We start from the raw sequence: 72089 nt of genomic DNA on the forward strand, positions 1-72089 counted from the left end.
AACACATTATCAAAAAGTATAAATTGCATTTTCAACAAAATCATTCAGCCATTTTCCAGCAACCTCAAACCACCCATTTTAACAAAGGCATTAACCTCATAATACCATTACTTTCAAAATTATTCTGATTTCGGTCGCAATTATGAACTCAATCTATTGAAATGTTGCCGCATCAAAACCCTAGAACAGAACAAAACTCACGACTGGAAGAAGCGACGAAGAAGGAGAACAAAAAACTACCTGCTAATTCAACTGGGTCTGGAAATTGGGTCTGGAAGCTGTTCAACTCGAAGATGTGTGAAAATGGTGTGCAGATATGATGTGTGAAGATGTGTGAATATTTTCCCGCCTAACCTCAAGAACGCCATCCGTTAAACAGATTGACACAAGGATGTCCCCACTCAGCACCACTCAGCAAATTAACACATAGGCGAATCCGAGTCAGCATCCCACGAAGTGAAAAACATCAATTTAATTTTAGAAATGTCATTATGAGAAATGCTTCTGTTTCTCACAATGAGAAACAAAGATTTTATCGTAAATAATTATTATGATCTATACTTATTCTGTATTCTATATTTCCAGCCATTTATAATTTCAAACGACAAATCTATTGGCGATCAAACGCTCACTATAAAAAAAGATTTCTAACACAACAGTTTATGTCAAACAGTTTAGAATCTTACAAAGCCTTATAATTAGATTATCTATAATCAAATCTCGAATAGATGATGATTCAAAATATAACAGCATTGCTGTGTATATTACTAAACATATATTCTATGAAGACTTTTAAAATGCAAAACTAAACAAAAAGGGCCAATGAAGGATAGAATTTAATATGTTGTGTTACTGCAAGTGAATAATTTGACATTGCAAGCGACAAGCGTTTCTGCTACTGCAAGCTATAGTACATCTTCCCATCAATCAAATGAGCATAAGTCACAAAACAGATTACGAGAGAAAATTAATTTTTGACTTTTTTTTTTATAATTATTATTCCTTAATTCATGCACCTTTTTTTTTTAATCATCTTTAGTTTATGCACTTTTTTTTTTAATCATCTTGAATTCACGCATAAGTACCCATAAACTTCCACAAATTCTTATATGCAAAATCATAATTATCTACACACTCCCAACCTTACAAATCTTCTCACAAACTTTTTTGCTATTTTCTTTTTTTACTCTTGTTTCATAAAAAACACATAAATCTATTTTATTTTTATAAGAGTTTTCTCTCTTTTTGTTTGATGTTGAAGCCCCTCACATTCTAGCAAATAATCCCCATCCTGCGCCAGAGGGAATAAGGTCCCCGCCCTCTTGCTTTGAAAGCTTTCCTTTGTCAATCAGTGGATTTGGAATCACTAGTTCAATCACAGGGTCCATGTGTAGCATTTCATAAGTGTTCATCACCAAAACAGCATGTGGTGGCCACATCATTGGGTTACTTTGTTAGTGATATAGGGGTTACCTAATCAGGTTCAGGGTTACTTTGTTAGTATTATAAGGCTTAACTCATCAATATTATATGGGTTACTTAATTAGTGTTACAAAGGTTACTTGATCAGTGTTGATAAACTATTACTATTAAGTAATTTAAATAAACAAATGATCCTTTTTATTTATAGAATTAACAACCCTGAATTTTTTTTGTAAAAAAAAATTAACAATTACTAATAATTCTATTTGTAAAAATCAAAAAAAAAAAAAAATAGCTCTTTTTCTCAGTATAAATGTTGTTTGATTGGAATTTTAGTTCTTCTTCTCTCTATAATCGTCTTTAAGTTTTGTAGAAATACCCAAAAACTATTACTACTAAGTAATGTAATTCAATAATTAACAATAAATCCATTTTATTTATAAATTTATCAAGCTGCAAATTGTTTTATAGAATTAACAACCCGCAAATATTTTTTTAGAATCAACAATTACTAGTAATTCTATTTATTATCGTTTAGATTGGCCTTTTTACTTAGTTTTTTCTCATTATAATTGTCTTCAGGAATAATTACTATAAAAAAAAAAGGTTTAATTTTTGTTTGATTGAATGACTTCATGAAAACACAAACAAAACTAAAAAAACCATACAAAATCTGAAATACCTGTTTATGAAATTGGGGGATGCTCTTCAATTCACTCTGATGTTATAACCAATTAGAACTCAACCTCTGCCTTCTCATTGAGCCGTAACTAGGGGTGGGACTTTTCAAACCAAACCGTGAAACCGCCCGTTACCGAATCGAACCATCACGGACCGATCCGTTTATAAACCGATAAATATAAACCGAAAACCGAACTGAACCGTTCAATATCAAACCGAAACCGAATTGAACCGCTCAATGTCAACCCGTTACGGACCGTAAACCGATAACAAACCAAACTGCGCAAATCCGAACCGAAACGAAACCGAACCGAATGGTTTATAAACCCGTTAATGACCCGAACCGTTTATAAACCGAAACCGTTTAAACCGGAAAAAAAAAAACCGTTTAAACCGAACCATTTGTAACCCGCTAACCGTTTAAACCGGCCCGTTTATGAACCGAAACCGTTTAAACCGCACGTATAAACCGAACCGTTATAATCCGCCAACCGTCTAAACCGAACTGCCATAACCCGTTAAACCGTTAAAATCGAACTGTTTTCGAATCGCAACCTGTTTAAACTGACCCGATTACAAACTGCTTAATTCAAATTGAATTATTTACAACCTAAATGGCTAAATAGTAAATACAAATAATTAATGTTAATAAATGTAGATCTAATCAAACGGCTTAGGTTTATACAAAGGTTTATATCACCTAGATCTAGGTCAACGGCATTATTAATATCGTTTTAGATTACTTATTTATTTTAATTACAAGATATATCATTTGTATCTTTTCATTCCAGTAATAATGCTAGTCCACCCAAATTATCTTCATTGTTCCTTGATATTCATGATCATCCAATAACACTCAAAGCCTCAAAGGTAACATAAGATTGGAGATGTATAAGATTGCGTTACACAAGTGGCATAAGCATTAGAATATTACTGTACTAGTCAATAAGGCGTACAATCATTCACATTATCACTTTATAAAACTTTCTTATACAAGTATTTTGTAAAGGGGAGGACTAGCATTAAAATACGGAGGCATCCCAAATCTGTAGCCACAATTATTTCATAACATTACCACAAATCCAGCAGATAAATAACATTAAAATTAGAGTAATATCAACAAGCAATTAAAAAAAGTCACCATTTTCATTGATTAAAATTCACAATACATATACCAATACATAATGAAACTACTATCACTACTACCCAGATAAGATTTCAGATTTATCAACTGAAACATCATCAAGTTTAGGGTTGCAAAAAATGATACATGATAAGATGAAGGGAGGAGTGAGAATGTGAGTGATTTGGGAGCAGAATCTTGAAGCAGCAGCACAGCACCCAAGAGCAGAGGAAATAGCAGCAACAAGCAGGAACCAGCACACGCAATAACAGATCAGCAACTTATCCGAAGCAAGGAATAATATAAGCAGAAGGGACTCAGCAGGAACTTATTTTTGTTTTTCAAAATTGCTCTCAGATTTACGTTTATCGTATCATCACTGAGCAATGGTTGTTTTAACTTAAAACTTGAAAAATGTTGCCAGCAAGTACATATACATTGAAGTCTCAACATAAATGACAAGGGAAACGATGATTCAAGAAAAATTAAAACAGCAAGCATAACAAACAGCAGCAACAAAACTTATCATAAATTCATAACACAAAAGGCAGCAACACAGCACCTCAAGCTGGCAGGAGGCAGGAACCAGCTCATGCAGGCAACAATATAGGCAATAACAACTCAGCAGAGACAACAACCAAAAGGCAAAAGCACTACCAGCAGGCAGCAGCTCATAACAAGTTCAAGCAACTTCAAAATTATAGCTTTTGTTTTTTAAAATTGCTCTCAGATTTACATCACCGAGCAATTGTTGTTTTAACAAAAACTTAAGAAATATTGCCAGCAAGTACCAAAATACATTTAACTATTTAATTCTCAACATAAATGACAAGGGCAACGATTTTAAAAGTCTTGAAAAATGCTGCCAGCAAGTCTGAAAATAAATGACAAGGGCAACGATTTTAAAAGTCTTGAAAAATGCTGCCAGCAAGTCTGAAAATAAATGACAAGGGCAACGATTTTTCAAGATAAAATAAACCACAATGAGACACAAATACCAGTTATGCAGATGAAGCACTTTCGGCTTCAATCTCTTTACCAACAAGGAGGACGTCTTCCTCAACATCCGCTTGATAACCACTGCACCAATTTTGGGTGGTAACCAATGCCTCAACATTCTTTGGCAAAAGTTTACCCCTATATTTGTTCAAAATACGACCACCCAAACTAAAAGAAGATTCAGAGGCCACCGATGTAATAGGAATGGCCAAAACATCCCTTGCCATATTAGCTAAAATAGGAAGAGAAGAAGCTTGAGATTCCCAATACTTGAGAACGTCAAAATGTTCCCCTTGAATTAATCGCGAACGAGGTCCATTCAAATATGCCTCAAGATCAGCCAGAGGGCAACTAGTTGAATCATCACATTCGTCATCAACCTCACGCAACTGCAACAAATTTTTTTATTAAAAGTTAAATTATGACATTACAAATAAAAATAGAAGACTACCATTAATATTGAGTATATTGTATAACATAAATAACGTGAAAATATTTTGAGATCTCAACGTGCGATTAGAATTTTCAGATTGAGCTGTGTTTGAAGAGGCAGGATTTCTGCAGCTTGTATTAGATGCAGTAGAATAAAATTTATAGAGGTCATAAAAAGCTTCCTTAATCATCATAATCTTCTCGTCGCATGCCTCATCATTATACAACGAGTTCAACATATGTCTCACTCGAAACAACTTATAACGAGGATCAAGAGCAATAGCAACTGAAAGTATCAAACTATAATCCTCCCAATAACTCTCAAATTTCTCAAGCATAACTGCTGCCATGGGTGCAAGTTTAGGGTCTTTAAAGGCTTAAGTAATAGCGTACTCAATTTTTAAAACACTAACAAAATACAAATTAGAAGTGGGATATTCGGTACCAGAAAATAACACAGTTATATCATTAAATGGCTGAAGGAAATCACAAATTTTTTGAATGGTATCCCATTCATCAGCATCAAGTCTATAAGAAATACCCAAAAACCTACTAGTATATAGAATCAAGGCATCCTTAGCTTCTAAGGCTTTTCGGAGCATTGTATAAGTGGCATTCCAACGAGTCACAACATCGAGACATAACTTACCATTAAAAATCAGAATCTAATTCAGACAAAGCATTCTCAAATTGAGTTAATCTAGAATCAGAAGCATCAATATATTTAACAACCTCACGCAATTTTTCAACACTTTCATGAACTTCTTTTAAACCTCTTTGAACAATAAGATTTAAAACATGAGCTGAACATCGAACATGAAAGAATTTCCCATTACAAGGAAGAGGAGAGCATTGCATTAATTCTTTTTTCAAATATTCAACCATAACATCCATAGAACGAGCAATATCAACAGTCATTGAAAAAGCCTTACCTTGAAGGTTCCACTCTTTAATCAGTTTAAACACAAACTTTCCAACCTCAACATCAGTATGGGGAGGGCCACAATATCTAAAATTTAAAATTTTAGACCTAAGAGACCAACTGTTATCAACATAATGAGCAGTCAAAGTGAGATAGCCTCGGTTAGTACATGTAATCCACAAGTCACATGTAAAGCTAACTCTACCAGAAACATTAGCCAAAGACTCATGCAACAAGGATTTATATTTATCATGCTCAGCAATAACATACTTTAACATAGTTTTTCTACAAACATGCTGCACCTTAGGATTCAAATATGCATGAAGTTCCCTAAGATATTCATGCTCTACAATATTTAAAGAATATGCATGGCAGATTTAGCTTTAGCAAACTTTTGTAAATAAGTTTTTTGATCAAATTATGATTCGTTATCGGACTGGAGACCATGCTTTTCCAAACATGCATTAATATGAGCTCTACAAGTTGAAGTACCCGCTTTACCAGGTGCTTTATATTCTTTGCCACACAAATTACAACGAGCATAATCTACATTTTCATTACCTATCGTCTTTACAAAAAAAGTGTAATGCTTCCATATACCTGCGGTTCTTTAACGTTTATTAACAGAAGGATTGATAGTGCCGGTATTACTAGCATCATCAACCGGGACAGAGGCAGCTTGAGAGCTAACAGTATCAAAATTTGATTGCCTCTCATAGTCAAATTCATCATACTCGCGAGACATGACTGAAACAAAAAAAAAACAGCATTTATAACTTATAAGTACCAAATTAAGTGACAGATTCTACTAATAGTGAGCAATTAAGCATGCATTGTCTCATGTGACTGACATATGTGTACATTTTAAGTACTAACTTTAAGCCAACTTTAAGCCAATCATAGAAGTATACATTTTAAGTACATAATGGTAACTAAATATCATGAACACTCAACATCATGATCATATACAATGCTTGTATTCCAACAATAATGGGTTAAAAATATAAAGCTAAAATCCCAATAAATAAACAATGCATGTATCCCAACAATAATAATCACATAATCTGAACAACAAAACAGCACAAATCTACCATTTTCCCGTAAAAAACAAAAATACAATCAACAACAGATTTTACTCATTTTAGGCATATTTCAACTATATTCAAGCAAGAACAACAACAATAATCAAATACAAAAACAGAAAAACTGTATTAAAAAAAAAACGAAAAGGAAAAAGTAATTACCTTTGACGGCTTGAAGGAGATTTGAAGATGGAGAACTACCTGAACTGGAGATCAAAAGAAAAAGTCAAGAATGTAGATTATCAGAACTTGAAATAAATAAAAAAACCGAAACGAAAACGAAAAAATCGAATAAATTAACAAAAAAAATTACCTTAGGGTTTGACGGCTTGAAGGAGAGGAAGATTTGAAATCAGAAATCAGAAATCAGAACTTAGATCCAAAACAAAAATGAAACGAAAACAAAAACCCTAAATAAACAAACCGAAACAAAAACGAAAAAAATCAAAACGAAAACAACAAAAATTAACAAAAAAACGAGAATGTAAAGCGAGAAATTAGAAATGTAGATCCAAAACACAAATGAAACAAAAACAAAAACCCTAAATAAACAAACCGGAACAAAAACGAAAAAAATCAAAACGAAAACAACAAAAATCAACAAAAAAACAAAAAAACAAGAATGTAAAGCTAGAAATCAGAAATGTAGATCCAAAACACAAATGAAACGAAATTGAGCTTGAGATTCTTGAGAATTTCAGAACGAAAGAGTGAGAAACTGAGAAGTTAGAGAGAGAAACTATGACAGATTGTGAGATTGATCTAAAACGGCTGAAATGCTGAATGAGAATGGCTAAGAGTGGGTTTTTTTTCTAGGTTTAGGTTTTACTTCAGTTGATCTAACCGTCCATATTCAATCTCAACATCTAACCGTTCATTTTTTTTTTTTTTTGTAGATTCTAGAATATTCATCTAGATCTAACGGTTTAGATTTTTCTTTGTGCTTTTCTAGGTCTTTTTGACCGTTTTTTTAATTATTTATTATTATTATTATTATTATTATTATTATTGTTAGTATAATTATTTGTTAATATTATTATTATTACTAGTTTACTACTACTATTATTATAATATTATTATAATAATTATTATTATTATTACTATTATTATTATTATTATTATTATTATTATTATTATTAGTTTATTACTTATAAGTCATAAATTGTAAGAAACGCAAATGTTTCAAAATTGAAATTGATTCAATACGACATAGTTAATGACTTAATGAGTTAATGTTCATCAATATCTGACATCTGTGAGTCTGTGACTGTATATCAGTATATATAATAAACTATAAAACTAATAATAACTTAATAAGTAATAATACTAATAACTAATAAAGTAATGAAAATCTAACCATTGTTTTTCATGGGCATTCAATCTAACCGTTGTATATTTGACTATTCGTACATTAGTATTGCATAATGCTTTCATCACCACTTTAATTAGTGATTTCGTGATTTCGTCCATTTAACTTATTAAGTTGTTTGAGTTACTAATCTAAATAAAGTAAAAAACTAAATAACGAATCCATTTAATCTCGTGTAAGTTATAACTTATAAGAAATGCAATGTTTGGAAATGGAAATTGATTCAATACGATATTGTTAATGTATATGTAATTATATTATTATGTATATGATGTATATCATATCGTACGAATGTACGGTTGGTATCATTATCATACGTATCATTGCCTCATTGAATTATTTGTATGTACTATAATCGATAAACATATTTACATATCTGATCATTAAAACTTAAAAGTTTAAAACACTTGTTGATCAATCTAATTGAATACTTGTACATTCTTAATTATCGATTTATCGTATTATAAGTATCAACTCATTAAATCATGGTCATGATTTCGTGATTTCGTCCACTTAAATTATTAAGTTGTTTGAGTTAGTAATCTAAATAAAGTAACAAACTAAATAACGAATCCATTTAATCTCGTGTAAGTTATAATTTATAAGAAATGCAATGTTTGGAAATGGAAATTGATTCAATACGATATTGTTAATGTATATGTAATTAACTAATTATAGATTAATTATTATGTATATCATATCGTACGAATGTACGGTTGGTATCATTATCATACTATCATAAGTATCATTGCCTCATTGAATTATTGGTATGTACTACAATCGATAAACATATTTACATATCTGATTATTAAAACTTAAAAGTTTAAAACACTTGTTGATCAATCTAATTGAATATTTGTACATTCTTAATTATCGATTTATCGTATTATAAGTGTCAACTCATTAAATCATGGTCATGACACGATCTTTAAAACAATCATGAATTCAATTCATGACCCAAACCACTTATAAACCGAACCGACATGATCCAAACCGTTCATAAACCGAACCAATTGAACTGTGTAAACCCTCTACTAAACCGGCCCATTTCAAACTGAACCGACATGATTCGCACCGTTTATAAACCGAACCGATATTGACCCGGGTAAATCCGCCCCTAAACCGACCCATTTTAAACCAAACCGGCTTGATCCAAACCGTTTGTAAACCGAACTGACATTGACCCGGGTAAACCCGCCCCTTAAACCGACCCGTATCAAACCGAACCGACATAATCCGAATCGTTTATAAACCGACCCGCTTATGACCCAAACCGAATTTAATCCGCAAAGAAATAAACCAAAACCAAACCGAGCCGTGACTAACCCAAACCGAACCAAACCGACCCGCCAGCTAAACTAAACCGTTTCAATCCGAACCGCTCCAAACCGAAACCGACTCAAACCGAGGTCAAACCGAACCGCCAGACCGAAGTCCCACCCCTAGCCGTAACCTATATAAATAATATTAGTTCCCTTAACCTTATATGAATAAGGTTAGGAAACATGCTTTTTTGAGTTTTTCTACATAATAACCTCGTTTTTTTCACTTTTCTACGCTGTGACCTAACATGTGTGACTTACTACGCTGTAACCCTAAAGTGCGGAAAGTCACTACATTGTGACCTCGCCGTTAAACTGCCGTTAGTTGCTTTCGTTAACATATTTCTATTAAAAAAATATTTAATTTATAAAAAAAATAATTAAAAAAAAAACTCCTTCCCCACCAACCACAATCCCTGTACATACTACCACCACCCTCCCCCTCCATTCCAGCCACCTCTTCCTCTCCCACCGCCTAATTGTGGCAGCTCATCCCCTTCCCCTCCAAATTCCGACCACCGTACCGCCTTCCCCTCCCAAATCCAGCAGCCCCACCACATTCCTCTCTCAAATCCGACCACCCCACCCCTTCCCCACCAAATTCCGACCAGCACACCCCCTTCCCTTCTCAAATTTGACAACTCCACCACCTTTCCCACCGGCATCGGCATTACCCTCACCGGCATCGGCCCCCTCTCCATGAATTCAGCCCCTCCATTTCCGGCCAGCTCACCTCCCCGCTCGTACTTCCCTTTCCGGCCGCCCTTCCCCTGCTAACCTTTTTCCACCTCTCCCCCTTCACCTCATTCCTTCTTAATTTCCGGCCACCCCCAATTTCAATTTCCCGACAACCCACCCAAAAACATCATGGAGTAGCATTTTCCAGCCTGCTTATCCACGCAAATCACACCGTTGAACCCCACCTACCCTCCTCGACACCGAAGAAATTAAATCTCGACCCCCCCTGAAAAACCAGAACCCCAACCACACAAATTTGGGTTTTGGATTTTATGTGTTTGGATTCTGGGTTTCATAGATAAAGGGGTGGCCTGGGTTTTGGGGGTAGATGCAGGGAAGGAGGGGGTAGAGATGGCAGGGGAGAGTGAGGGGCGTCAAGGGAGTAGGGTGGTCGGAAATTGGAAAAGGAGGGGGGGAGGAAGGGGAGGTTTCGGGTTGGTGGTTTAGGGTTAGGGGTGCCGGTTTTTGGGTGGGGGAAGGGGAGGGGCTGGGGTCGCTGGAAATGGAGGGGGAGGGGTGGCTGACGGGAGAGGGCTAGCTATTTAGGGTGGTCGCGATTGATCTGCTCTGGTGGTTATGGAGGGAAGAAGGGAAAGGGGAAGGGGAAATGAAAAAAAAAAAATTATTTTTTCATTTTGACGGAAGCAACTAACGGCAAGTTAACAGCGAGGTCACAATATAGTGACTTTTCGTACTTTAGGGTTACAGCGTAGAAAGTCATATATGTTAGGTCATAGCGTAGAAAAGTGAAAAAAACGAGGTTACTATGTAAAAAAATCCCTTTTTTTTTTTTTTGAGGGATAACATTAGGAAACATTATATTATATTTAGTTTCCTAATTCTATCTTAACAATCCCACTTGTAAATTTGTACTATGTAATACGATTCTTGGAAAATCTACCGTTATTTTTGTTTGTTTTAGTCATATGAACCAGGTGGTTCAATTGGACAGAAATTTTTTCTGAATTTTAAGGGGTTTTGGGCCGAATACGGCCTACCCGAGGCTTAAAGCCTTAAAACAGTTCATTGAAATATGACTAGACCTATACATGATCTAAACGATATGATTGTTACCTTTAATTTGAAAATTGGTTTGATAACGAAAATAGATTCTTTATAATTATTTAATAACGAATAATATCTACATGCATTAAAAAAAAAAAAAAAAAAAAAAAAAAGGTAGATATAAAAAATTAATAAAATCTTTATTATTTCTCCAAATATTATTCAATAGATTTTAGTCCTAATCAATTCTTTATTATTTTTCCTAACATTTTTTTTATTTTTTGGTGTTCAGAGAGCCACAACACAAGGGCTAGTATTGAGAATTGACCTCAGGATCACCTGAAATCGGGAGGAGAGCTCTAATCATTTGAATTATCCCACTCTTCTTCTTTTAAAAAAAAAAAATTAATTGCTAGCCGCCTTCTACATATATGTACTACTTCGAAAAATATATTCTTTTTTTTTTTTTTTTTTTATAAGCCTCATATAGGTAGCCTCAATATGTTCATTTATAGGACATGGTACAACTAAGCCTTATAGTCACATACAACTCGCTTGGTTTAAAAAAAATAAATAATAAAAAAAAAAATTAGTTAACATAAGCTTCTCAAACTTTTTTTTTTATTTTTAAAATCAAGCAGAATTTCATTAAATAAGATCAATTTTCGCCAAAGTTGTGAGGCTTCTGGAACTAACCATACTTTATTTGCGCCAATAATAAAACATTTTGCCTTTGCCTTACTCTGTCATATAATAAAGTTTATTCACTGGAGTACTCTTCAAAATTCTTTTATTGGTAGACATAGTATTCACATAATATAGAAACTTCTCAAGTCTCCCAGAAATAGTTGAGAATACCTCTACATTTCCATCAAATTTCTTGTCCTCAAAAATTCATGTTACTTTGCACCAGAAAATTAAAGCACGTGACTTTCGTAGTAAGTAGTGATCAAATAAGTATTTGGCTGTTCGGCTAATCTACTTATGGCGGCATTCGAGGCGGCCGAGGCAGGTACACCACCTCAGTTGGCTGAAGCTCTTGCTGATACCAATATTCACTGGGACAGGTTTCCTTCTTTCACCCTTTGTTTTATTACTTAAAGTAGTAATTTGATTAGATAGTAGTATAATTGTTGTTTGCATAGGTTAATTATTAGCTGCCATGATTTACTATGATAGACGTGATATAAGAGCAGGAATTTATGAATATGTAATTTGATGTATGCTTTCCCTGTAAAATATAATAGATCATGTAAATTATGGAGTATTATGAAATTCTTAATGAATATTGTTGGGTTGTCTTGCATTTTTTTTTTTTAACTAATAATTTTTAGTGCTATTTCTTAGACTGCATGAGGAGGTTGGGGCTGGGATTGAAAATAATGGAAGCTTGAGCTGCTTGACTTGTAAACTCGTGATGATGTCGAAACCTCTTCTAAACATTAAGCTAAATAACTTTTTGTTGAGCCTTTTGATTTTGATGGACAAATTGACAAACTCGACTAATGAATGTTTTGAGTCTTTGGTGAATAAAGGGTTCAAGCAAAGTTCGTTCCGGAGTAGGAACTTGGATGCGGAGTAGCATTCTTTAAAAAGCCTCGTGCAAATCTCACGTTCTAGTTTTAATTGTGAGCACTCAATAATATAAAGTCGGAAAGGAACTCAATGACTTATGTTAAAGACTACTGGAATAAAAGTTAGTTTTAAAAGATAATTTCTTAAAGAAAAGATAATTTGTAAAAGTTTTAATAAAGATAATTATCGAAGATAATTATCTAGTTGTTTTAATAAATAATAAATTTATCTTTTCAAATAAAATCTTTTTAAACAAACTTTTGATAATCTTTTAAATAAATATTTGATAAAGTTAGCAAGTGGTTTTTCTGTGAGAAAATCTTTTATACGGCTAATGGTTATCAAGTTGTTAGGATAGTGGTTTAATTAGATAAGGCTAGGAAACCTCTTCATGATCACAATCCGTCAAGATAACTCCACAAGTTGTTAGTGGGTTGTTGACATGTGGACGTGATTATGGTGGAGGTTAATGACTAAGCCTTCTCTATAAATACTCATGCAAACTATCTCAGAAAAACATAACTCTTGAGCATAAAAATTCCAGTAGCCATCTAATAACATAAAGAGAGTTATTTTCCTTCATATATTCTTGAGTGCAATAGGTATTTGTAATCACAGATTGTATTCAAGTACTTAGGGGTTGGGATTGTGAGTTTGTAAAGTGAGGTCAAGGAAGCTTCGTTGCTGAAGTCTTCTGTGAGAGTTGGGAACAAGTTCCTAATTTGTGGAACTTGTTAACGGGTTTGAATCTTCACTTGTAAAGAGTTTGATTACTTAGTGGAAATTTAGAAAAGCCTATATCTTCTCTCGTCACTATTTCATTTAGTTAAATTCCGCAAAAAGTTTTTAGATTTCACCTCAAATACAATTCACCCCCCCTCTTGTATTAGCCAGTTAGACTTTCAGTTGGTATCAGAGCAGGAACTCAGAACACGCAGGCAACCCTGTTGAGTAAGTTCCTGGAAAATGGCTTACACAGAGGAAAAGGAATTCGGGAGTACATCCATTCAAAGGCCTCCATACTTCAACGGCAAATTTTATCCTTATTGGAAGGATAAGATGGAAATCTTTATCCAAGCAGAGAATTATCAGGTATGGCGAATTATACAAGTAGGAGATTACGAAATTACGAAAACGAATGCTAATAATGAGGTAATCCCTAAACCTATGGATGAGTATGAAAAAACTGATTTTGAAAAACTTGAAATGAATGCTACTGCCAAAAAGTTTTTAATTTGGGGACTTGGACCCGATGAACATACTCGTGTCAAAGGGTGCAAGTCCGCAAAGGAAATTTGGGATCTTCTGGAAGTTACACATGAAGGAACGTCAGATGTTAAACGTTCCAAAATAGACATTCTTTTGTCTCAGTATGAGCGCTTTGAAATGGGAAACAAAGAATCCATTAAAGACATGTTTACTCGATTTAAAGGTATTACTAACGAACTAACGTGTCTTGGCAAGATAATTCCTATAGATGAGCAGGTCAGAAAAGTCTTAAGAAGTCTTCCAGACAATGACAGATGGAGAGCAAAGGTTGCAGCGGTGCAGGAATCAAAAGACTTCACCAAGTTCAATCTGGAACATCTTGCGGGTTCCCTCATTACTCACGAGATCCAGTCGAACAATCGGACTCAGGAGACTGTCAAAAGTCAAGGGCTAGCATTAAGAGCTAATGAAGAATCCGAAGAGAAGTCTGACATCGATGAAGAAGAAGCTGCAATGTTGGTGAGAAGGCTGAAAAAATTCTACCGTAACAACAAGTTTTTAGACAAGAAGAAAGGATACAGTAAAAGAAATCAGGAACCCAAAGCCAAGTCTTCTTGTCACAAATGTGGAAGCACCAACCACTTCATCAAAGAGTGTCCATTATGGGAATCTGAGAAAGGCAAGGGAAAAGAAGCTGATCAAAGCAGAAATTCCAAGCCTAACTTTTCTAAAACAAATTTCAGGAAAGCAATGATTTCCACGTGGGGAGAATCAAGTTCCGAAGAAGAGGAACAGGAACACACAGACGATGAAGTAGCCAATCTCTGTCTAATGGCAAAGCATGATGATGAGGTAGTCATTCAACCTAATTATTTGAAATCTCTCTCAAAGGATAAATTAATCTCTTTATTGTTAGAAACCTTAGATGAATATAAAGAATTATGTGCAAAACTAAGGCAAGCCGAAAAGGCAACTGGAATTTGTAGAGATCATGTTAAGTATCTGAATAGCTTAAGAAATGATGTTCAAGGCAGATTCTTTGAATTGTTAGATAAAAATATTATGCTAAAAGAATCCCTTGAAAGAGTCAAGAGTGAGAATATCATGCTGAATATTGAATTGACTCAATATAAAATGTTGTGTACTAACATTGATTCTTGCAGGTCTACTGAAGTTCCTTTAATCATGTTTAATAATGAACTAGAGCATGTTAAGAAAGAGATAAAGGAAACCAATGATAAAAATGAGAAACTAGAAAAGGACCTAGAAATTGCAAGAAAAAGTAAAAATACAGCAAGCACGGGTGTTCCCAAGTGGGTAAAGGAAGCTCAGACAAAAAGAACAGAAGGTCTAGGCTATGTTCATAAGAAGAAGTCCACTGGAAAGAAAAAGAAATATGTGAACTTACCTAGTGAGACCGTTTGTTCTTTCTGTGGTAAAAAGGAACATCGCAGTGAAGAATGTACTAAGAAAGCAAATCTGTACAATAAGAATGTGAATTATGTTTGGCAGAAGAAATCTGATTTAAATGTGTCAACACAGGAACCCATGAATGAAAGGGTTCCTACTACTAACTCTTAATTTCTTTTGCAGGTCGAAGTGAGGGGGAACAACCAGTGGTACCTCGATAGCGGTTGTTCTAAGCACATGACAGGAGATGAATCCAGATTTCTCTCACTGACGGCCTATACAGGGGGAACAGTGACCTTTGGAGACAATAAGAAAGGCAACATTGTTGCTGTTGGCAAAGTAGGAAGGTCAAGTTCCCATGCAATTGACAATGTATTTTTAGTCGAGGGTTTGAAGCATAATCTACTCAGTATTTCTCAGTTTTGTGATAAAGGAAACTTTGTAAGCTTTTCTTCTGAAAAATGCAAAATCATCAACAATAACACTGGTAAAATCGTTTTGGAAGGAACTCGTAAAGGGAACACATATACCGTGGACCTTAACAAAGTTCCAAAATACAATCTATCTTGTTTAAGTGTTATTGAGGATGATCCACTTCTATGGCATAAACGTTTTGGACATGCTAGTCTTTCATTTCTTGACAAATTAAGGTCAAAGGACTTGGTAATCGGATTACCTTCTATCAAATTCCTAAATGACAAAATTTGTGAAGCCTGCATCAAAGGAAAGCATGTTCGATCATCATTTAAATCAAAGAAAATGGTAAGCACCACAAAACCATTGGAACTCATTCATATGGATTTGTGTGGCCCCGTTAGAATTCAAAGTAGAAGTGGAAAAAGATATGTCTTAGTTCTTGTGGATGATTATTCTAGATTTACATGGGTCATATTCTTACATAGTAAAGATGAAACTTTTGATATGTTTATGACTTTCTTGAAAAAGACACAAAAATCAATAGGTAATCAACTTATTCATATGAGAACTGACCATGGTACGGAATTCGAAAATTCCAAGTTTGATGAATTTTGCAGAGAACAGGGAATAAGTCACAATTTCTCAGCGCCAAGAACACCACAACAAAATGGTGTGGTTGAGAGGAAGAACCGAACATTGGAAGACATGGCAAGAACAATGCTAATAGCAAGTGGGCTTCCAAGAAATTTTTGGGCAGAAGCCGTCAACACAGCATGCTATATCGTCAACCGAGCCATGCTCAGACCAATGTTGGACAAGACACCTTATGAACTGTTAAAAGGGAGAAAACCTAATATTGCTCATTTAAGAGCTTTTGGATGCAAATGTTTTGTTCACAATAATGATAAAAGAAATCTTGGAAAATTTGATGAAAGGAGTGATGAAGCAGTCTTTTTAGGATATGCATCTAATAGTAAAGCTTATAGAGTTTACAATAAGAGGACTATGTGTGTAGAAGAAAGTATACATGTGATTTTTGATGAAACTAATAATTATGGTTGTATACAGGAATATGAAGATGGAGATTTTGAAATTGGTCTCACTCGTTCAACAGACCAAGATGAAGAATTAATTCCCAGAAAGCAGCATGTTCGAATTACTGAAAATACTAATAAGGAACCTACTGAAGTTCCAAATAATACTGAAGCCTCTGATCAAAATACAGAAGAAACAGAAAATACAGAAGGCGAAGCAAATGCAGAAGCAGAACACCATGAAGAAATGGAAGAAAGAGCAACTCAAAATAACACTTTTATACCAGCTCAATCATTCCAACCAAAGCCATGGAAACATCAAAGGTCACACCCCCTGGATAAAATTATAAGTGACCTAAGCAAGGGAACTCAGACGAGATCCCAACTGAGAAACTTCTGTGCATTCAACGCCTTCTTATCAACACTGGAACCTCGAAATCACAAAGAAGCCTTGGAAGATGCTGATTGGATTGTTGCCATGCAAGAGGAATTAAATGAATTCGAAAGAAACAAAGTGTGGCACCTTGAACCCAAACCAACAAATCAAAAGGTTATTGGTCTCAAATGGGTATACAGGAATAAGCTAGATGAACATGGCACAATTGTAAGGAACAAGGCAAGATTAGTTGTTAAAGGCTACAATCAGCAGGAAGGTATCGATTTTGAGGAGACTTTTGCTCCTGTAGCTAGATTAGAAGCAATTCGTATTTTAATTGCATTTGCTGCATTTATGGGTTTTAAACTTTATCAAATGGACGTCAAATGTGCTTTTTTAAATGGTTTTTTAAAGGAAGACGTCTATGTTGAACAACCACCTGGATTTGAGGATCCAAACTTTCCTAACCATATTTTTAAACTTGATAAAGCACTGTATGGATTAAAACAAGCTCCAAGAGCATGGTATGAAAGACTTTCAAAATTCCTTTTACAAAATGATTTTAAAAGAGGAAAAGTTGACAAAACTTTGTTCTTAAAATCAAAAGGAACTCATTTATTAATTGTACAAATTTATGTTGATGATATTATTTTTGGTGCAACTAATGAATCCTTGTGCAAGTACTTTGCTGATTTAATGAGCAGTGAGTTTGAGATGAGCATGATGGGGGAACTCAACTTCTTCCTTGGGCTCCAAATTAAGCAAACTAACGAAGGAATAATGATCCATCAGCAGAAATATGTGAAGGAGTTATTAAAAAAATACGGTATGGAAAGCACAAAGATAAACCACACTCCCATGGGAACAACCACAAGGTTGGACCAAGACCCCAAGGGAACTCGTGTGGATCAAACAAAATACAGAGGTATGATTGGTTCCTTGTTATATTTAACTGCCAGCAGACCTGACATTTCGTTTAGTGTAGGTCTTTGTGCTAGATTTCAATCGGATCCAAAGGAATCGCATCTAACAGCCGTCAAAAGAATTCTACGATACTTGAAAGGGACGGAAGACTTGTGTCTGTTTTATCCAAAAAGTGACTCGTTTGACCTAAAAGGATATGCTGATGCTGACTATGCAGGAGATTTGGTCAATCGTAAAAGCACATCAGGTATAGTCCAATTCTTAGGCTCTTGCATGGTTTCTTGGAGTTCCAAGAAACAAAACACTGTTGCTCTATCCACTGCCGAAGCAGAATATGTGGCTGCTGCTGCATGTTGCTCTCAATTGCTATGGATAAAACAACAGTTGCGTGACTATGGCATTATTTTAGAGTGCGTTCCTATTCATTGTGATAACACAAGTGCCATTTGCATTTCTAAAGATCCAGTACAACACTCTAAAGTTAAGCATATACATATAAGGCATCACTTTTTGAAAGATAATGTTGAAAAGGGCTTAATTAAGCTAGATTTTATTTCTACTGAATTTCAAATTGCTGACATTTTAACTAAGCCTTTAAGCAGAGACAAGTTTGAAAAGATGCGTGTGGAATTGGGGATGCTACGGCTCAAGTGATTTTTGTTTGGAACCCCTAAGGTAAAATCGGATGTAACTAACAATGCTACGCTCAATCTTGTGTGAATAACACAGCTGAAATTACCCAGGGGAAAGATTTGTGAAGTATTGAAAAGTCACTTATACATACTTTTAATATGTTAAAAGTATTGAGCCATGTTGTTTCAAGTTCCTTTTTCATCATTCTTTACTCTCTGTATCATGATCACGTAAATTATCATCATAATTTACAATCAATCTGCTCTCATTTATCTTTTTCGTTTTTTTTATTTTTCTTCTTGTTATTTTCTTTCTTATCTTTTATTTCTATCTTATTTTTTATTCTTATCTTTTTCCTTCCTTATTTTTTCATGATGAATTTTTCTATTCCTCATAGAATTCAAAAATACAAAAAGATCTTATTTGCTACGTAAGATAAGAAGCATGTATATCAACTTCTTAACTTACGATTTTATTTTATCAACATTGAATTAGATGAGTGCAATTATTTCACCAAATTAAATCCTACTACCTCTAAAACTACCCCACTACCTCACAGTTTAAACCGTCACTTTTCTTTCTCACTCCTCCCCATTAAACTCTTTTTCTTCTTTTCACTCCACCTTCACCTATCAAATCAATTAAATTCCCCATACACTCCCATAACCGGCCTCACTCTCTCTCCTTCCTATTCACACTATTCATCTTCTCCTTCCCTTCATTTTACCTTCAACACCACCCCAAAAACCCGATCACCACCATTCAAACCCTCCTCAAACACGGGGTCTCCACAACCGGTGCCAATTGCGGTGGTGCATCCATCTGCTCAGCCAAAGAGGAAGGCTAAGGCTGTGAAGGGCGGCGACAGGAAACGGCGCGCAACCACCAAATTCCCATCATGGAATTACACTCTCGGATATCACATCAACTATGATTGGTGTGTGGCGAGTAAGTTCACTGAATTTACTTCTTTAATTGATTATCAAAAATGGACTCACTTGTTCCAGAATTGTTCTCATTACCCTGTTTATCCTAAATTTATTTATGAGTTCAAAAATACCTTTCAATGTGATAATGGTGTGTGCTCGGCCGTAGTTAATGATATTCCAATTTCGTTTGATGCCAATTATCTTGGAAATCTATTTCAAGTTCCTGTTAAAGGCTATTGTTCTTATTTAAAGCACAAACAATCTGTAAACATTGGCCATAATGATGAATGCAAAATCCTTCAATTTATTGGAGGAAATCCGAAAGTGAAAACTACTCACCATCATGCCCTAACACCCCTTCATAAGCTACTGTTTACCTTCACCTGGAAGGGTATAGTACCCCGTTTACAAAAACGGAGTACCGTATCACTCTTGGATGCCTCCCTCATATTCTGTCTTGCATGCAAAATACAGATTAATTTCCCTGCTCTAATGATTGAACACTTGAATTTTTATGCTCAAAAGACCACAATTCCATATGGCTCTTTCCTTACTGTGTTGTTCAAATCTTTTGGTATTGATGTTGAATGTGAATCCCCAACATATCTCAAACCCGATAATATCCTCTCTGAACAATCATTACTTAGACTGAGTCTTAGGCTTACAAATGGCAAAGTATGTTTTGTGCCTCGGAAAGGAGGGGAGAAAAAGAAAGGGAAAGGGAAAGAAGCTAAGGAAGAATGTGATGCAAGCAGTGACCAGGGTAGTGAGGAGGCTAGTGAGGGTGCTACCACCTCCAGTGATTCTGAGGGAGATAAGGAAGAAGAAAAAAGTTCTAACGGAGAGAAAAACAAAGAAAAAATACTTGAGGGAGATGTGCAAGGAGAAAAACAGGAAGATTCTGAGGGGGAACATATGGAAGTTTCTGAGGGGGAAGCTCGACAATCTGACTTACATGAGGGGCAGGGAACTGATCAAAGTGAGAGGGAACATACCACAGACTCTGAGAGCACAGCTGGACCACCTGTCATTCCTGTGTTTACAGGGGGCCTTAGAAGGAGTAAGAGGAATGTGGTCAAGCCTGCCCTTTCTACTACACACCCTGTGACTGTAGAAACCATCAGCTCCTCAGACAAATCTGATTCCACCTTCAAACCTACCCAAGTTCCCTCTTCCACTGAACCCTCTTCTATTCCTGTCTCACCTACTAGGCAGCCTTCTCATTCACCTTCTCCTCCTCCATTTCAGCCTACTGGCTTTGCTGCTTTCTCTGGAACTCGTGTGTCTGTTTATGATTTTCAACAGGTTCAAGCAGATATGGAGAAGTTGACTACTCTGGTGAGCAAGAAACTGGAGGAAATGGCCTCGGAACTGCTTTCTCTTAAAGGCCAGGTGCAGGCTCTGGCAGATTCTCAAGCAACCGGATTTGCAGGCGTAGAGGCAAAGCTTGCACAGGCTGAAGGCAAGTTTAGTGAAGGCAACAAGGAGATCTTGGAAACTATCAACAGAGTAGCCTTTGAGGAAGTCGAGGAAGACTCTATTGATCCCACAAATCCAACCCTTGATCCTACCAATGCAGCCTTTTAAATCCTTGATTGCACTTATTCTAATTTCATATGTTGAACAATTTTATTTTGGTCTTGTTTAATCTCTCTGAACTTTGGTTTGTACGCCTTTATCCTTTGCTACATTCTCTATGTTCCTCTTCTATTTCCTAAATCGGAACTTGGCTCGTATTTTTCATATGATTGTGTGAGGTTGCTGATGATTTAGTACCTAACTTATTTTTGCCTTGCATTATTTGAGCTCACTATTCCCTACGTAGTCTAGTGGGAGTATAGCAAAATGTTTTTTTTCAATCTTTTGATAATGCCAAAAGGGGGAAAAGACAAACTTCATGGCGGCTAAAGTGTTTACCAAGGAACTCACACATCGAAGGTACAAACTTTTCTAAGTTAATAAAGTCCTAGTAATCTAAGTTTTTAAACTTTTTCTAAGATTTTAAAGTCTTTGTTAATTTTTTCTCTTTTGCTCAGTCTTTTTAAAATAAATACTTTTTAGCTTTTTTTTTAAGTTCTTTAATTACTCTGTTTTTTTTTGTTTTCATGTCTTACTTTAAATTTCTGTTGCATGCCTGGATGATTTTATTTACTTAAGTTTGTCAATGTTTGTCATCATCAAAAAGGGGGAATTTGTTGAGCCTTTTGATTTTGATGGACAAATTGACAAACTCGACTAATGAATGTTTTGAGTCTTTGGTGAATAAAGGGTTCAAGCAAAGTTCGTTCCGGAGTAGGAACTTGGATGCGGAGTAGCATTCTTTAAAAAGCCTCGTGCAAATCTCACGTTCTAGTTTTAATTGTGAGCACTCAATAATATAAAGTCGGAAAGGAACTCAATGACTTATGTTAAAGACTACTGGAATAAAAGTTAGTTTTAAAAGATAATTTCTTAAAGAAAAGATAATTTGTAAAAGTTTTAATAAAGATAATTATCGAAGATAATTATCTAGTTGTTTTAATAAATAATAAATTTATCTTTTCAAATAAAATCTTTTTAAACAAACTTTTGATAATCTTTTAAATAAATATTTGATAAAGTTAGCAAGTGGTTTTTCTGTGAGAAAATCTTTTATACGGCTAATGGTTATCAAGTTGTTAGGATAGTGGTTTAATTAGATAAGGCTAGGAAACCTCTTCATGATCACAATCTGTCAAGATAACTCCACAAGTTGTTAGTGGGTTGTTGACATGTGGACGTGATTATGGTGGAGGTTAATGACTAAGCCTTCTCTATAAATACTCATGCAAACTATCTCAGAAAAACATAACTCTTGAGCATAAAAATTCCAGTAGCCATCTAATAACATAAAGAGAGTTATTTTCCTTCATATATTCTTGAGTGCAATAGGTATTTGTAATCACAGATTGTATTCAAGTACTTAGGGGTTGGGATTGTGAGTTTGTAAAGTGAGGTCAAGGAAGCTTCGTTGCTGAAGTCTTCTGTGAGAGTTGGGAACAAGTTCCTAATTTGTGGAACTTGTTAACGGGTTTGAATCTTCACTTGTAAAGAGTTTGATTACTTAGTGGAAATTTAGAAAAGCCTATATCTTCTCTCGTCACTATTTCATTTAGTTAAATTCCGCAAAAAGTTTTTAGATTTCACCTCAAATACAATTCACCCCCCCTCTTGTATTAGCCAGTTAGACTTTCACTTTTTAAGTTTTTAGAATGATGAACTTAACATATATATACTTCATATAAAAGAATTGTACTATCTCACAAGCTTTTCTAGTCGAGTTAGTAGTTGTTCAGCTTGTTAGTGTCTTGATTCAAGCTCTTCATTCTAAGTTGTGATTGAGTTTTGAATTTTGATTGATTGAGTCAAGCTCGAGTAATTTGTGAGTTGTCTCATCTTATTATAAGTAGGGGTAAATTGTGTCTCATTTTATTATCATACTTGAGGTCTAGAATTGTGTATGAAAATGCTGAATACATGACAATGTATGTATCTGAAACAGGTTGGACAAGACAAGATTTCATGTTATAGGTGCAGTTTTGTTTACTGTTCAGTGTGGCTTGCTACATCCTACAGCAGTTGTAAAGACTCGAATGCAAGTGGCTGGTTCAGGCCTTTCTCAGATGCGAGGAGTATCAGTGTTTGCACAAATACTCAAGACTGAAGGCATTCCTGGTATTTTCAGAGGTTTTGGCACTTCGGCCATTGGATCAATACCAGGGAGGGTTCTGGTCTTGAGTTCTCTTGAAATGTCTAAAGACATGTCACTCAAGTATTTAGAGGGATCCAACATGCCAGAGGCTACTCGTCTTGGCATTGCTAACGGGGTTGCAGGCATGTTATCGAACTTAGTTTCCTGTGTATACTTTGTTCCACTGGATGTGGTAGGTAAAATATTTTTACCCTTTCTTGATAAAACCCTTTGTTTGACTCCTCTATATTATACATGGAATTTGAAGGGTGAAAAATGATAGAGTATAAAACTCAATCCCAGATCTCAACCATCAGCTTAAGCTTTTTAATCGACTTATATCATAGGGACTTAGGATTGCCATACAATTTAAGCTCCAATACGCATTACTTTCAACTTCGTTTTTTACAAAATGTATGTACAGGTGGGCCAAAGATTAATGGTTCAAGGGCTTCCAGGAACCATGCCTTGCAATGGGCCGTTTGATGTTATACGTAAAGTGATGAGGTCGGAGGGGATTCGTGGCATCTACAGAGGGTTTGGATTGACAGCTTTAACTCAATCCCCTGCATCAGCACTTTGGTGGGGCACATATGGTGCAGCCCAACATATGATTTGGAGGTATAGTTGCATTATTACCGGGATTTGTTACTGTATTCTTCCCCAACTGTTGCAAATTAGATCCTACACACGAGAGTATGATAGACATCTACTGATCTTACTGTCTTTCTAACCATTTTAGGAGCTTGGGATATAGGGATAATGTAGAGAAGAAGCCATCTTTTGTTGAGATGGTATCTGTTCAAGCCAGTGCAGGAATGGTTGCTGGTGCCGCTTCCTCAGTGATTACTACTCCTATAGACACAGTCAAGACACGGCTTCAGGTGATCATCTTTGAAGCATGAATAATAATTCATGTTTGAGGATGGAGCTATGCTACTCTTGTTGAGCCTTTTGGTTTTGATGGACAAATTGACAAACTCGACTAATGAATGTTTTGAGTCTTTGGTGAATAAAGGATTCAAGCAAAGTTCGTTCCGGAGTAGGAACTTGGATGCGGAGTAGCATTCTTTAAAAAGCCTCGTGCAAATCTCACGTTCTAGTTTTAATTGTGAGCACTCAATAATATAAAGTCGGAAAGGAACTCAATGACTTATGTTAAAGACTACTGGAATAAAAGTTAGTTTTAAAAGATAATTTCTTAAAGAAAAGATAATTTGTAAAAGTTTTAATAAAGATAATTATCGAAGATAATTATCTAGTTGTTTTAATAAATAATAAATTTATCTTTTCAAATAAAATCTTTTTAAACAAACTTTTGATAATCTTTTAAATAAAATATTTGATAAAGTTAGCAAGTGGTTTTTCTGTGAGAAAATCTTTTATACGGCTAATGGTTATCAAGTTGTTAGGATAGTGGTTTAATTAGATAAGGCTAGGAAACCTCTTCATGATCACAATCTGTCAAGATAACTCCACAAGTTGTTAGTGGGTTGTTGACATGTGGACGTGATTATGGTGGAGGTTAATGACTAAGCCTTCTCTATAAATACTCGTGCAAACTATCTCAGAAAAATATAACTCTTAAGCATAAAAATTCCAGTAGCCATCTAATAACATAAAGAGAGTTATTTTCCTTCATATATTCTTGAGTGCAATAGGTATTTGTAATCACAGATTGTATACAAGTACTTTGGGGTTGGGATTGTGAGTTTGTAAGGTGAGGTTAAGGAAGCTTCGTTGCTGAAGTCTTCTGTGAGAGTTGGGAACAAGTTCCTAATTTGGGGAACTTGTTAACGGGTTTGAATCTTCACTTGTACAGAGTTTGATTACATAGTGGAAATTTAGAAAAGCCTATATCTTCTCTCGTCATTATTTCATTTAGTTAAATTCCGCAAAAAGTTTTTAGATTTCACCTCAAATACAATTCACCCCCCCTCTTGTATTAGCCAGTTAGACTTTCAGTTGGTATCAGAGCGGGAACTCAGAACACGCAGGCAACCCTGTTGAGTAAGTTCCTGGAAAATGGCTTACACAGAGGAAAAGGAATTCGGGAGTACATCCATTCAAAGGCCTCCATACTTCAATGGCAAATTTTATCCTTATTGGAAGGATAAGATGGAAATCTTTATCCAAGCAGAGAATTATCAGGTATGGCGGATTTTACAAGTAGGAGATTACGAAATTACGAAAACAAATGCTAATAATGAGGTAATCCCTAAACCTATGGATGAGTATGAAAAAACTGATTTTGAAAAACTTGAAATGAATGCTACTGCCAAAAAATTTTTAATTTGGGGACTTGGACCCGATGAACATACTCGTGTCAAAGGGTGCAAGTCCGCAAAGGAAATTTGGGATCTTCTGGAAGTTACACATGAAGGAACGTCAGATGTTAAACGTTCCAAAATAGACATTCTTTTGTCTCAGTATGAGCGCTTTGAAATGGGAAACAAAGAATCCATTAAAGACATGTTTACTCGATTTAAAGGTATTACTAACGAACTAACGTGTCTTGGCAAGATAATTCCTATAGATGAGCAGGTCAGAAAAGTCTTAAGAAGTCTTCCAGACAATGACAGATGGAGAGCAAAGGTTGCAGCGGTGCAGGAATCAAAAGACTTCACCAAGTTCAATCTGGAACAACTTGCGGGTTCCCTCATTACTCACGAGATCCAGTCGAACAATCGGACTCAGGAGACTGTCAAAAGTCAAGGGCTAGCATTAAGAGCTAATGAAGAATCCGAAGAGAAGTCTGACATCGATGAAGAAGAAGCTGCAATGTTGGTGAGAAGGCTGAAAAAATTCTACCGTAACAACAAGTTTTTAGACAAGAAGAAAGGATACAGTAAAAGAAATCAGGAACCCAAAGCCAAGTCTTCTTGTCACAAATGTGGAAGCACCAACCACTTCATCAAAGAGTGTCCATTATGGGAATCTGAGAAAGGCAAGGGAAAAGAAGCTGATCAAAGCAGAAATTCCAAGCCTAACTTTTCTAAAACAAATTTCAGGAAAGCAATGATTTCCACGTGGGGAGAATCAAGTTCCGAAGAAGAGGAACAGGAACACACAGACGATGAAGTAGCCAATCTCTGTCTAATGGCAAAGCATGATGATGAGGTAGTCATTCAACCTAGTTATTTGAAATCTCTCTCAAAGGATAAATTAATCTCTTTATTGTTAGAAACCTTAGATGAATATAAAGAATTATGTGCAAAACTAAGGCAAGCCGAAAAGGCAACTGGAATTTGTAGAGATCATGTTAAGTATCTGAATAGCTTAAGAAATGATGTTCAAGGCAGATTCTTTGAATTGTTAGATAAAAATATTATGCTAAAAGAATCCCTTGAAAGAGTCAAGAGTGAGAATATCATGCTGAATATTGAATTGACTCAATATAAAATGTTGTGTACTAACATTGATTCTTGCAGGTCTACTGAAGTTCCTTTAATCATGTTTAATAATGAACTAGAGCATGTTAAGAAAGAGATAAAGGAAACCAATGATAAAAATGAGAAACTAGAAAAGGACCTAGAAATTGCAAGAAAAAGTAAAAATACAGCAAGCACGGGTGTTCCCAAGTGGGTAAAGGAAGCTCAGACAAAAAGAACAGAAGGTCTAGGCTATGTTCATAAGAAGAAGTCCACTGGAAAGAAAAAAGAAATATGTGAACTTACCTAGTGAGACCGTTTGTTCTTTTTGTGGTAAAAAGGAACATCGCAGTGAAGAATGTACTAAGAAAGCAAATCTGTACAATAAGAATGTGAACTATGTTTGGCAGAAGAAATCTGATTTAAATGTGTCAACACAGGAACCCATGAATGAAAGGGTTCCTGCTACTAACCCTTAATTTCTTTTGCAGGTCGCAGTGAGGGGGAACAACCAGTGGTACCTCGATAGCGGTTGTTCTAAGCACATGACAGGAGATGAATCCAGATTTCTCTCACTGACGGCCTATACAGGGGGAACAGTGACCTTTGGAGACAATAAGAAAGGCAACATTGTTGCTGTTGGCAAAGTAGGAAGGTCAAGTTCCCATGCAATTGACAATGTATTTTTAGTCAAGGGTTTGAAGCATAATCTACTCAGTATTTCTCAGTTTTGTGATAAAGGAAACTCTGTAAGCTTTTCTTCTGAAAAATGCAAAATCATCAACAATAACACTAGTAAAATCGTTTTGGAAGGAACTCGTAAAGGGAACACATATACCGTGGACCTTAACAAAGTTCCAAAATACAATCTATCTTGTTTAAGTGTTATTGAGGATGATCCACTTCTATGGCATAAACGTTTTGGACATGCTAGTCTTTCATTGCTTGACAAATTAAGGTCAAAGGACTTGGTAATCGGATTACCTTCTATCAAATTCCTAAATGACAAAATTTGTGAAGCCTGCATCAAAGGAAAGCATGTTCGATCATCATTTAAATCAAAGAAAATGGTAAGCACCACAAAACCATTGGAACTCATTCATATGGATTTGTGTGGCCCCGTTAGAATTCAAAGTAGAAGTGGAAAAAGATATGTCTTAGTTCTTGTGGATGATTATTCTAGATTTACATGGGTCATATTCTTACATAGTAAAGATGAAACTTTTGATATGTTTATGACTTTCTTGAAAAAGACACAAAAATCAATAGGTAATCAACTTATTCATATGAGAACTGACCATGGTACGGAATTCGAAAATTCCAAGTTTGATGAATTTTGCAGAGAACAGGGAATAAGTCACAATTTCTCAGCGCCAAGAACACCACAACAAAATGGTGTGGTTGAGAGGAAGAACCGAACATTGGAAGACATGGCAAGAACAATGCTAATAGCAAGTGGGCTTCCAAGGAATTTTTGGGCAGAAGCCGTCAACACAGCATGCTATATCGTCAACCGAGCCATGCTCAGACCAATGTTGGACAAGACACCTTATGAATTGTTAAAAGGGAGAAAACCTAATATTGCTCATTTAAGAGCTTTTGGATGCAAGTGTTTTGTTCACAATAATGATAAAAGAAATCTTGGAAAATTTGATGAAAGGAGTGATGAAGCAGTCTTTTTAGGATATGCATCTAATAGTAAAGCTTATAGAGTTTACAATAAGAGGACTATGTGTGTAGAAGAAAGTATACATGTGATTTTTGATGAAACTAATAATTATGAATGTGTACAGGAATATGAAGATGGAGATTTCGAAATTGGTCTCACTCGTTCAACAGACCAAGATGAAGAATTAACTCCCAAAAAGCAGCCTGTTCGAATTACTGAAAATGCTGATAAGGAACCTACTGAAGTTCCAAACAATACTGAAGCCTCTGATCAAAATACAGAAGAAACAGAAAATACAGAAGGCGAAGCAAATGCAGAAGCAGAACACCATGAAGAAATGGAAGAAAGAGCAACTCAAAATAACACTTTTATACCAGCTCAATCATTCCAACCAAAGCCATGGAAACATCAAAGGTCACACCCCCTGGATAAAATTATAAGTGACCTAAGCAAGGGAACTCAGACGAGATCCCAACTGAAAAACTTTTGTGCATTCAATGCCTTCCTATCAACACTAGAACCTCGAAATCACAAAGAAGCTTTGGAAGATGCTGATTGGATTGTTGCCATGCAAGAGGAATTAAATGAATTCGAAAGAAACAAAGTGTGGCACCTTGAACCTAAACCAAAGAATCAAAAGGTTATTGGTCTCAAATGGGTATACAGGAATAAGCTAGATGAACATGGCACAATTGTAAGGAACAAGGCAAGATTGGTTGTTAAAGGCTACAATCAGCAGGAAGTGAGTTTGAGATGAGCATGATGGGGGAACTCAACTTCTTCCTTGGGCTCCAAATTAAGCAAACTAACGAAGGAATAATGATCCATCAGCAGAAATATGTGAAGGAGTTATTAAAAAAATACAGTATGGAAAGCACAAAGATAAACCACACTCCCATGGGAACAACCACAAGGTTGGACCAAGACCCCAAGGGAACTCGTGTGGATCAAACAAAATACAGAGGTATGATTGGTTCCTTGTTATATCTAACTGCTAGCAGACCTGACATTTCGTTTAGTGTAGGTCTTTGTGCAAGATTTCAATCGGATCCAAAGGAATCGCATCTAACAGCCGTCAAAAGGATTCTACGATACTTAAAAGGGACGGAAGACTTGTGTCTGTTCTATCCAAAAAGTGACTCGTTTGACCTAAGAGGATATGCTGATGCTGACTATGCAGGAGATTTGGTAAATCGTAAAAGCACGTCAGGTATGGTCCAATTCTTAGGCTCTTGCATGGTCTCTTGGAGTTCCAAGAAACAAAACACTGTTGCTCTATCCACTGCCGAAGCAGAATATGTGGCTGCTGCTGCATGCTGCTCTCAATTGCTATGGATAAAACAACAGTTGCGTGACTATGGCATTATTTTAGAGTGCGTTCCTATTCATTGTGATAACACAAGTGCCATTTGCATTTCTAAAGATCCAGTACAACACTCTAAAGTTAAGCATATACATGTAAGGCATCACTTTTTGAAAGATAATGTTGAAAAGGGCTTAATTAAGCTAGATTTTATTTCTACTGAATTTCAAATTGCTGACATTTTAACTAAGCCTTTAAGCAGAGACAAGTTTGAAAAGATGCGTGTGGAATTGGGGATGCTACGGCTAAAGTGATTTTTGTTTGGAACCCCTAAGGTAAAATCGGATGTAACTAACGATGCTATGCTCAATCTTGTGTGCATAACACAGCTGAAATTACCCAGGGGAAAGATTTGTGAAGTATTGAAAAGTCACGTATACATACTCTTAATATGTTAAAAATATTGAGCCATGTTGTTTCAAGTTCCCTTTTCATCATTCTTTACTCTCTGTATCATGATCACGTAAATTATCATCATAATTTACAATCAATTTGCTCTTATTTATCTTTTTCATTTTTTATCTGTTTTTCTTCTTGTTATTTTCTTTCTTATCTTTTATTTCTATCTTATTTTTTATTCTTATCTTTTTCCTTCCTTATTTTTTCATGATCAATTTTTCTATTCCTCATAACATTCAAAAATACAAAAAGATTTTTTTTTTCACGTAAGATAAGGAGCTAACATATTCACTACTCCTTAACTTCCGTATTTTTATCTATCTTATTATTGTGATACGTTTGAAAGATGCAATTATTACATCCTATTAAACCCATACTACCCCTAAAACTACCCTACTACCTTACCATACAAACCGTCACTTTTTCTCACCCTTCCCAATTAAATTTTTTCTTTAACACTCCACCTTCACCCATCAAATCAATTAAACTCCCCATAAACTTCCATAACCGGCCTCACTCTCTCTCCTCCCTATTCACACTATTCATCTTCTCCTTCCTTTCAATTCATCCTCATAACCATGAAAACCAACCTAACCTCAACCCCGAAACAACCAAAAACCCGGAAGCCTTCCTCTGTTGGCGGCTCCCCTGAACCAGTCCCACTTGCCGTTGTTCACCCTCAAGCTTCGACAAAGAGAAAGGCTACAACCGTGAAAGGAGGTGACAGAAAGAGGCAAAGCTCTCAAAAGTCTCCATCTTGGAATTACACTCACGGTTATCACATCAATTATGACTGGTGTACGGCAAGTAAGTTCTCCGAATTCATCTCCTTAATTGATTATCAAGAATGGGTGCATTTGTTCCAAAATTGTTCTCACTATCCAATTTACCCTAAGCTTTTGTTTGAATTCAAAAATACTTTCAAACACAACAATGGTGTTTGCACGGCTACGGTCAAAGATACTCACATTCATTTTGATATTGCATATTTAGGGAACTTGTTTCAAGTCCCCACCTCTGGCTATAGTTCATACCTAAAACACAAGCAAATTGTGCAAATTGGGCATTATGATGAGAATAGGGTTATTAAATTTATCGGTGGAAACCCGAAAAGCAAGACTTCGCATCATAACATACTCACCCCTCTTCACAAATTATTGTTCAATTTCACATGGAGAGGCATTGTTCCTCGTTTGCAAAAACGTAGCACAGTATCCCTACTAGATGCAACCATCATCTTTTGTCTTGCTCGGAAAATAAAAATAAACTTTCCAAAGTTGATGATTGAACATTTGGCTTTCTATGCAAATAAATCTACTATTCCATATGGATCTCTCCTCACTGTGTTGTTTAAGTCTTTTGGGATTGATGTTGAAAGTGAGTCACCCACTTATATTAAACCTGAGAACATTCTCTCGGAGCAATCTTTGCTTCGCCTGAGCCTTAAACTTGAGAGTGGGACACTTACTTTCTTGACGAGAGGAAGTGAGGAGAAAAATCGTGGAAAAGGGAAAACACAGGTTGTAGAGGGAGATACAAGTGAGTCAGAAGAGGAGGAAAGTGAGTCTGAAAAAGAGGAAAATAAAGAAAAAGGAGAGGAAGAAAAAGGAGAGGAAGCAATTTCTGAGGGGGAACCTCAGGAGGCAGTTTCTGTGGAAGAAGAGGAGACTCAGAGTGAGGGGGAATCTAGCTCAGAAAGTGAGAGTCTCGACCTCCCTTATACAGGAGGACTAAGGCGGAGTAAGAGGAAAATTGTCAAACCTGCTACTTCTACTCTAAAGCCTGTGATCATTGAAGACATTAGCTCTTCTGATCACTCAGACCCTGATTTCACCCCTACACAAGTTCCTTTTGCCTCCGAGCCATCTCCTGTTCCTGCCTCTCCCACAAACCAAGCTAAACCCTCTTCCCCTCCTGTTTCACCAAAACAGACTTCTCCCTCTCCCTCCCCAGCTTTTCCTACATCACAGCCTACAGGCTTTGCTGCCTTCTCTGGAACAAATGCTTCTGTTTTTGATATTCAACAGGTGAAAGCAGAAATGGAGAAGCTGGTAAAGATGGTGTGCACAAAGCTGGAGGACATGGCAAAGCAGCTGGCTTCTCTTCAACGCCAAGTGCAGGCTGTGGCAGATGCTCAGGCAACCAGTTTTACTGGGATGGAGAACAAAGTTGATGCTGCTGAGAAGAACATACTGCACAGCACTCAGGAGATATTGGAGACGATTAACAGGGTGGCTTTTGAAGAGGTGGAGGAAGCTTCCAATGACCCCAAAACCCCAGCTGATGAACCTACTTACTCACCATAATTGCAATTTCAAACTTGTCACTTTTACTTCTTTTGTTTTTGCTTGTTCCATTCGGATTTCAGTTTGTAACTCATAACTTTTGCTACTCTTTCCTGCTTTTGATTTTCGTCTATGGGAACTTGGCTCGTATTTTTCATATGATTGTGTGTGTTTGCTGATGATTTAGTACCTAACTTATTTTTGCCTTGCATTATTTGAGCTCACTATTCCCTACGTAGTCTAGTGGGAGTATAGCAAAATGTTTTTTTCAATCTTTTGATAATGCCAAAAGGGGGAAAAAGACAAACTTCATGGCGGCTAAGGTGTTTACCAAGGAACTCACACATCGAAGGTACAAACTTTTGCTAAGTTCAGTTTTTAAAGTCTTTGTTAATTTTTCTTTTGCTCAGTTTTTTTTTAAAAAAAAAAAAATAATAATAATAATAAAAAAAAAAAAAAAAAAAAAAAAATACTTTTTAATATTTTTCTAAGTTCTTTAATTGTTTTTTTGTTTTCATGCCTTACTTTAAATTTTTGTTGCATGCCTGGATGATTTTATTTACCTAAGTTTGTCAATGTTTGTCATCATCAAAAAGGGGGAATTTGTTGAGCCTTTTGGTTTTGATGGACAAATTGACAAACTCGACTAATGAATGTTTTGAGTCTTTGGTGAATAAAGGATTCAAGCAAAGTTCGTTCCGGAGTAGGAACTTGGATGCGGAGTAGCATTCTTTAAAAAGCCTCGTGCAAATCTCACGTTCTAGTTTTAATTGTGAGCACTCAATAATATAAAGTCGGAAAGGAACTCAATGACTTATGTTAAAGACTACTGGAATAAAAGTTAGTTTTAAAAGATAATTTCTTAAAGAAAAGATAATTTGTAAAAGTTTTAATAAAGATAATTATCGAAGATAATTATCTAGTTGTTTTAATAAATAATAAATTTATCTTTTCAAATAAAATCTTTTTAAACAAACTTTTGATAATCTTTTAAATAAAATATTTGATAAAGTTAGCAAGTGGTTTTTCTGTGAGAAAATCTTTTATACGGCTAATGGTTATCAAGTTGTTAGGATAGTGGTTTAATTAGATAAGGCTAGGAAACCTCTTCATGATCACAATCTGTCAAGATAACTCCACAAGTTGTTAGTGGGTTGTTGACATGTGGACGTGATTATGGTGGAGGTTAATGACTAAGCCTTCTCTATAAATACTCGTGCAAACTATCTCAGAAAAATATAACTCTTAAGCATAAAAATTCCAGTAGCCATCTAATAACATAAAGAGAGTTATTTTCCTTCATATATTCTTGAGTGCAATAGGTATTTGTAATCACAGATTGTATACAAGTACTTTGGGGTTGGGATTGTGAGTTTGTAAGGTGAGGTTAAGGAAGCTTCGTTGCTGAAGTCTTCTGTGAGAGTTGGGAACAAGTTCCTAATTTGGGGAACTTGTTAACGGGTTTGAATCTTCACTTGTACAGAGTTTGATTACATAGTGGAAATTTAGAAAAGCCTATATCTTCTCTCGTCATTATTTCATTTAGTTAAATTCCGCAAAAAGTTTTTAGATTTCACCTCAAATACAATTCACCCCCCCTCTTGTATTAGCCAGTTAGACTTTCAAATCTGCTCATCTTTTTCTTAGTATTATTTTAACGGATAATTGTGTAATTAGGTCATGGATAATTATGGCGATGGAAGACCTTCAGTAATCAAAACAACTAAGGCACTTCTTAAAGAAGATGGATGGTGGGGATTTTATAGAGGTTTTGGACCGCGATTCTTAAATATGTCACTTTATGGAACCACAATGATTGTTACTTATGAGCTGATAAGTAAGTCAGTTTCTTCATTTTTATGATTGATATTCCCATTCACCCATTGTGCATTTTCATGTTGCCGAAGCATCCTTTTACACTGAACCTGCTTGCATGTATCTTTGGTGAGGGCTAAACAACTGCTCTTGCATGTTATATTCTTACATTTTCTGTTAAGTTAGGAAATTTGCATCGTTGATTGTCTAACACATACCTGCTTGTCATTATATCATACTTCTCTATATGATTTACATTTACTCCACTAGAATGTAAGTAGTAACAGTTATGATATCAGGCGCGTTTTAATAGTCGTTGTACCTTCATGTATAAGGTAAGTACAGAGACAAACTTAGATAAAGTAAGCTTATGAACTGTATTGCATCATAATCTTAGGAATATATATACTAGTATATACTTTGTATGGCTTAACTTCCAAAGAAACAGCTTTTGGTGAATTATATCAGTATAGCTCATTATGTATGCCAATGAAAGTAGCATATGCATACTTTCTTGAAGAGCTCTTGACCAATTGCTCCATGCTTCCTAATCGTGTCTGGTGCTCTTCATCTCCATCATAATATCATCTTGTTTGTTTTGAGGAAATCATGAACAATTGGACACAAATGGAAACTCTTTCCAGATAGCCAGCTTATAGCCAACTTCAATAGTTCCATTTTTCTAAGTGCTTTTTGGATTAAAAAGAAAGTATCTGATTAGGTTGTTGCATGACTTGCACCATATCATCGTCTTTCCACTGTCCTGTATAATTTGGAATATGAAGGTCCTGAAAAATGTTCAAGGCTTTTGTGTAGATAGTTTGTCTGCAAGGACAAAATAAGAATGACGAACTGTTTCAATTATTTGGATGATCATCAGACTTTGTATTACGGATACTTGAGTTAGATCCTTCAGTAACATAGGAAATCTTGACTTAGTTTTGTCATTTGATAGTTACCGGGCATATACTTGGATATACTCCATAGCTGTCATCTCTTAACTCTGTATATTTCAGTTATACAGATCATCATAATTTAGGATACTACATAAAGCTCCTTTCATTTCTTAAGTGTACCTCTTTTACATTGCTTATTAATACATTATTTTCCTTCTCAACAGAGAGATTATCTGTGAAGCAGTGATGAAAGAAGGAAGAAAAGTTGTCGCGTCACTAGAAGGTTTTTGCCTGCCTGGCTCACCAACGTTTAGGATTACCCTTCATGAATTCTCTTTCTTATCTTCAAATGATTTTGTTACTGAAGATGTATATTGTATACAATGTAAAATATATATTTTTTCAGATGCTCGAATGTGCACTTGCAAAGGTATACTTTTTTCTAAGATTCGACCATGTCCCCTTAGACTGAATCATCGTCATAAGAAAACACTCTTCAGTTTCCATGTCCATAAAATTTTGTAGTTCTTTCACCTTAAATTAATGCTGGTTTTACCAATGTAAGCTAAGACAATTTTTCCATTCATACAGATTAGGCGCTATAGAATTCCTTTAACTCTGTTTATGAAATCCATTGATGATGCTATAAAAACGTGTTTATATGTTCTGTCAATCTTCACATGTACAAGCTAATTAAGTATACCTCTGAGGCATGTGCGTACTCCTGTCTTGGACAACGATCTATCTAACGATGGAGAACATTACAATACTTGACTTATAACTTGATCTAGTATTACAAATGTCGTTCATTTTGTATCTTAGTTTATACATTCAACTATGAAGCACATTTATAATTGCAAGATACTTTTTGGATCAAGGACTCTATTCGATTTTGTTCTTCCAAGGATACCTTTACAATATGTCTACTCTGCAAGGATTAAGCAATGTGCAAACTAATTTGTGATAAACGCAATTAACAATAATCGAAGAACGAAACAAGGTAAAACAAAGAACAAAAACGAATTTACCGTGGGAACCCGAGTGCCGGGAGGAAACCCACCAATCCACTATGGAGTAACTTGATGATGATGATTACAAGCCCTCAATCCCTCTTGAAAGCTCACACCTCTCTTAAACCCTAAAAAGATGAATTAATCTCAAGAGGCTTTTTTTTTTCTCTCTTAAATCTAACATCATGACCATTGACATACATGAGTATATATAGTCCAAATTCAAGACAAACAATCCAAGGGCTAAGAATACAAGTTACTAACAAAGAAGAAATCAAGACCGTAAAATCTGAGGCTCAAGCACGAACAGAGCCCTGATAGTTCGACCAAACCTACCTAGAGTTTGGCCAAACTAAGGCATGTTCGGCCAAACCTCCACTTGCGTTCGGTCGAACCTCCTAATAATCAAAAGTAGCTGCTGCAAACGATTTTCTACAACAAGTTCGACCGAACTTTTCAACAGTTCGGTCAAACTCCAGAATTGCGCAGACAGGTCTTCATAAAATGGTCCTAACTTCCTCGATTCTTGACCAAATCGAGCTTATGACCAGTCGTTGGAAAGCTCTTGAGACGATCTATCACCTCCAACTTGAATCATCTCAATATCATTTCTAGATGTTGAGATATGCCCATTTGAAGTCAGCCCTTGCCTTTCATTGTTGCTTTGTACCAAGCAAACAACCCATAGCTTAACTTCAAAAGCTATGCTCCCCCTTGCCTTCTTGAACCACTCTCCACACACTACAAAACCCAACAATCTCCCACATGGAGGTTGGTTCAAGTGTGCACTTTATATATACTCAAAACACATCCATTATTGAACAACATCTCTCCATAACCCTTCAATCTCTCAACCCGGAAATATGGTTATCTTCAAGAGATCACACACAACCGATGAACACAACATCATCATCATCAATCTCCAAAGCACACCATCCACTTCCTAAATACCAAGGAAGCTAGGCACATCCTTTACGCCAAAGAAAAAGCACCAAGGTCTACACCAACATTGACACAAGCACTTTCACTTCACCAAGAAGGCAATCAAACACACTCTCTTCCAACCAAGAGAGCACCATCACTTCCTCTCAACCGAGGAAGCAACAACCCACACTTCCTTTCTACAAAGGAAGCAAAATCGAGGTTTCATCCATCCCCGAATCAACATCACAAGCAATGGAATTTTTCTATGTTCTCCGAGCACTCCTACCATGCTCCCACCCGAACTTGACACCATCCATGACAACACACGAACTTTTGGCCTTTCCCTTTGTTACTGGAGCATTCCGACCATGCTCCTAACCAAACACAACACCCTTAGCTCGCTTTCCACGCACAACACCCTTGTGCACATTCTTCACCCACACAACATCCTAGTGTGGATTCTTCACATTACTCACAACATCCTTGTGAGCATCCTTCTCTTAGCTTGTTTCAACAAACGACACCATCTTCAAAGAATCACATCCCCCTTTAACACCTACACATGTGTTCCCCGAAGTGTACAAGGAGCCATTCAAAGTCCCATGAGCTTTAAGAAGAGCTCCCTTGACAATCCTCCAAGACCCTCTCTCAAACACAACCTTTTAGCTAGCTTTGTCGAGTTTGCTTACGAAAATCAAACTTTTTCTTCAACTTTGGGATGTACATGACATCCTTCAACTCCAACGAGCCACCATTCATGAGCTTCACACTCACAACTCCACTCCCCATGACTACCACACGTTCACCATTTGCAAGGTGAACGTCCTCAAGCTTTTCGGACTTGAATGTAACACCCTACAAATTCCTTTCCTTTAAAATACCTATTTTGCTCTTTTCAAAATATGAAAAAGGAAAATCTAAGACATTACCGCCACCGTGATAACGGCTAAGGAAAATATCAAAGACACACACAACGCAAGACTATATTTAAAACCATTTAAAACAAGTCAACTTGAAAAGTCAAACCAAAAGAAAGTAAAGTCAAACAAAGTCAACCTACAACTTGGAACCATTGTAGGCCCTTAAAACCAAACAATACTGAAAACCTTCACGTTAGTCACATGAGCAGGATAAAATAAATTTTATTCAAAGCAAATAAAACACATCATATTCCTAAGAGAACTAAGCATGAATCGCTCTTCACTCAAACCCATCACAAAAATGCTTCATCACCTAAAAAGCTTCTCTCTAATTGTTCCCACTACTCGCCATTATAAATGGGTCGTCGTAGGGCCAAGGTAAAGACAAGGTCAAACAAACATACAACACACAATCAGCAATGTTGAGTACATAAGCGTAATAAAAACACACTATCATGCTTTCATCCTATCAATCACACAACTTACCTTGTTGCACCTGTTTACAAGCATACAACATACCAAACGACCAACCAAGAAATAAATAAATAAATAAATAAATTACTTATTTCATTTGATTACGCATCAACCGGGTTTCCCACCAAATCCCTGCCCCAAATAAATTAATTTAAAATACACCGGGAGCTAACCGGGTAGGCAAAGGTCAAATGAAGTGACTGGACATCCTGCGCATAAAATAAATAAAAAAGGAAAATACAGCGTCCTATACACCCAGTAGAAGTCATGGTTAAATATAAATCCCCGTAACCCCCCCCCCCCCCATATGTCCATACTCGAGGTATATACGTTCCAAGAGTTTTGGTGCGTAATCTCTTTCACTTTACGTTATTTACATATTATAATACTCGGTGATGACTCTCAAACCATAACACAATCAAACATTATACTTCATTCAAGCAATTAAACATACCAATTTAATTCTTGAATAATTAGTGACCACATAAATTTAATTGTTGAACCCTTTTTAATCTACCTCGATGTCGAAGATACCTTAAACGCATAATGCATCGCAAATCCTATCCCTCAGTGTTAGAAACACCTTAAGTGCACATAGGCACCGCAATATAATTTATTCTTGTGTACTAAGACACTTAAATAGCTCCTTCCTCATGCTTATAGCATCAATAAAAATTATATGAATCATAATAAAATTTCCTTTTCATATTCCAAACCAAATTAAATCTTTAGTTTAATTAAACATGCTCTCAATCATGCCAATAATAAAAGTGCGGTTCATAATCAACATGCCAACATAATTAATTCCCAATCACCAAATTCATCATAAATAATTCATACATCACAAATCGTTTACCAACATCAATCCAATCAACAAGTTCCAACCAACACCTATATCATGATACTACTTGGAATTAATTAAACAAAGTCTAGCATGCTTCTACATATTCAAATAATTACTAAGCACGCGAACATACCTTGAATACGATCTCAAAATCGCCACGACTAAATAAAATCACTCACTTGGAAGCCTCCTACAAACCAAAATTACAAAGAGGCATTAATACATATTCCACACAAATTTCAAGCAATATACACCCTCTTAAAATCACTCATAAACCTTCTAAAACAAGGTGAAATTTAATTTAAAACCCTTACTTTTATTCCCAATTAATGGGTAATTAAAAATCCTTTCAAGAAACATAATTATAGCTTATATATAAAAATTCCAGCTATATTAAATCATCTAAAATTGTTGTAATTGTGTTTTAAAACACCTATTTCAATAATTTAAATCATCCATAAACAATTTCCATCACTATACATAAACTTAGAAACCTAAGGTTAATAATTTGGGGATTTTTAATTCAAAACCAAATCTGAAAATTTATATACAAAATACTTATTATCAAACATCATAAAAATCATCACAAAACCCAAAAACAATTAGATTAAGGGTAGATTTAATTAAAATCTAAAAGAATAAATTTTTTTTTTGGTTCAAACACCGCAGCACTGACACCACAGCAGGGCTACTGTCATGCGCCTGCTGGTGGTGCCGCTGTTGTTGCAAGCGCCTGCTGGTGGCTATGACGGTGGTCCGGCGGGTGTGGTGGTGTGTGTGGGTGGTGATTGAAACAAAAAATAAAATAAAGGGGAAGGGGAAATGTTAGGGGGAAAAGAAAATAAGAGGAGAAAGAGAGTTTACATTTGGGTGCACTCTACCTTAGGTATATGATGTGTATTTATACCCTTTCTCAATAACGCTCCTACTTAAAATTCCTTTACTACCCTTAATGATCCCTTTCCTAGTCAAACTAGTATTTCGACTTTCTTTAAAAACTCATTGACTTTAAAATTTCCTTTTATAAAATAATATGCCCCAATATTTCCAAATCATGAAATAAAATATTTTCAAGATTATTAAAAATAAATTTTTAATTAAAATAATTCTTTTTAAATTAATGAAAAACAATAAATAATTCATTTTGAATTATTTAAATACTTTAAGAATACTTATTTAAATTAAAATACGTGTGAAAATACAGGGTATTACAGTCTACCCCCCTTAAAAGAAGTTTCGTCCCGAAACTTAGGTAACAAAATTCAAAATTTTTCCTCACTTTGTATAATGTTGTTGCACTCTTTTGTCATACTTTTGCTTTTAATGTCTCTTTGAAATCAAAATTACTCGAAATAACCGTTAAAAATGTGCAAAAAGCACAAAAATAACTGAAAAATGCAGGGAAAAATCGTGAAATTCTACTGCATTCTACCCCCCTTACAGAAACGAGTTACGTCCCCGTAACTCACCATACCTTAAAAAACTCAGGATATTTCTTTTTCATCTCATCCTCAGCTTCCCAAGTTGCTTCTTCATACTCTTGGTTAGACCATAGCACTTTAACAATTCTAACTTCCTTATTGCGTGTACTACGCACTCTACTATCAAGGATCTTGACAGGTCTTTCCTCATAAGTTAAGCTTTGATCTAACTCAATGGTCTCGGGTTGTAGCACATGTGACTTATCAGGGATATACCTTCTTAACTGAGATACATGAAATACATCATGCACTTTACTTAGCTCCATAGATAAGGCCAACCTATAAGCCACTTTATTTGCCTATCCTTTGCAATACTTCATATGGACCAATATACTTTGGGCTAAGCTTTCTTTTCTTTCCAAATCTCATTACACATTTCATTGGTGACACCTTTAACAATACTTTGGCACCGACCTCAATTTCCTCCTCTCTATGCTTCAAGTCCTCATAGCTCTTTTGGTGATCTTGCGTCGCTTGAATCTTAGCTTGAATCTCTCTCACCTTCTTAACTGTATCCTCGATCATTTGAGGCCCTAAAATAATTGTTTCACTTATGTCGTTCCAACAGATCGGACTATGACACTTCCTTCCATATAATGCCTCAAATGAAGCCATGCCAATGCTTACATGGTAGCTATTATTATAAGAAAATTCAATTAAGTCCAAGCTATCTTCCCTTCCCCCTTGGAAATCTAAAAAACAAGCCCTCAACATGTCTTCCAAGGTTTGAATGGTTCTCTCGGTTTACCCATCTGTGGCAGGGTGAAATGTTGTACTCGTCTTAAGTGTTGTATCAAAGTTTTCCTGCACACTCTTCCAGAACCTTGAAAGAAACCTAGAATCTCTGTCAGACACAATATCTTTTGGAACTTCATGTAATCTCACCACATTTTTTATGTAAGCTTTTGCAAGTTGCTCCATCTTCCAGGTCTCCTTCATTGGTATAAACACTGCAAATTTTGTAAGTCTATCCACCACTACCCAAATGGTGTCATTTCCACTCTTTGACTTTGGGAGGCAAGTCACAAAGTCCATTGAAATATCCCATTTCCATCCAGGAATTTCCAATGATTGCACAGTTCCTTGCGGTCTTTTGTGTTCTATCTTCACTTTCTGACAAGTTAGACACTTTTTCACAAATTCCGCAATCTCATTCTACATTATGGGCCACCAATACATCTTTCTCAAGTCTTTATATAGCTTGTCCCTCCTGGGTGTACTGAATATGGTGTATTGTGGCCTTCTTCCATCAACTTCCTCTTTACCTCTTCACATTTTTGCGGTACACACCAACAATGCTTGTACCTTAAACTCCAATCTTCGTGAATTTTGAAATCTGTAGCTTTTCCTTGCTCTATTTTCTCACGAATCCTATCCAACTTTACATCTCCTACTTGATTTTCCCTTATCTCATCAAATATTGTTGGTTGAATACTTAGATTCGCAAGTATGCCTGCTGGCACTCCTCATTATAACACTACTAGATTCATTTTCCTCATTTCACTACATAACTCATTAGCCATTATCAAAGTGTTCAGTCCATGACTGGTCTTACGACTTAGAGCATCTGCGACCACATTTGCTTTCCCCTCATGATATTGTATGTCTAAGTCATAATCTGTCGTATATTCTAACCATCTCCTTTGGCGTGAGTTTAAATCCCTTTGAGTGAAAATGTATTTCAAACTCTTATGGTCTGTATAAATCCTACATTTCACTCCATACAAGTAGTGCTTCCAAATCTTTAGCGCAAAAATGATTGCAGCTAGTTCTAAGTCATGAGTAGGGTAATTTACTTCATGAGTCTTTTAACTGTCTTGATGCATATGCAATCACCTTCCCATTTTGCATAAGTACACATCCTAAACCATTCTTGGATGCGTCACTATATACATCATAAATTCTATTATCGTCTGGCAATGTAAGCACTTGTGATTAGCTTTTGTTTCAAGAGTTGGAATGCTTCCTCACACTTGTCATCCCATTCAAACTTCTTTTCCTTCTTTATTAGAGAGGTCATAGGTTTAGCAATCTTTGAGAAATCTTTCACAAAACGCCTATAATACCCTGATAAACCTAGGAAACTCCTAACATCATACACTGTTTTTGGTGTAGGCCAACCTTTTACTGCCTCGATCTTTGTTGGATCTACTTTTACTCCATATTTAGACACAAAATGACCTATAAATGCCACTTTCTTCAACCAAAACTCACACTTAGAGAACTTTGCATAAAGCTTGTTTTCTCTTAGTGTTTGCCAAACTGCCCTTAAATGTTTTACATGTTCTTCTTTACTCTTCAAATACACCAATATATCATCTATGAACACTACCACAAACTTGTCCATAAATGGATTAAACACCCTATTCATCAAGTCCATAAAGATTGATGGAGCATTCGTCAATCCAAATGAAATTACTGTGAACTCATAATGTCCATACCTTGTTCTAAATGCAGTCTTGGGAATATTTTCATCTGCAAAGCTAACTTGATGGTAACCAGACCTTAAATCAACCTTAGAAAACACAGTTGTGCCTCCCAACTGGTCAAATAGGTCATCAATCCTTGGTAATGGGTACTTGTTCTTTATGGTGACCTTATTTAACTCCCTATAGTCAATACATAACCTCATACTTCCATCTTTCTTCTTCACAAATAACACTGGGCTCCCTAAGGTGATGCACTTGGTCTTATGTATCCCTTTTCTAATAAATTCTGCAATTGCTCCTTTAACTCACTCATCTCTGCAGGTGCCATTCAATATGGTGCCTTAGAAATTGGTGTTGTTCCTAGAATTAGCTCTATTGTGAAATCAATTTCTCTTTTGGGTGGTATTCCAGGAATCTCTTCTGGAAACACATCCAGAAACTCATTTACTACTTCTATATCTTCAGGCTTAGTTGTCTCGTCATGTTCCATATTCCTCACACTACAAAAATACACTAGATGCCCCTTCTTAATATACTTTGCCAATTTTAACACAAATATGATCCTTGGGTACTTGGTTTCACCATGCATCCAATATGTCACCAACTCATTATTAGTTATAGGATAGTCATTTTTACTTTCTGTGATTGACAACTAATCTCTGCGCTAAACTTGCTCAACCAATCCATTCCCAAAATGACATCAAAGTCACTCAACCCAAACTCAATGAGATCTGACAAAAACACTTTTCCTTCGATTTCTAAACGTACATCTTTAAAGGTATTATTACACTTTACTACCCTACCAGTATGAATAATTATAGGCAAATCTACCGCATTTACGATTTTCAAACAATTTGATAGTTTTAAAACAATGGCCTTTGAAATGAAAGAAAAAGTTGCACCAGAATCAAAAAAGACTTTAACATGAATAGAGTTAATAGAAAAGGTACTAGTGATGACATCCTTCGTGGAATCGGCCTCATGCCTACTCATCACATTCAGTTTCCCTAGAGCTCAACTCTTCACCTGATTTCCTCCATTATTATTGTTGTTGCCCTTCGCTCCACTCTGCAATGCCCTTTTATTTCCTGAATAGTTGTTGCTTCCCTGAAAGGCCTTTTGAGCCCCTCCTTGATTATTTCTCTGTTTGTTTCAATTGGTATCCTTGGAGAAACATTCATACTCCCTGTGTCCTAACTTGCTGCAAGCACGACAGGTAACCAAATTTCCATCACAATCTTTACTAGGGTGATCGTTCTTACACCTCTTGCAGTAGAAATGCCTTGCTCCCGTGTTATTTCCCTAGGTAAAGTTCTTAGCTCCACCATTAAAGTTTTGTCCTCCATGACGATTGTTGCCTTGGAAATTGTTGTTGTTGTGGAAGTTGTTGTTATTATGGTGGTACTTCTGTTTCTTGAAGTTGTTCTGGTTACCTTGCGGGTTTCCAGAGTTTTGTCCCACTTCTTTTCTCTTTTCCTTTCCTTCCACTTCAGTTATCTCTTTCCTTTTCTTTAATTCTAACGCATAAAGGCGTGCAGCTCTCCCATACACTTCATCCAAGGTTTTAAATACTTGCCCACATAGCTTTAACTGCAAATCAGTAGTCAGTCCACTCTCAAACTTCTTAGCCTTAGACTTTTCTGTAGAAACAAACTCTTTAGCAAATCGTGACAGCTCAATAAACTTGGTGTAGTATTCAGTGACCGACATATTCCCCATTGCAAGGTTAGAAAATTCCTAAGCTTTTTTGTTTTTGTAAGAAGCTAGGGTAAAACTTGTCCCTAGCCTTCTCCTGAAACATAGTCCAGTTGAATCCAGGTAATGCCTTAATGGTAGCCTCATTTTGCTGCCACCAAAGGTCAACTTCACCCCTGAGGTAATAGGTAGCACAACCTACTTTTGAGTTCTCTGGACACCCTACTGCCCCAACCAGTTTCTCAAACTCCCTTAACCAGTTTTCCAGTATAGTTGGATCAGGCTCTCCTTGATAGGTTGGTGGCTTGCTATGCGCCACCTTCTTAAATAGCTCTCCCTGAGCATCTACAGTTTTGGTTAAGTTCCTTGCTAATTGTTGGGGAACAGCTGCCAACTGCATCACAACTTCACTCAGCTCCCCTCCATCGTTGTTGTTACCACTCCCTCTTGCCATCTTTTTTCGCCTGAATTCACAAAGGGGTCTTTATTAAATACGGTCTTGGCTAGCTCTCAACTTAGACACCCATATAACTAGTTAATACCCTTGAAGCATACACATTAAATTTTAAGCTAACAAATTAGGATTGCAAAAGTTAAAATTCCCAAAATTTGCTTCTTTGTCAACCAAATATTGATTGCTAACCAACCACACATTTAATAAAGCATCACATTAATAAACAAAAATAATTCCCATGGATTTCCAGATTTTAGAAATGCATTGTTGGAATATTTGTGAGTAAGAAATGGCTTCTTGGAGTAGTGATACGAAATGAATGATTTGGGAACGAAATGAATGATTTGTCAATAAATTGAGTTAATTGACAAGGAAATAAATAAAATTTTATTGCTGAGTAAGAAAATGAATGGAATACTGAAATAAAATAAGTTTAAATAACTTATGCAACTACATAAGTTTACTGACTCACTATGGACATGCCACTTATTGCTTTACTGGAACTAAAATAATTAAAATGCGGAAACGAATCTAAGAATCCTAAAAGAAATGAAACTACAATAAATCTAGTCCTTTAGAACATTATCCTTCTTGTATGTAGATTGTTTGAAGCTTCCAGGATCAAATTTAGGCTCATCTTCTTCTTCCATTGGTTCAGGTGACTCTGGTTCTTGCTCTACTTGGACAAACTCTTCATCTTCCTCATCGTCAGATGAAATATCAATTATAATTGGAGTTAGAGGTGGATTTGGATTTGGAATTTCCATAATGGAACTATCAATAGTATGGTTACTCTCATCCATCATCTCTCCTTCTTCCTGCCCTCCATTTGACCCTGCTTGATTACCCTGAGTTGGAGAATAACTTCTTGACTGATGACTAATGGAAGGGAAATTATTCCCTTCCGGATTTTATTATAGTAGTAGTTGGGATATGGAATGTGTAAGTACTGACAATGATCTTTCTCAACTCTAACGAGGTAACAAATCAAATATATGTAGTCAGGGTACCACTGTCCATAGAAATTTTTATATTTATAGTAGTTTGGGATGTCCCCTGGTAAATAGAAATCAAAGAACTTTGATTTAACAGCTAGATATGGGGGTTCATCTGGAAGACAGTGAATAATCATAGCAGAAACACGATCAGGGAGATCATAGTGCTTGTCTCCTAAGACATCGCTCATTTGGGAACAATAGAATTGGATTTTCTTGACATAGTCAAACGGATGTTCATTGTCTTTCTTAAGTAGAGTACCAATTTGGGAAAGTTTGCTAGGAAGAATCGGCATCCTGTAAAGGAAAAGGCTTAGAAAAAAAATTCCCTTCCCAAAGAAAAAAAAAAACAATACAGTTCTTGCATAAATTAGGTTCAATGTTCAATCAAACAATTTCACTTATTCTTAATCACATAATCACATGCTTTAATTAATCAATCCACATGATCAAACATCACAACCTAAAATACTAATGCATAAAAGAACATGATTATTTCTAACTTATATGCCCAAACTATTTCCTACCCAAGCTCACCAACATGCTTTTAAAAGCTTTTACACATAATACTTACCTCAATCCTTGCTTTCCTGCAAAATGAACAAACTAAAATTTTATTTTATTTTTTATTCTTCTTTTTAAAATTAATTTTCAAAAATAAGCTCCGAAAAAGACCAAAATATTCGGCCAAATTAAAAAAAATTTGGATGTCCCTTAAAAAAAATTTCGGAGTTTTCAAAATAAAAAAAAAAATTCAGACCTTTTAAAAAAAAATAATAAATAAATTTTCCAATTTCCAAAATTTAAAATAACTGAAAATAACCCTATTTTAAAATAACTTAATTAAATAAGCACTTGGCCAAGTTTAAAACAAAACAATTTAAAACACGTTTTTGGCTTTAGTGGTGATAAAAATCTCAACCAATGCTCCCAGATACCACTTTGTAACAACCTAGAAATCTCTTTCCTTTAAAATACCTATTTTGCTCTTTTCAAAATACGAAAAATCTAAGACATTACCGCCACCGTGAAAACGGCTAAGACAAATATCAAAGACACACAGTGGAAGACTATCTTTAAAACCGTTTAAAACAAGTCAACTTGAAAAGTCAAACCAAAAGAAAGTAAAGTCAAACAAAGTCAACCTACAACTTGGAACCATCGTAGGCCCTTAAAACCAAACAATACTGAAAACCTTCACGTTAGTCACATGAGCAGGATAAAATAAATATTATTCAAAGCAAATAAAACACATCATATTCCTAAGAGAACTAAGCATGAATCGCTCTTCACTCAAACCCATCATAAAAATGCTTCATCACTTAAAAAGCTTCTCTCTAATTGTTCCCACTACTCGCCATTATAAATGGGTCGTCGTAGGGCCAAGGTAAAGACAAGGTCAAACAAACATACAACACACAATCGGCAATGTTGAGTACATAAGCGTAATAAAAACACACTATCATGCTTTCATCCTATCAATCACACAACTTACCTTGTTGCACCTGTTTACAAGCATACAACATACCAAACAACCAACCAAGAAATAAATAAATAAATAAATTACTTATTTCATTTGATTACGCATCAAACGGGTTTCCCACCAAATCCCTGCCCCAAATAAATTAATTTAAACTACATCGGGAGCTAATCGGGTAGGCAAAGATCACATGAAGTGACTGGATGTCCTGCGCATAAAATAAATAAAAAGGAAAATACAGCGTCCTATACACCCAGTAGAAGTCATGGTTAAATATAAATCCCGTAACTCCCCCCATATGTCCATACACGAGGTATATACGTTCCAAGAGTTTTGGTGCGTAATCTCTTTCACTTTACGTTGTTTACATATTATAATACTCGGTGATGACTCTCAAATCAAACATTATACTTCATTCAAGCAATTAAACATACCAATTTAATTCTTGAATAATTAGTGACCACATAAATTTAATTGTTGAACCCTTTTTAATCTACCTCGGTGTCGAAGATACCTTAAACGCATAATGCATCGCAAATCCTATCCCTCAGTGTTAGAAACACCTTAAGTGCACATATGCACCGCAATATAATTTATTCTTGTGTACTAAGACACTTAAATAGCTCCTTCCTCATGCTTATAGCATCAATAAAAATTATATGAATCATAATAAAATTTCCTTTTCATATTCCAAACCAAATTAAATCTTTAGTTTAATTAAACATGCTCTCAATCATGCCAATAATAAAAGTGCGGTTCATAATCAACATGCCAACATAGTTAATTCCAATCACCAAATTCATCACAAATAATTCATACATCACAAATCGTTTACCAACATCAATCCAATCAACAAGTTCCAACCAACACCTATCATGATACTACTTGGAATTAATTAAACAAAGCCTAGCATGCTTCTACATATTCAAATAATTACTAAGCACGCGAACGTACCTTGAATATGATCTCAAAATCGCCACGACTAAATAAAATCACTCCCTTGGAAGTCTCCTACAAACCAAAATTACAAAGAGGAATTAATACTTATTCCACACAAATTTCTAGCAATATATACCCTCTTTAAATCACTCATAAACCCTCTAAAACAAGCTGAAATTTAATTTAAAACCCTTACTTTTATTTCCAATTAATGGGTAATTAAAAATCCTTTCAAAAAACATAACTATAGCTTATATATAAAATTCCAGCTTTATTAAATAATCTAAAATTTCTATAATTGTATTTTAAAATACCTATTTCAATAATTTAAATCACCCATAAACAATTTCCATCAATATACATAAACTTAGAAACCTAGGGTTTATAATTTGGGGCTTTTAATTTCGAAATCAAATCTGAAAATTTATATACAAAATACTTATTATCAAACATCATAAAAATCATCATAAAACCCAAAAACAATAATTAGATTAAGGGTGGATTTAATTAAAATCAAAAAGAATAATATTTTTTTTTTGTTCGAACACCGCAACACCGCAACACCGACACCACAGCAGGGCTGCTGTCGCGCGCCTGCTGGTGGTTGTGGCTGTGGCTGTGGTCCGGCGGCGTGTGGTGGTGTGTGTGGGTGGTGATTGAAACAAAAAATAAAATAAAGGGGAAGGGGAAATGTTAAGGGGAAAAGAAAATAAGAGGAAAGAGAGAGTTTACCTTTGGGTGCACTCCATCTTAGGCATATGATTGGTATTTATACCCTCTCTCAATATCTCTCCTACTTAAAATTCCGTTACTACCCTTAATGATCATTTTCCTAGTCAAACTAGTATTTTAACTTTCTTTAAAAACTCATTGACTTTAAAATTTCCTTTTATAAAATAATATGCCCCAATATTTCCAAATCATGAAATAAAATATTTTCAAGATTATTAAAAATAAACTTTTAATTAAAATAATTCTTTTTAAATTAATGAAAAACCATAAATAATTCATTTCGAATTATTTAAATGCTTTAAGAAATACTTATTTAAATTAAAATACGTATAAAAATACGGGGTATTACATTGAACCTCCAAAACAACTCCTTACATAGAGTGGAATGAACCCAAGAATCGGAATCAAGAACCCAAGCATCCACGGAGCACTCCATGCTTACACACAAAGCAACTGAATCATATACTCCGTCACCGAGTTTGTTGATGCACCTGCCACCTTGATTACACTATCAGCTAACCATGGTTCGTAAACCATCGGACCATGCCCACTTGCTCCAATCACGAGTTACAGTGCAACCCCACCGGTTACAGGACCACCGCAAACCATCAGACCATGCCCACTCGCTCCAACCACGAGTTATAGAGCAACCCCACCGGTTACAGGACATCCCCTGGTCCCACAAGCTTGAACACCATCAAGAGGATTTTCGACACAAAGGGCACAGATTACCAACTTCGAGGACACACGAAGAACACCCCACATACTCCACATTAGCCACCCGCCCCGGACCGAACCGCCCGGATTTGATACCATTTGTCGGGACGCCGATGCATGCTCATACACACACTAGTACTATATTGTCCGCTTTGGGCCAAGCCCGCACGGTTTTGTTTTTGGGCTCCTTCCCAAAAGGCCTTGTACTAGTGTATTGAGCATCACTCTATAAATAGCTCCTTCCCTTACTATTTCTTCCATGTGGGACTTGGGATGAAATTCCCAACATACTCAGATGTTGATTGCATACGCTACACAAACAGCTTTCGTGCTGTTTCAAATTATGTTATCGTTTAATTTAGAGGAATAACTTAGTTTTTCATTGCTATAAAAAATTAACCTACTATCTTAAAATTCTCGTATTTCATATAACCAAATGGTTTTTTTTTTGTGTGTGCTCGGTCGTCTTGAGATAGGAGGCTAGAGAAGAATTTCTAGGTTTGAGACCAATGGTAGAGTCTCACCAAACTCATTGTATGAGGAATTTCTCTAAAATCACCCCTCCTAGAATGGGCCTTCTCTTTAATAATATGAGCTCGATCTTGTGAAATGCACAATTTAATAAACTTCTTTGTGAAAATATATCTTCTACTCATTAAACAAGAAATCCAATTCAGCACATGATGCTAAGCTAAACACAACAATATAATCATCACTCTTTTGTTCATGAACATGTGGATGTCAACTAGATTTGTTGGTTAAAGTCTTGAAGGTGATACTTATAGATCGAATTCGTTCTACATCAGTGTCCTTAAATAGCAGGCTCTCTTTACACACAAAATATGTTCATGATCGTACTTTGAACTTTAATTGTTCATTATTGATCTATACAAATAATTCTAGGGCTCTCAAAGGGTATAACCTACAAAGTATTATTTAGTACAACATTGTTCATTTTTCTGCACCTATTTGGCAATGTGGTGAAGAAGGATAATTTGTTTTGTTGTAACTGAAAGAGGATCTATACAAAGAAACAAATTATGAAGACTAAATTGATAATTTATATTTTACAATCTTCCAACAGTAGATCTATGAACATAACTAGAGACGTATGCAACATACAAACTTATAACTTTACAATTAAATTGATTTTGATGAACTTTTCACCATAAAATAATTTGATAGGTCACGTATATTACTGCCTCATTGGTAGTTGGTAGATACCAATACAGCTTTTCCAGGGCACAAGTCACATATTTTTAGTTGCTTCGTAGAATGAATTTATGATTTCGGCTGGTAAAAGAATAGGTAATATTATATGGCAAATAGATTATTTGGATCAAATTCAGATCGGATTGATTTAGGTCATGCATTATTGGATTTATAGGTTAATTGATACTAGTCATAAAAAGTTAGGTAGGATTGGGAATTAAGACTCTTGACCATCAATTGGGTTAGTATGTGTATGACTAACAGACAAGTGTAATTTATGTTGTATGACCTTCCCTTATTCTTAAAAAAAGGCCCTGCTTTTTTTACCTTATTGTCAAATTAAAATTATTTGTAGTGAACTATATTTTTATTGAATTAAAATTAATTTTACACATTTTTAACTATATTTCTTCCTTATATTTACTGGACTTAATTTTACTACACCGAAATTATTTTTACTGAATATTTTTTTTTAAGTGTAGAGAATAGGGGCTAACTTTAACAATTGTATATGTGTGAATAAGAGAATATAAAATAGGATTAATAGGAAAAAATACAATCATATGATAGTAATCTCATATCAAATTAAAAAATTATTCTATTATTCAGAGTTACTGCTCAAAGAGGCAAATGTTCTTGGAAATATACAATAATAATAGATAGATCATCAATTTTTATTTTGAAGTACTTATTATGATATTATAGTTTGTTTATTTATTTATTTATCAAATTATTTTTTCTTTTACCTGGTTGGTAGTGGACGTGGAGAGTCTCAAATTGGCCCGTGAATCGTTTAATTCTGTTGTCTCATCTCTTCATTCTACGCCTATAATATTCTATCTTCCAACCACAAGAAGCAATCCAACAAAAAAGAGTCACGAGATTTTGTGTTTTTATTTTTTATTTTTAGGTTAGACTAATTGTTATTTGACATGAACCACAACAAATAGATTATAGATTTATCTTTCTGTCCTCTTTTTATTCTTTCTTTCTTTCCATCATCAAATCGTCCAAACAATGCTTATCAAGTTTTTCCTTTATCACTTTTGTTGCACTAAAAAACAATCCATTATTGAAATCACATGACATTTTATATGTTGAAGAAGATCATAGAATGATGTATGTCAAATCTAATTGATCACAACTTTATGTGTTAGGAAATTACTTACAATGAATCGAAATCTTTATCAACTATCATAAAACAGATAATTGAAATAGAAACACTTGTATTTGACTCTTATTGTCAATACACATGTAATTGTGTATCATGCAATTTTATACAATCTATAATACAACATAATTTTGGTTAATGCTAAAAATAAGTTTTTAAAAGTTTAAATAAAATAAGTCTTAATCAAGTACTTCAAGTATTCTTGTAAAAAAAAAAAAAAAAAAAAAAAAAAAAAAAAAAAAAGGTATATCAACTATTTCCCTCTTCTTTACTACGGAATACAAGTGGAAAAAAATGAAAAACAAAAATATATTAAAATACTCCGTACGTAGTGCTCTGTATGAAGCGACGTACAATTGTACAAAGGCCAAATAAATTTGACCCCAATCTATTTTAGTTCATAAATGATACTTCTAATAATTGGATCATATTTTGAAATTAAAGACCAAGTACGAAGTAATTAATAGGAGAACGAGGGAATATTATCAATTTATTATTCAAAAAACAATTGTGAGTTGTCAATATGAAAAGAAAAACCACTAACAACTAATTTCAATTAAAGAAACTATGGGCACCCTGTCCTCTATTCCACCTGAATTAAATTGTACTTATAAATACATACATACTGTTTTTAGTAGATAGGGAAAATGTCATGTCGAAAATTTTCTAATTTTTTTACTCGGCTTAAATTAATGACCCTTTTTTGGAGTAAGAGATTGTTATACACACTCGGGGGCATGGTATACCCATGAGCATTTTATTCTCATTTTGATAATTTCTTTTCATTTAATCATCTAATGAAGAGCAAAAACTAACTTTGGATTAGTTGATTGCACGGTACACCCGGTTGTGAATAAAATATTGGGATAGGTAACGTGTTTTGTGTGCGCTTGTAAAAGAACACAATAACTCTATAACAATAATCGAGTAAAGCTTATAACATTGACCGAATAACCTCTATAACACTGACGAAGTAATCCCTATAACACTAACAAAGTAACCCCATGATGACTAGCCACACCGTGTAGCCAACCACATATAAAAATTGGTAAAAATTATTTTCCTAGAAAACAATTTCTTACATAGAGCTTTTTTTTTTTATTGTATATTTTCTATTAGGACAAGTCTTATTTGGTGGGAAAGTATATATTGAGTGTAGACTAAAGATAAATAATCGAAAAACTAGGGAGAAAAGAACTCGATTTGATATCAAATCCAAAAATATGGTACTCAATTTGTTAATATCGGATTAATCTGACTATATATGGATGTCATGTTGGTATTTGATATAATATCTGATTCGAAAATTGGTTACCCAATATTCGAGTATATGAAATAATGACTTATTTCATTATTAGTTTTCATATACCATATTCAATAACAATAATAGTTCCAGTATTCGACCCATTATCATCCAAATTCTATTTTGTATTGGTATAGTATGGGGAGAGGTATGTAAGCTCGCACTGGCAGTATACAATAGAGCAAGTTACCGACGTGTTGAGCTCTCTAGGAACCTTAAAGGAAAGAAAAGGCTAGGAAATGGAAATTGCATATTGTACAATGTACTAGTCCCAAAAAAAGGGGGGGGGACTTAGAAATTACAGAGATCAAAAGTAGAAAGTGGGACATTTTAGATAGTTTGTGAGCCACAAAACATACAACAAAAACAATACTTCTACTACTACCGTGTTTCTACACTTCACAAAAAACATAGAACGAAAGAGATAAACATAAAAATAAAAAATGTAACCAAAGTTTGGTAGAAATTTCAGTTAATAAAAACAAATACATGATGCCAAAAAAATGCCACTAAAAATAGAGGCCGACTCATTTAATAAATAATTCTATATGAAGTTCCTATTGTTTAGTACGTACAAGCTAGACAGTAGGCACGTCAGCATGTATAATACCATATTAGGTACTGTATTATGGAGCCCAATTTGTATTTCTTAGTTTTCATATTATTGATTTAAACGTACGTATGGCAAATGGAATTGTATTGTTACTCGTAAATTACTCGATTAGAAATGATATGGAGATTGAAGCTCCTTGGATTTGAAAATAGATGATTTGGTTTCGATATGAATTAATTTTGAGCTTATAGCTTATTTAATTTTTGTGATATGTTGATCAACTTAGTATGGTATAACGCTTATATTATTTGAGAATTGATCTATCCTAAATATGTCTAAACTTGAGCAAATTAAACTTGAACCAAACTCAATTCTCAAAGCAAACGTGACATTTACATTCTCTAAAGGTATTTTGCTACAATTTGTATTGAGGTGTGTCTATTTTGTGAGTTTATTTTGCACATTAGCTCTTCTATTATTTGCTAATATTCAACATATTAAAAAAAAAAAAAAAAAAAAAAAAAGGACTTTATATTTTGAAACTTACAAAGTTACAAATAAATATATTTATTTTGTCCAATTCAAAAATACAATAAGACATCAATCAGTCAAAGTAACAAACCAGAGCATTGCCTGGTCACACAATAGTTTTTCCTCTAAATATATATATGTGGCATGCAACAACTTCTGTAGTATTTGTACCAAAGAAGTATACCGAATATGAGGTGTTAGATTTAGATATTAGAGCTTTCACTAATAAATTTCTAAACAATAAGTTTGGATTGTATTGGTATAATAATTTCTACATTATCATACAAATACAAATCAATTATAATATTCTTTCTATTGATTGAAGGAATTTCATTATTCCTTTTTTTATTAAAAAAAAAACCCCTATACTAAAAGAGAAAATTATCAAGTATAACTCTGGTGACCCAAATTATATTTAGACCTTGGAATTAGAAAGTGCTAGCAGATTGAGACAGATTTTTATTGAACTCTAACGATTGGTATAACTCCAAGAATTTGTTAGACATGATTGGCTAAAAAAAATATCTAAAATTCTAAAATTTTTATTGAAAGAAGACAAAGATAATGGTAAAAGACATAAATCATATACGTATACGTATATGTGAGAGACCTACTATTCAATAATATACAATTTTTCTCCATCAATACAAGATATATAAATGTTAGGGTTTACAAAATATGCACTAGATAAAAATAGTTTTTCGAGTTTAAAATCAAGAATTAGTCTTATTTAATTCATGTCGTTACCCATTTATATGATCCAATGGTAGAGCTACTTGTATATACATTAACTTAAGCGAACAATATATGATATGATCAAAATATATTGAGAGAAATTTAAATTCGACTAATATAATAAATAAAAACTAGTAAAACTACTTAAAGTTAACCTAATTTGACAAAATTTTCATTTATCGTAATACATTGTGTTTTTATTAAATTTTGAAGTACCACAACCATGTCCTAAAGTAAAAAGAAAATCAAACCTAAACCTAACCCATTTATTTGAACAGCAAGCTTCAATTGTGAAATGAATAAGTGTACACCATTATATCCCTCCAATACAAAACTTAGTCTCCTCATAGAGATCTTGGATCAACCAAAACTCAACACGTGTCGCTTTACGAGTGCAAGCACAACTCTTTGGTGTTCCAACTAGGCATTAAAACTCCAAGTATACCTCACAGCCTCAAACTTCATGAAAATGGTCCCATACTCATTTCTTTTGACACTGTACATTTAACTCTATTTACTTATTTTCCATAAATTACTGCCCATAGTTTATATAACTACTCAGCAACGAAATAAAATATACTCCGTACCAATTTTTGTTGCCAAATTCATCTTTTTCACTTATCTATAACACCTTTTTTTTGCCTATATATAGTTATAGAAGTTCACTTCATTTTCACAAACACATAATAACAAAACTAACCAAAACATTATTTTTTTTTTTCACTCCTTATATTAAAATGGAGCATTGTTCGTATTATACATTTGTCATATTAATATCGATAATTTTATCCCAACATTTTACAAATGTGTTATTTGTAGAAGGAAGAGCTCATTATCATAAGAAAAAAGGTGGGAAATCTTTAGCACCATCTTCTCCTAGTTATGCCCCTGTTCCAAGCGGTGATGATCCAAGTTCACCTTCTCCTGTTGCTCCTTCTACTCCGTACCCGAGCCCAGACTCGGAAGGGCCGTGCATATTCGACGTGACCTCGTTCGGGGCAGTCGGAGATGGGTCAAATGATGACACTAATGCATTTCAGGCTGCTTGGAAGGCGGCGTGTGCCGTCGAATCGAGTGTTGTTCTTGTTCCTGCTAGAGGGAAGTTCATGATCACTTCTTCTATTTTTAGTGGCCCGTGTAAGCCCGGCCTTGTGTTGCAGGTAAACTCTATCTTTCAAGCTTATCATAGTACGAGTGTTGTCACTGAAAATTTAATTACCTTCTAAAAAATTATTTTTTCACTTTCAAATTATTAATAAGTGAATAAATAAACTCCTAAGTTGTATACTAGTATATATGGGTGGTTTTTAATTTTATTTAAGTTTTACTATATTTAATTTGACAATTAAGAAAAAAAGGGGTCAAAAATTAAGGTAGAGGATGTGTGTGGAGCTATAGTTAGAGTAAGAAATAGTAATTACATTAACAATTATTATAAGGAAAAGATTAAATTAAAACTTAAATTTGAGTAATAGTTTTTTAGTTCATAGTTTGAATAAATGAGTACATAAACACAAGTTTTCTTATTTATAATGTTATCACTAATTTAAATTTTGATACAGCTAGAAAATAAGAACACTAAATTTAATTAGCTGACTCATTTTAAAATTCGCGCCAGTTTGAATTTTGTTAATACTAAAATATTGCTACATTTTCGTTACATTCATTATTATGTTGCCATAAAAAATTAAAGCATTTATTAAATTACGAAAATAAGTATGTGGGGAGAGTTGGAAGTGATACACAAGTAGCTATTTTATTATTTGATAATGAAAAAATATTCCCTTGTTCGAAAATTTTCATTCCTACTGACATTTTTACGTATCACCATTTAATTTAAGATGTAAAATGTCGTTAACTATTATTCCAATTGAATACCCCGTAATAAATACTCGAAAGTCGAGCTTGGTGTAATAAAGAGATCAAACGTGTGTTGTATGGTACAGATTGATGGCATATTAATGCCACCAGAAGGACCAGATTGCTGGCCGGAGTCAGACAGCAAAAGGCAATGGTTAGTGTTCTACAGATTAAATGACTTCACCTTAAATGGCACTGGAACCATTGAAGGTAATGGTCAAAAATGGTGGGACCTACCTTGTAAACCTCACAGGGTAATTATTCTTAATTAATTAACCTAATTAATATTATTATTTTATTATTAATGCAATCTTAATTGGGTTTTACAATTTTGTGTTGTTTCTATGTTTCAGGGTCCACATGGATCAACATTGCCTGGACCATGTGATAGTCCTGCTGTAAGTTACCATATCTTACTTTTACATTTTTTATTAACTTAATTTTACTAGGAAAAAAAAAAGTTAAATTATAATTTTAAGATTCTTCGTTTATTTTTGGAATTTTATTGGGGGAATTCAATTTATTTTTAGGATAGTTATCTTGCTATTCATGAAATTTTGATCCTTAAATTGAGCATTTTGTTTTTACACATGTGAATGGAATATACTTTGAGCAAGGAATGTACATAGGAAAGGATTAAGCAGGCAATAGTTGTTTTAATAGGTGATGTAAATGGGATTTAATCCAGGAAATTATTAAGGTAGTTGATATTTACTTCAGATAATACTGAAAACATATATATATATTACCAACATGTTTTGAACAAAATATTCATTTGAAAATTATTTCAAAAAAAAAAAAAAAAAAAAAAAAAATATTCATTTGAAAATTCATTTTCATAGTAAAATTGATATCTTATGCAACTAGTTCTTGAAAAAATTGGAAGGGATTGACTCGTTTGCTCCTTTGAGAGGAGTTCCCGATTTATAACCGTAATATATATCTATGATCATGTCACAAATATAATTACATAAGTTATTATAAGCTTTAATTTCCTTATTTAGTACATACTAATTTTAAATTTTACACAGATGATTCGGTTTTTCTTGAGCAACAATACAAGGATGAGTGGCCTAAGAATTCAAAACAGTCCACAATTTCATGTAAAATTTGATGGATGTGATGGAGTTTTAATAGACAAGATCCAAATTAATTCTCCTCAAAGCAGTCCCAACACTGATGGCATCCATGTTGAAAACACTAGAAATGTTGGCATTTACAACTCCATGATTGCTAATGGTAAGCCTAATTATTTACTTAATCTTTTTGTATTATTGCTAATATTATTAGTAGAATAATTATTCCTAGATCAAGGTCAAACTAACCAAAGATCAAATACAACTATTTTCTTGAATGTATATGTATATATTGGGATGATTTGTACTTTTATTAGAAAAGTAAGTTCAACATATTTGTCTTTCAATTAGAGACGAGACTAAAACTTTATTTTAAGAGACCAAACAAACAAATTTTAACTTTTGCTTATAAAATTACAAGTAGAGTAAGGTTCCAACTTCCAACCTGCGCCCTTATGTTCCACCCCTGCTTCCAAGTGGCACACGGAATTTTATTTGTCTTCCAACCAGGGTCGAGCTATATCTTTTTTTTTTACTAAACCAAACAAACAAATTTTAACTTTTTCCTATAAAATTATATATGATCGGTCTAAGGATCTTTTCCACTCCCTTGTATTCCAAGTGGCACACGGAAAAATTAATCTTGTGATTAGCTCGTTGTTAATAAGTATATTCCTTTTAATTAGTGATTGATCCCAAAATTAATGTGATTAATTATGTAAATGATGACAGGAGATGATTGTATATCAATAGGACCAGGTTGTTCAGATGTGGATATACAAGGGGTGGTGTGCGACCATAGTCACGGGATCAGGTGAATAGTGTTATTTAACGTGAACTCTCTTACTTTCAATTATACAATATTAATATTAACACATGAATTTAATTGTCTTTTTCTTCATGCTAAAGAACTTCCTAGAAAAGGACTTTTTTGGTGTGTTTTTGTTTGGATTTTTATGTTTGGTTGGAATTAGTGTAATTGGATGTTACTAAGTTCAATTGTATACAGTATTCATGGTGTTCAGTGAAACAGCCAAATTCAATTGAAAATTCAGACTGAAATTATATAAAATTTTCCATAGAATATATAAGATGTAGTATTAGCATTAAATTTATTTAAGTTTAAAATAATAGCTTGGAGATCAATTTTAAAGCTCATAAGGTTAAAAAAGAATTGTTACCAAATAGATTATACAGAAATTTTCCTTACCTTCTTTCTTATATCTTTTCATTTATCACATTGTTTGTATCTGTTAAAACTCCACTTATTTAAATTTATTGGCCTTTTATGTAGAACGTATTAATTGAACTTGAGTAGTCTTTATATTTATTTAATCTTTTTGTTTTGGGATGAAAAGAACAAAGCCTAAGAATATTTGTGCATTTAGTATTGTTTGCTTCAATTGTTGAAAGTATGTTCAAAGTAGTGGGTTAAGGAGCATAATCCAAGAGCAAATACAGTTTCAGAAGAAAAATTCTTCCTTTCCCAAAGATATTGAGCTAACCAACACTACTTTGTCTTGTCTAATTGTTAGCATTGGGAGTCTTGGAGTGCACAATTCGCGCTCGTGTGTATCAAACATAACGGTTAAAGGCGCCTTGATCAAGAACTCAGACAATGGGGTAAGAATCAAGACATGGCAAGGAGGGTCAGGCACAGTTTCAGACATATCATTTCAGGATATTCAGATGGAAAACACAACCAACAGCATCATAATAGACCAATACTACTGCCTCACAAAGGCCTGCAGGAACGAAACCTCGGCTGTTTACCTCTCAGGAGTGACTTACAAGAACATCAAGGGCACATATAACAACGTTCGTAGTGCACCTATTCACTTTGCCTGCAGTGATGCAGTGCCCTGCACCAATATAACTATGTCGGAAGTCGAACTTTTGCCTGCTCAAGGGGAGCTTGTTGATGATCCCTTTTGTTGGAATGCTTATGGGATTCAAGAGACCTTAAGTATCCCTCCTATTGAATGTTTACAAGATGGTATGCCGCTTTCGCTTGGAGAACATGTTGATGGGTGTTGATTTCTAGTGTTTGGTTATGATTTTTATTTGAAGCTACATTTTTTTTAGATAGGTGAATGAATCTATATATGTATACAACATAGAGTCCTTGCATTTTTTGGTGGGGCTTTGATGATTTTCATTTGTTAGGATACAATGTAGTAATAGTTCATCCCGTTTGGGATTTTTCTCCCTTGTTGTGTGATGAAATTATGGTACATGATTATGTCTATTGTATGGATTGATTTGATATGTTTATATAGATTGAAGCACTTTTATTTGATCTCACCCTTCATTCACTATATTCCATGATCAAGTTGTTGCTTAATATACATTCTATTAGTTCAATTTGTAGAAAAGAAAAAAGTAAATAAAATACAAATGAAAAGTTATATACTTCCTCTAAACATTTTTACTTGACCTATAGTCTTATGGCACACAATTAAGTAAAATTGACTGGCTTTTTTATTGACTTTCGACTTTTTCATTTTAGTCAAATAATCAAAAAACATGTTTGGTAAATGCCTTTTTAGCTAGCTGAAAAGCCGACTTTTCCACCAAAAACAAAAAGTTAGTCTTGGTTTTGGCTTTTGGCTTTTCATTAATATAATAATTACTTTTTTATCCTTACTTAATAATTAATAATAAATTATTAATAATCACACTTACAAGAGGGACATTTGAGGTATTATGGTACAGTAGTATTACTTTACTCTTTTATCTTCTCTAATCTCTTCTTCAAAGTGCATGCCAAGGGATATGTATAGAGCATGTGTCTGGGGGTTTTAGCTAAAAATTGCATGAATTTGGACAAACAAAGTGCTAAAGAAAATCTAGACTTTGGTATAATTTAATGTCACTTTTTCACATTAGAACCCACAAAATGGACTAAGATAATGAATTGATGCTTTTATTCAGAACAATTGAACAGAAAGGGAAATTCCTATTTGTTGCAATAAATCTTGAGAAAACTTTAGGTCTATGGTTAGGTTTTAGAATAATAGGGAACTAATGAGTAATATTTCAATGACAAAAATGCAAATGGCTTGGAACAATAAGATAAGATGGATCGATATCATTAGATTAGAAATAACAATAATTATACGAGATCTGAATAGTAATACATGATTTATCAGCTAATCAAGCAGTACTAAAAAAAATTTACTAGTTAGCAAACTGCGGAGCATGCTTCTTTGGTTAACATTGTAGAGCAGCTCCTTATAAGCATTTGATGTTCATTTGATTTGTTCACTACTCAGTAAATGAAACTGAGATACATTATGACAGCTTATTACATTCTCAAGCTCTGAAAAATGGGTTATCTATGCAGCACCATTCCAGTCTGCTACACTAAACTCTTGCAGAATAGCGACTTTATTGCTTGTCATGTCCTTCCCATCATACTTCTTACCCGTTGCAGGACACGAACAAATTCATAATACAATGTGAAGTCCAATCCTACATCTTCACCATTTCCAGGAACAATCTTAGAGCCTTTTTCTGAAGATGTACATGGGTTTTGGCAAACAACAAGGTCAAACCCACCAAACTTTTTCATGAGGAACTCCAGTTTATTAATTGTCAGCTTTTGAATACCTTCAATCTGTACCAACTCCCCTGCTTGATCAGTATTCTGCCACCATCTTCTCAAAATCTTACGTTTGGTTTCAGAGGACTCCACTGAAACAACTACTTTCAAATAAATTCCAAGCCGATTCAATGCCACTTCTGCTCCGCCAATCCCACTGTAAAGAGACAACAGAGTTATCCCACCAGGGAATAGGGGCTTCAAAACAGAGAGATAATATCCTAATGTATCAGTTTGAAAGCAAAGCTTCAAGGATTCGAGCCTCTCCACCAAATTCATGTCAGGATTTCTAGTATGGTGAATCGGATATCCTAGAATGCGTTCCAAATGTTCTGGTTCCATGGGGGCAAGTTTTTGTGGGCCAGCCCAAACAAGATTCATTGTACGACAGTAATAGACTACTTTTGTTTGACGTTCACTTGAAAGTACACCTCGAGAGCTGACTAACATCTTTCCCAAGCTACTACAAATTTGAGTTGATCCCACATTATCAGAATTTATACAGCTTAATTGCTTCCTTGTATCCCATGATGGCCACCACTTCTTTGACTGTGGTATCGCTTCTTCAATTGACATTGGCGACTTTGGATCAACATGAAACCGATCTTCAGTAGGAAGATTATGTATGTATCCTTCCATTCTGCTTAAGGCGGAAAAATGTTGAGTATTAACATGTTCCGGTTGGAGTGCATACAAATATTGAGATACTTTTTGCCACTCATCAGCAGATATATTCACAAAATTTCCATATAAGAAGTAAGGAGGTCCATGAAGCACTTTATCAATACTTCTTCCAGAAGGCCTTGATAGCTTGGGTATCCCAGAATTATCACCTAAGATTTTACCCTGCGGTGATGGGTTATTGCCAATCGTAAGAGTTTTTGATTTTTTCCGAGGATAGCCAACACGAGTACTCAAATCTTCATATTCTTCTTTTGGCCTTTTACCCTTTATATCAGCTAAATTAAAATCCCTCATAGAAGAACTCGGCTCATCAAAATATTCTTCCTTTATACCATCGTACATATTCCCTAAGCCCATGCTGCTCCTTTGAGAAAAAAAGTCTTCATCGAGTTTTTCAGATTTAACAGCAAATATATCACCACCACTATGCCCATGCATTCCCTTGATACGATACCAAGAACCATCATGAGATGAACTCTTCATCTTTGAAGGCACCGAAGCATTCTGCACAGAAAATAAGGGAGAAACAAAATAAGCAATCACATCCAGATGGAAGAGAATATACATGATCATGCTGTGCAAGGGAAAATATAATGCATCTAAATATAGACCAGGTTGCTTGTCATCAAGTTATATATACCTAGACCCAAGACCAGATTATGACCAAAAAAGAACCAAACTGATTCGATACCTGATAACGATACATATTGAAGTTGACCAGAGCATTACTGAATCAAACACTAACAATGATTTAATTATTGTCTTTCATACGAAATAATTATTTTTAAAACTCTTGTATTGACAGATCTCCACATAGCAGATTACATTTTCAACTATTACAAAAAAATACCTAATTGATACTCTCTGTCTCAGAAAGGTTTACTTTTTTTTTTTTTTTGTGTGTGTGTGTGTGTGTGTGTGTTGGGGGGGAGGGGGATGATTGTCTGTATAAATTTATGAGCGTAATAAATGTGATAGGAGATAGTGGGGTGCTTTTATTAATTTTAAAAAAGAAAACGATTCATTGTTAATTGTGATAGTGGCCCATTTTTGGCATAGATAAAATAAAAAAAAAAAAAAAAAAGTGTATGAACTAATCTAGGACAAACTTGAATGAAAAGTGTGTAAAACATTATAGAACAAAGGGAGAACATGATTAACAACATAATAATTGATTAAGCACAAGTCCACAAACAAAGAACTGTAACTCTCATTGAATTAATACCAAATTACCAACAGAAATAGATATCCACAAAATAACCAAGGTTTTTTTTTTATCTTTAATAAACTAGTGAACTACTAATTAAAAATTGAAAATGGAGAGAGAAAAAGACATCTCTCTTTTGCAGTACTTCTCAAAAGCAATGAAAGATTAAATGTCAAAAGTACAGTAAAATATAACCAAACAAATATAGCACGCAGCCTAATCAGCTGCAGCAGTAGTCCCAATCCACATCGGGGCAGAAAAATTCATCATCCACAGTTGTTGCATAAATTATCAAGAAAAAGTTCAATGTTGACCTGACTCATGCCCAATTAAACCCAAATTGACCCAGTTAAGAGTCTTTCGATCAAAACTCAAATAACCCAACAAACCCAAATGATAACCCATCCTGATACCACTCAATACATAATCACCGATTCCATTTTGATCCGCCAAACCAAATGCTCAACAGACCCAATCAAAACTACCCATGTTCTACCTCTATATCTATCAGAAACAATTATAAAATATATTAACATGAAAAGCACGTATGCTGATATGATATGCATGATACTAGAAAACTGATTCCAATCTCAAAAGAATGTGCCTAACTTAGCTACTCTAAAACAAATGACAATTTATCGAAAGTACTAACATCCCATCCTTGTTCATTTCCACAAAAATGTTCCCAGCAAATACCACACCATTTGGAAAGTGATATGCAATTTCAAGCAAAGGAAATACATGAGCAAATTGGAAAGCACAAATCTGACCAATTTCCCTCTTAAGCAGTGACACAGTTAACAAGTTGTCTTATTTCTAGGTCTAACATATAGACTCACATGTAGTTAATTTATATGCTAACAGGTCTTACATATCCCTCAACTCACCTCCAGGCTCCTATTTGGATGAGGAAATAAAGGGACATATTAAAGAGGTAATCAAGATAAACTGTATCCCTTATGTTAGGATAGAAATATTAGAAGGGAAAGGGAGGGCAGAGAAAGTGAGGGATATAATTTCCCTTATTTGGGTAACGAATATGGCAAGGGAATGGAAAGGATAATGGAGGAATCCATTTTCCTTCACATTTTAATATACAAAATCTCTCCATTGTTGGAAGGTCTCTCTCACCTCACCTCTACTCTCCTCCCTTTCTCTTCCCTCTTTTTCCTTCCCCTCCCCTCCCTTTCACTATTGTTATCCAAACATAGTGTAAAGAGTAGAAGTATGATTATGAATGACAATTGACATAATCTTAGATGCTAATGTCTCAATTTCTATTACACCCTTGAGTAAGACATATAACTGCAATTTACTTTACCAATGAACTGAGTTATAAAATTTTGAGTAACCAAAGTCCAAACCAGCAGCAGCAGCCAGCTTGTATTGACAGACCTACCTCTAGAGGAGGATGTGAAGATATACAGCTTAACTCTTAGCAAGTCATAGATAGTGATGTTAGAGTAAACACAAAATTAAATAACAAACTGGACTTCGAGGAAAAGAGAAACTAGGAGTTAAATGGCCTTCAAAGCCCTTGTTGTGACCATATCATTTATTAAACTTCACTCACTAGGAACAAAGTTTACACATATTGTACACACAAACATAAAAATGTGAGAAGAAAAAGTTGTGAAACCTTAGTACTCAGGAGATAAGATTCACCCATTTGGCTAGCACATATGCAGTTGGCAAGCTCAATGACCGGCACTTCCGAACCTTAAAGAGAAAAGATTAAAAAACAATGAGCACCTTTGTTTTTGCCCACAAGAAAAATCTACGACAAGCAACAAGCTCGCAGTAACCATGCACACAGCTAATATTGTTAGATAGTTCAAAATTACTCCCCTCAGTGAATCAAAAATCAAACCCTGGTTTGACCCACCCACAAAGAAAGCATATATTTAAGTGATGTTTGAAACCAAATAGAATAACCTTTTCAAATTATATATAGCAGAGGTACATAGCCAAATGCACACCCTTCTATCTCTGACAAAAGGCTCCAAACAGCCAGCTACCATACATCACAAAGAAATCTTACCCAGCTTTTCAATTGCCAGTGAAACTTCTTGCTCGTTAAATCCCATTTGAAGCAGCTGCAGAGTCTTGTCCATGGTTCCAAACAAAGCATCTGTACTGCAATTCTGTAGTTCAAAGTATTAAATAATTAAAAGAAAACCATGCAACTCTGTGAATCTACACACATCTTTATCCTACTAAATTACCACAAGGCTGCTCCAGCCCATGATGGATCGCCATTTCCTGCAGACTTTTGACTGTACATGGCAAGGTTGCTGAAATCTAATTCTGGATCTTGTGATGCAATGATCTAAGAAGTGCACATGATCCCAGATCCGTACTAGGATCTTTTGATTCCACATTAACAAAAAGTAGAATGTGGGGGTCTTAATTTAATTCTGGAATCCCAACTCGAATAAATAAATCCAAAATGCAAGGGATACAGCAGGATAGGTCCCCCATCAGGACACAAAAACATCATACAGGATCCTGGGGGGACCTTAATCAGTTGAGATGAAAACCATAAAGAATCATTAATAGAATTGTGAGAACTCTTTTTCTCTCTTTAGTTGTCTTGCCTAGCTATGTTGTGTTGGTGCATCAAACAAATATATACTTGTATGTACTTTGTATTAGGTACTTGTTTACCCCGTATAACATTAGATTACTCCCTTGTCCCAACTAAATTCTCATACTTTCCACTAATGTCCGCGTCTATATAATTATCACCCTTCCCTTTATCGCATTTACCCACCAATATTCTATTACCTCTTTCTTCCCACTATTAAAAGTAGTAAGGATCTCACACTCTCTCATTCAATAAAAAATATTCCTCCACTATCTTCCATGCTTTTCAGTTATCATTTAATGGATAAGCCAACAACAGTTTATCACCTAAAACTCTGTGCAAGCCTTCCTATGATCATTAAATTGGGACAGAGGGTACTAACTTGGATATATGAACAATTCAGTGAATTCACGCAAAAAGATGTAACATACAATTATACACTTTCTAAGGGAAACTTGTAATACCAAGCTTCAAAAATGTCACACAGCATAAAAGAAAACCATCAATTCAAGCATTAAGATGTAACACAGTTCATACAAATTTTAAGAGAAAAAATTGTAATACCAAGCTTCAAAAAAAATATCACAGCATAATAAAACAACACACCTCATTACTGTCCACATGATCACCATTTGGCAGGCTGTTACCGTTTTCACTCTCAGCAATCTGAGCTGCAATTATGAAGTCCACTAGCTCATTGATTGGAGCACTCTTACCTGGTTATAGCACCAAATTAATCCATCCATTTACGATTACAGATGTATGGAAACTAATTTCAATACCCTTTAATTTCTTATCCAGAAAATACAGTAGTCCCAACAAACTTTTTATATTTAATGGATCATTTGTCTGAAATGCCTAGGAAGCACAATAAGGTTACAATCATACAGCACAAAATCTAAATAAACAATAATATTAGGGGAAATAAAATAAACTCAAGCAGCCAGAAAGTTCAGGACGAAGGATTAAACATAAAATAGAAATATATATAGAGTACCTGTCCAATATTACCATATACTATTGGTGTCAAACAGCATATTGGTGATCTCTCCACTCCGTAAACTCAAAAGAAGTAAGACTTTTGAGTAATAAATAATAGAATGTAAAATGGGAAAAATAAGAACAATCCTGACATTCATTCTTTGAATAGCCCCACCTTTTGATTAACTGAAAAAAATCCCAGGTTAATGCGTAGTGGGGTGGGCTTCCTAAAATGACAATAATAAAATATTTTTAAAATGCCATGCGTGACATCCTAATTGGTCTCCAGATTATATTTTAATTAGGAGAACTGGCTCTAAATAATACTTCATATAAACTTTGCCATATGTACAAAATAACACATAACTATCTTCTTTAAAAGCATTATGAGCTATAATATTAACTTTATTAAAAAAATTCTAACTAATACAAGGTTGAACTTCAGCTTACCAAGTTTACTGATTGCAAAGTCAACATCAGCAATGGGAAATTTCATCATTAATAATGATGCCCTCTTGTCACCATCAAGATCCTCAACTGCATCAGGCTCCTACAGACAATGAGACCAAAGGTGTAACTCAAAGAGGCATAGATAATGCAAAAGAACACTCGCTATAACTTATAAAGGACTAAAATCAGACACACTAGTGGAGGTCATCAAGCAATAAATGGAATTTTTGAGCAATAATACATATTTCAGTTAGGCAAAGCTGAGTAAAAAGAAAGAGTAGCATATACAACATAGGCGATAATTGGAAAATATATATATTTCTAAGACAACCTCATCAACAAATTCAAAAACCAATCAATATACTGGGAGAAAGCATACCAGCCTTTGGAAGGTCAAAATCAACCAAGAAGACTCCGGCGTCTCAATGGCCATCTTCAAATTCCTAAAGTCAAGCATTTGTGAGTGGTTTTCTCTCAACCTTGAGAAATTTTGGTAAGTTTGTTTTAGATCAATTTCAATCCCTTTATGTTTTTATTTTTTTAGATATGCTAACTTACTCTATTAATCTTCTTGGGCGATGGAATGCACAATGGATGGTGGTTATAGAGGAGAAACTAGGGAGTAAATTTTATAAACCATGGTCCACCTTAGCACTCATTGACAGTATCTTACAAACACAAACCAGAAGTAAATTTTATTAGACTATCTGACAAGTAATGAAGACAACGTCATTGCAAGATTGAACTAAATCTTGTTCAACTAGAAAGCAATTAATGGGGATGGGGAATTCTTCAAGGTCCTTTTCAAGTAAATCAAACTATTTTCTTTTTGATGGCTTGATCATAGCCCCTTGATTTCCAGCTATTCCAAAAGCAAACTTTATTTAGAAGGAAATGGTTCCTCTTCTAGTGAGGATCTATAGTGAACATTGGCACTGGGTAGGAATAATACTAATGACATGCTCCAAGAGTGAAGGCAGGGGTTGATTATTTCACCTGATATTTGTCTGATTATCAGAGCTGATAGTAACTAATTCACCTACTTGAGGTTGCAAAAATAAAAAATAAAAAAGTAACTAGCTGGTTGCTATGGCATAATGCTTCTATGGCAATTACTTCCTCCTTTTTTTATTTACTTGACTAACATTCCTAAAATGGGAAAATCATATAACTTGACCCATAATATATCACGTAAACTTTTGGTAGCCAAATTCACTAAATTACCCTTATAAAACGCATGAGGGGACAACAATTCATCTGCTCTTAAAGGTAATGAAGTAAACCATGTGCACCAATCACACTTTCTTTCTCCTTTCTTTCAATATTGGGCCAAAAGCCATAGGTCAAGTAAATAAAAACGGAGGAAGTATTTGGTAAGTTTGGTAGGGCCAAAACTACAGCGTCTTTTCACAAGCTTCTTTATCTTCTGGTTTGTTGTGGGACAAGATCACTTATATAGTGTCATTATAAAGTATGTTGGCTTGGCCTTTTAAGAGTTGCTTGATAGAGGAATTTCATACAAACTGAGTTAACCAATAATGTTGTCCATTTTTTAGTTGTTAATATATTCAATATTTGCTTTTAAAAAGAGAAAGAAAGAAGGGAAAAAACAACTACTATAACTATAGGCTATAGCAATGATAACGACAGATTGACAGTGCAAGTAGTAACAGATTTAAAACCAAAAAAAAAAAAAAAATGAACAACAACAACAAACAAACCTATGATGGAGGTGTATAAAGTTTACAATAAAGGCATCTAAAGCCATCTGATAGAATATTTCCCTAAAACAAAACAAATACATAACTCAGCAGGAATGTCTGTTCAAACTGTTAAGTGCATTATTTCTATGTCAATTCATACAGATAAACAAGATAGTAGAAGACTCAAACTCTAGGCATCCACTTCAATGCATAATTTACTCACCCATTTACCTAAATCATACTACGTGGCAAGATTCATCAATATTTCCTTTCCTAAAAAGCATGTATAACCTTAGGACAATTGCTTTTCTTCAATTTTAGTATCATTCATTCTCTCTTATAGTAGAAACTACATAATAAATTACTCACTCCACAAAGAGAAAACAAACTACAAAAACACAACCATGGGCAAGTTGATCACTGTTCCTTTGCTCCTATGTTGTATAGCATTCATTCTTTCTCATTGCAAAACTACGTAGAATAATGAGTCACGCCATGGAAAAACAAACTACAAAAACATAACCATAGATAACCTGCTTTGGATGAAATTCTGCAGATGTAATGGCTTCTAAATCTTTATCATCACCAAATAAGCTATCCAACGACTCTGATGACATAGATTTTGTTCCTTGCAGAGTCTGTGTATAATAAAAGAAAATCAAACTTTTTAAGATAGGAGAAACATGATTGACTCAGTGTGAAAAGATGAGACACGATAGGGAAAGTTACCAAATGTAGCTTCATAAGTTATTATCTGGATCTAATATATTAACAAATAAAATCATTTGCTACTGAGCAGATACACGTTTAGATAGAGGATCATTTCCCAACTTTCCTAAAAAGTGCTCTCATTTTGACAAGACAAAAGAAACAACTAAGCAAATTTTTTTGTCAACAGTCATCAAAGATTAAACTTTACAGGTCTGGTATCCTAGTGTATTCTTATTAAGGAAGATTGATTGTAAAAAAAATTACCATATGTAAGTTCATTCATTGAGAATTGTGATTTTGCAACCTCTGTAAAATAGGTCATTTAGGATTGAAACTTGAAAGCATACAGAAAAAATTGCAGCTGCAATGCCTGCAATCACATTCATGATGATAGTTTGAAGTTGCAATCATCTCACAACTGCAATGTCACCGACGCATACTGAGGCCGTAGGGTGATTGATCAATTAATTAGAAAGGAAGGTGGCAATTTATTAGCCCATTTATCTCATTCTGTGTCTCTCTTTTTTCATCATAATAATCTTTATAGAATGCTTTGTACAAAGGGAAATTAACCTTTGTCGCCCATTTTGGATGGTTGAGATAGGTTCAGATTTGTATATCAACATCAATATTATCCTAATGCTTCTAAAAGAGGATCTCACCCCGGGCAGGGTAATGGAGGTAAAATGTATGGAACCCAAACTTTCCACTTGTCCTCGGCAAGCGGTACCCATTTTCAAACTTACACTAATTAAGATGCAATGTAAATTAGCGAGCCATTTTAACTTATTCCATTTATATTTAAAAGTAATGGCACATGAATATTACATCATAAAATGGATTGTAGAGGTATAGTTTCATATATTAAGAACTATAACAGAACTAAGAAGTTCCTTTGGAATCTAATGAATTCACAAAAGCCCGAATAGGACACATCGTGATCTTCCAAAGATGCAGAAATAACATTTATATAATACCTTCTCTACATGATTCTGAGCATCAGACACAGGTGGGCTTCTGTTGTAACTACGTTCATCAACCAATGGACCCAACGAATCTGATGATTCAGAATTTGACTTTTGATCAGCCTATAGAAAGGGAAAAAAAAACATGTATAATTAGCCATTGTAGCTTAAAATATAGAAAAACTACCGATGAATAATACTAAGTGACAAAGATTTTGACGTATTAGCAACCAAGGGAGACGGAATGAATAGATCATTATAAATTCTATTTACATCATGCATGATGACATAACACCTTCATTTTCTACTCTTTTTTCTAAGATGCTCTTAACCATTGTCTTTTCCACTTGTCAACAACTAACACCAGCATAACAATTAAGCCAAGTATCATGGTGTCAGCAAAACCATTTATTACTAATATGATAGATAAAACAATAGGTGATCAAAATTAAATAACTTATTCAAAGTGGATGTTGGTCAGAACTAATTTAGTTTAAACTATTCAATTAGAGTTCTACACTATTTTGTTTGTATTTCACACTGTTGGAATCTC

The 72089-nt window shown here is 34.7% G+C and overlaps 3 protein-coding genes across 5 annotated transcripts in view; 2 read left to right on the forward strand and 1 right to left on the reverse strand.

Annotated features, from left to right (window-relative positions):
• Nucleotides 1-11912: 11912 nt before the first annotated feature.
• LOC110718173 (solute carrier family 25 member 44-like) lies at nucleotides 11913-35557 on the forward strand. Its single transcript, XM_021896981.1, has 6 exons — nucleotides 11913-12162; nucleotides 23123-23504; nucleotides 23736-23932; nucleotides 24054-24195; nucleotides 34076-34235; nucleotides 35334-35557. Exons 1-6 carry the CDS (start codon nucleotides 12080-12082, stop codon nucleotides 35354-35356), a joined length of 987 nt encoding a protein of 328 aa, XP_021752673.1. The 5' UTR covers nucleotides 11913-12079; the 3' UTR covers nucleotides 35357-35557.
• A 20746-nt stretch (nucleotides 35558-56303) lies between these two features.
• LOC110717953 (polygalacturonase At1g48100-like) lies at nucleotides 56304-60948 on the forward strand. Its single transcript, XM_021896752.1, has 6 exons — nucleotides 56304-56868; nucleotides 57655-57822; nucleotides 57922-57966; nucleotides 58600-58807; nucleotides 59377-59458; nucleotides 60180-60948. Exons 1-6 carry the CDS (start codon nucleotides 56446-56448, stop codon nucleotides 60679-60681), a joined length of 1428 nt encoding a protein of 475 aa, XP_021752444.1. The 5' UTR covers nucleotides 56304-56445; the 3' UTR covers nucleotides 60682-60948.
• Nucleotides 60949-61720: 772 nt separating this feature from the next.
• LOC110718138 (probable inactive DNA (cytosine-5)-methyltransferase DRM3) overlaps nucleotides 61721-72089 on the reverse strand; it is a 15688-nt gene continuing 5319 nt past the window's right edge. For 2 of the 3 annotated variants that reach the window (XM_021896935.1, XM_021896936.1), the window contains 7 exons: nucleotides 71549-71659; nucleotides 70394-70498; nucleotides 68158-68257; nucleotides 67333-67442; nucleotides 66181-66283; nucleotides 65779-65858; nucleotides 61721-63436 (listed from right to left, as the gene is read on the reverse strand). In XM_021896935.1, coding sequence (XP_021752627.1) covers nucleotides 62045-63436; nucleotides 65779-65858; nucleotides 66181-66283; nucleotides 67333-67442; nucleotides 68158-68257; nucleotides 70394-70498; nucleotides 71549-71659 — 2001 coding nt within the window. In that variant the 3' untranslated portion in view covers nucleotides 61721-62044. Of the gene's footprint in view, nucleotides 63437-65778; nucleotides 65859-66180; nucleotides 66284-67332; nucleotides 67443-68157; nucleotides 68258-68536; nucleotides 68601-70393; nucleotides 70499-71548; nucleotides 71660-72089 lie in introns of those variants that run through there. The other variant, XM_021896937.1, reaches the window with a different exon arrangement.

The sequence above is a fragment of the Chenopodium quinoa genome, unplaced genomic scaffold, assembly GCF_001683475.1.
Source record: "Chenopodium quinoa cultivar QQ74 unplaced genomic scaffold, ASM168347v1, whole genome shotgun sequence".
Lineage (NCBI taxonomy): Eukaryota > Viridiplantae > Streptophyta > Magnoliopsida > Caryophyllales > Amaranthaceae > Chenopodium > Chenopodium quinoa.

Coding starts and splice junctions, on each gene's coding strand:
- LOC110718173 (XM_021896981.1), top strand. CDS start 12,080: ATGGCGGCATTCGAGGCGGCCGAGGCAGGTACACCACCTCAGTTGGCT. Junction 23,933..24,053: donor GCCCAACATATGATTTGGAG/GTATAGTTGCAT, acceptor TAACCATTTTAG/GAGCTTGGGATATAGGGATA. Junction 34,236..35,333: donor TGTTACTTATGAGCTGATAA/GTAAGTCAGTTT, acceptor CCTTCTCAACAG/AGAGATTATCTGTGAAGCAG.
- LOC110717953 (XM_021896752.1), top strand. CDS start 56,446: ATGGAGCATTGTTCGTATTATACATTTGTCATATTAATATCGATAATT. Junction 56,869..57,654: donor AGCCCGGCCTTGTGTTGCAG/GTAAACTCTATC, acceptor TGTATGGTACAG/ATTGATGGCATATTAATGCC. Junction 57,967..58,599: donor GACCATGTGATAGTCCTGCT/GTAAGTTACCAT, acceptor AATTTTACACAG/ATGATTCGGTTTTTCTTGAG.